The sequence below is a fragment of the Natator depressus genome, chromosome 5, assembly GCF_965152275.1.
Source record: "Natator depressus isolate rNatDep1 chromosome 5, rNatDep2.hap1, whole genome shotgun sequence".
Classification (NCBI taxonomy): domain Eukaryota; kingdom Metazoa; phylum Chordata; order Testudines; family Cheloniidae; genus Natator; species Natator depressus.
The window spans coordinates 122,860,062-122,932,150 of NC_134238.1; the positions used below are offsets into that span (position 1 = coordinate 122,860,062).

General features: G+C 47.1%; 1 protein-coding gene across 1 annotated transcript; it reads left to right on the plus strand.

Moving 5' to 3' along the window:
• The first annotated feature begins 16,328 nt into the window (after positions 1–16,328).
• On the plus strand, positions 16,329–46,644 carry IGFBPL1 (insulin like growth factor binding protein like 1). The gene is made up of 5 exons (XM_074952140.1): positions 16,329–16,728; positions 43,056–43,165; positions 44,548–44,664; positions 45,028–45,181; positions 46,416–46,644. The coding sequence occupies exons 1-4, from the start codon at positions 16,329–16,331 to the stop codon at positions 45,175–45,177; spliced, it is 777 nt and encodes a 258-aa protein (XP_074808241.1). The 3' UTR covers positions 45,178–45,181; positions 46,416–46,644.
• The last annotated feature ends 25,445 nt before the right edge of the window (positions 46,645–72,089 follow it).

Here is a 72,089-nt window from a genome sequence, read left to right on the forward strand (position 1 = left end):
GATCAAAGCATTTTTGAGTTACAGGATGTTCAGAAAGGATCCTGACCACAGTTGCCAACTTTCACGCGGTAAATAAGCACCCTGACTTTCACAATATGCAAAAATCAAGCTAATCCCATTTCAAAACAAGGCCAAAACAAGCCAATCCCTAAGAACACCAAACACTCTATGTAACTAGATCCCCCCAGCGTGCAGTCTGGGACTGCGGTGGGCCTGCTGTGCGCCCCTGACTCTCTCCCCCCTTGCCCCTGCTTGCCAGGAGCAGATCAAAAAAAAAAAAAGCAGCAACAAGCTACAATCCCAACAAACTACAAGACAAAAACTCGTCAACAAGCAACTCACATGCCAATTAAGCCCAAAACAAGCTCAATTTCTGTGTCCCCCCCCCCACACACAGGTTTGGCACGTCTGATCCTGACATAATTATTTTTGTCTAAGCCCTGGTCTACACTAGGACTTTAGGTCGAATTTAGCAGCATTAAATCGATGTAAACCTGCACCCGTCCACACGATGAAGCCCTTTATTTCGACTTAAAGGGCTCTTAAAATCGATTTCCTTACTCCACCCCTGACAAGTGGATTAGCGCTTAAATCGGCCTTGCCGGGTCGAATTTGGGGTACTGTGGACACAATTCGACGGTATTGGCCTCCGGGAGCTATCCCAGAGTGCTCCATTTTGACCGCTCTGGACAGCACTCTCAACTCAGATGCACTGGCCAGGTAGACTGGAAAAGAACCGCGAACTTTTGAATCTCATTTCCTGTTTGGCCAGCGTGGCAAGCTGCAGGTGACCATGCAGAGCTCATCAGCAGAGGTGACCATGATGGAGTCCCAGAATCGCAAAAGAGCTCCAGCATGGACCGAACGGGAGGTACGGGATCTGATCGCTGTATGGGGAGAGGAATCCGTGCTATCAGAACTCCATTCCAGTTTTCGAAATGCCAAAACCTTTGTCAAGATCTCCCAGGGCATGAAGGACAGAGGCCATAACAGGGACCCGAAGCAGTGCCGCGTGAAACTGAAGGAGCTGAGGCAAGCCTACCAGAAAACCAGAGAGGCAAACGGCCGCTCCGGGTCAGAGCCCCAAACATGCCGCTTCTATGATGAGCTGCATGCCATTTTAGGGGGTTCAGCCACCACTACCCCAGCCGTGTTGTTTGACTCCTTCAATGGAGATGGAAGCAATACGGAAGCAGGTTTTGGGGACGAAGAAGATGATGATGATGAGGAGGTTGTAGATAGCTCACAGCAAGCAAGCGGAGAAACCGGTTTTCCCGACAGCCAGGAACCGTTTCTCACCCTGGACCTGGAGCCAGTACCCCCCGAACCCACCCAAGGCTGCCTCCTGGACCCAGCAGGCGGAGAAGGGACCTCCGGTGAGTGTACCTTTTAAAATACTATACATGGTTTAAAAGCAAGCATGTGAAAGGATTACTTTGCCCTGGCATTCGCGGCTCTCCTGGATATACTCCCAAAGCCTTTGCAAAAGGTTTCTGGGGAGGGCAGACTTATTGCGTCCTTCATGGTAGGACACTTTACCACTCCAGGCCAGTAACACGTACTCGGGAATCATTGTACAACAAAGCATGGCAGTGTATGTTTGCTGGCGTTCAAACAACATCCGTTCTTTATCTCTCTGTGTTATCCTCAGGAGAGTGAGATATAATCCATGGTCACCTGGTTGAAATAGGGTGCTTTTCTTCAGGGGACACTCAGAGGAGCCCATTCCTGCTGGGCTGTTTGCCTGCGGCTGAACAGAAATGTTCCCCGCTGTTAGCCACAGGGAGGGGGGAGGGGATAGCCACACGGTGGGGGGAGGCAAAATGCGACCTTGTAACAAAAGCACATGTGCTATGTATGTAATGTTAACAGCAAGGTTTACCCTGAAAGAGTGTAGCCAGTGTTTTATAAAATGTCTTTTTTTTTCTCCACCAGCTGCATGTGTTTCAATGATCACAGGATCTTCTCCTTCCCAGAGGCTAGTGAAGATTAGAAAGAAAAAAAAACGCACTCGAGATGAAATGTTCTCCGAGCTCATGCTGTCCTCCCACACTGACAGAGCACAGACGAATGCGTGGAGGCAAATAATGTCAGAGTGCAGGAAAGCACAAAATGACCGGGAGTAGAGGTGGCAGGCTGAAGAGAGGGCTGAAGCTGAAAGGTGGCGGCAGCGTGATGAGAGGAGGCAGGATTCAATGCTGAGGCTGCTGGAGGATCAAACCAGTATGCTCCAGTATATGGTTGAGCTGCAGCAAAGGCAGCTGGAGCACAGACTGCCACTACAGCCCCTGTGTAACCAACCGCCCTCCTCCCCAAGTTCCATAGCCTCCACACCCAGATGCCCAAGAACGCGGTGGGGGTGCCACCGGCCAACCAGCCACTCCACCACGGAGGATTGCCCAAAAAAAAAGAAGGCTGTCATTCAATAAATTTTAAAGTTGTAAACTTTTAAAGTGCTGTGTGGCATTTTCCTTCCCTCCTCCACCACCCCTCCTGGGCTACCTTGGTAGTCATCCCCCTATTTGTGTGATGAATGAATAAAGAATGCATGAATGTGAAGCAACAATGACTTTATTGCCTCTGCAAGCGGTGATCGAAGGGAGGAGGGGAGGGTGGTTAGCTTGCAGGGAAGTAGAGGGAACTAAGGGGCGGGGGGTTTCATCAAGGAGAAACAAACAGAACTTTCACACCGTAGCCTGGCCAGTCATGAAACTGGTTTTTGAAGCTTCTCTGATGCGTACCACGCCCTCCTGTGCTCTTCTAACCGCCCTGGTGTCTGGCTGCGCGTAACCAGCAGCCAGGCGATTTGCCTCAACTTCCGACCCCGCCATAAACGTCTCCCCCTTACTCTCACAGATATTGTGGAGCACACAGCAAGCAGTAATAACAGTGGGAATATTGGTTTCGCTGAGGTCTAAGCGAGTCAGTAAACTGCACCAGCGCGCCTTTAAACGTCCAAATGCACATTCTACCACCATTCTGCACTTGCTCAGCCTGTAGTTGAACAGCTCCTGACTACTGTCCAGGCTGCCTGTGTATGGCTTCATGAGCCATGGCATTAAGGGGTAGGCTGGGTCCCCAAGGATAACTATAGCATTTCAACATCACCAACGGTTATTTTCTGGTCTGGGAAGTAAATCCCTTCTTGCAGCTTTTGAAACAGACCAGAGTTCCTGAAGATGCGAGCGTCATGTACCTTTCCCGGCCATCCCATGTTGATGTTGGTGAAACGTCCCTTGTGATCCACCAGAGCTTGCAGCACTATTGAAAAGTACCCCTTGCGGTTTATGTACTCGCCGGCTTGGTGCTCCGGTGCCAAGATAGGGATATGGGTTCCGTCTATGGCCCCACCACAGTTAGGGAATCCCATTGCAGCAAAGCCATCCACTATGACCTGCACATTTCCCAGGGTCACTACCCTTGATATCAGCAGATCTTTGATTGCGTGGGCTACTTGCATCACAGCAGCCCCAACAGTAGATTTGCCCACTCCAAATTGATTCCCAACTGACCGGTAGCTGTCTGGCGTTGCAAGCTTCCACAGGGCTATCACCACTCGCTTCTCAACTGTGAGGGCTGCTCTCATCTTGGTATTCATGCGCTTCAGGGCAGGGGAAAGCAAGTCACAAAGTTCCATGAAAGTGCCCTTATGCATGTGAAAGTTTCGCAGCCACTGGGAATCGTCCCAGACCTGCAACACTATGCGGTCCCACCAGTCTGTGCTTGTTTCCCGAGCCCCGAATCGGCGTTCCACAGCATGAACCTGCCCCATTAGCACCATGATGCATGCATTGGCAGGGCCCATGCTTTCAGAGAAATCTGTGTCCATGTCCTGATCACTCACGTGACCGCGCTGACGTCGCCTCCTCGCCCGGTATCGCTTTGCCAGGTTCTGGTGCTGCATATACTGCTGGATAATGCGTGTGGTGTTTAATGTGCTCCTAATTGCCAAAGTGAGCTGAGCGGCCTCCATGCTTGCCTTGGTATGGCGTCCGCACAGAAAAAAGGCGCGGAATGATTGTCTGCCATTGCTCTGACGGAGGGAGGGGCGACTGACGACACGGCTTACAGGGTTGGCTTCAGGGAGCTAAAATCAACAAAGGGGGTGGCTTTACATCAAGGAGTATTTCAGGCAGGACTTCACGGAGGGTTCCAATAAGAAATGGTGCACCTAAGTTATTGTTCTTATTGGAACAAGGAGGTTAGCCTGGCCTCTGATTGATACATGGCTAGATTTACCTCGCTGCACCTTCTCTGTGAGTGACTGCAGTGTGACCTAGAGGAATGAGTCCCCTAGACGGGGGAGGAGGCAAATGAGTACAAAACAAATCTGGTCTATTTCTTGTTTTGATCCACTCCATCTATCTTTTACATCTTTGGCTGGCAGCAGACGGTGCAGAAGGACTGCATGCCATCCACATCTCATGGCTGCTCAGCAGAAGACGGTACAATAGGACTGCTAGCAATCCATATTGCCTGCCTGCTCACCATAAGACGGTTCAATAGGACTGACTGCAGGACTAAAGAGAATGACCTGGTCAAGTCACTCCAAATTTAGTCCCTGCGCCCATGTCTGCCCAGGCGCTCCCAGCCGACGCGGCCAGGAGCACCTTGGACATGATGATGACGGCTACCAGTCGTATTGTACCGTCTGCTGCCACAAGGCAATGGGTTGCTGCTACTGTGTAGCAATGCCGTGCCGCATCTGCCAGCACCCAGGAGACATACGGTGACGGTTACCTGAGCGGGCTCCATGCTTGCCGTGGTATGGCGTCCGCACAGGTAACTCAGGAAAAAAGGCGCGAAACGATTGTCTGCCCTTGCTTTCACGGAGGGAGGGAGGGAAGGGGGGACTGACGATATGTACCCAGAACCACCCGCGACAATGTTTTAGCCCCATCAGGCATTGGGATCTCAACCCAGAATTCCAATGGGCAGTGGAGACTGCAGGAACTGTGGGATAGCTACCCACAGTGCAACGCTCCGGAAGTCAACTCTAGCCTCGGTACTGTGGAAGCACTCCACCGAGTTAATGCACTTAATGCACTTAGAGCATTTTCTGTGGGGACACACACTCGAATATATATAACCGATTTCTAAAAAACTGACTTCTATAAATTCGACCTTATTCCGTAGTGTAGACATACCCTAATATTTCTTGTCTCCCTTTAGCTTAGAAGAGGCTTGGTCCTACCCCTTCAAGCTTTCCACAGAGTTAAACGTTCTTGAAACCCCATACTCCACCCATTTTTGAAGAAAATAGCCTGTAATTAAGCAGAGTTATTAATGGTTTCTCTTTGTAATGCCCAGTTCCATGCCATTGATTTCAGGGAGAACTTCAGGATCCTGCGCTCGGTTTTTGCAACCGATTTCCCTTACAGCCAGAATAGGTAATGTGTGGGGGAGAACACATTGCCTAGTGGCAGCTTAGGAGTAGCCTACAGCTCCCTGTTAGCCAGGGGTGAAAGTAATTTAAAGGACTTACCAGTACAATGGAGTCCTGAACAGGGGGGCAGGGCTTAAACCAAAAGGGGGCAGGGTTTTAAATCCCCGGGCCCTTTAAATCAAGATTTAAAAGGCCCAGGCTGTGGTGGCAGCAGCTGGGAGCCCTGGGCCCTTTAAATCACTGCCAGAGCCCCATGGTAGCAGTAGCCAGGAGCCCGGGCAGCAATTTAAAGGGCCCGGGGCTCCGGCCACTGCCAGGAGCCCTGGGCCCTCTGAATCGCCTGCCTGGGGAAGCTGCCCCCTGCTGGTACGGTCAGCTGTGTACTGGCTCTTGCCAGTACACCGGACCAGCTTACTTTCACCTCTGCTGTTAGCACAGTTTTCTTTAGCTTAAAGAGCAGAGACATATTTCTGGAGTGAGGGGCCTAGAGTTCCAGCCCCTACTTCTGCAGCTGGGTACTGCTGTATGGTGAAGGGGAGGTAAAGTACCACACTCCCATTATAAGGTGGATTTTCACATCCCTTGTAATGCAGGGAAATGGCATATGCCTAAGGGCATTGAAAAACCTGGGCTCTGAGTCAGGCTTAGACCCAAACCCCACTACTGTCCAGACACAAAGCCTCTCAGGGGATGTGGGCCTGCAGACTCACCCGAGTGTATGGGTCTGTGTCATGCTGTGGTGCAGGTCCAAACCCACTCACTTTGCAGTGTAGATGTAGCAGAAGCCCAGGTCACCGGGCTCATGTTCACAGAGTCCACTAATACTATCCCACAATCCCCTAGGCCTGCATGTGCAAGCCCTTCTAGCCCCCAATTTTCCATGCAACTCCCAAGAACTGGGAGCAATCTCCTGGTTCAAGTACAGCTGCTTGGCATTTAACCCTTCCTTGCCACATGACCTGCTCAGCTGTAAACAGAGTTAACCCTCTTGTGTGTTTGCAACACCTCTCACTAATAAGAGCTGTTAGCTGGCCAGAGGAACAGAGCAAGAGTCTGGTCGGTCTGTGGTGTGAGGAGAGCAAGACCTAGGACCTCAATAAGGTCATGAGAAACAAGCTTGTGCACACAAGCAGCTCAGAGAGTCCGGCACCACTGGTGAGCCACTGGACCAGCAGGAGCAAGTCAGGCACCTCAAAGACCGCCTTGGGAGCAAAGAACGTAGGCCACGCATACACAGGGGGCTCTACGCACCGCTGGACGGCACTGCCTCCTGGTAGTTCTGGGGATTCCTCTGCAAGGCTGACACCCCTGCCTGTGGTTAGATCCAGAGTGATGGAGCATTTCTCCCCCTGCAGCCCCTCTTGCTCCAAGAGCTCTCGCTTCCCTTCTGCGACTTGGCCGGCCGGATCGCCCAGCAGTTTCCCCTTCCAGGGTGGCCTTTCAAGGTCCCTCTCCACAGGCAGCCCTCATGCCCGCTGCCCTGATATCGTCACTCCTGTAGTCTTCCTATCCGCTGCCCTCAATAATACCACGCTGTGCTGGAGGGCAGGGGAACCCAGGCCTGCCCTCTACTCTGGCTCCAGTTCAGAGGCCTGTAGCAAACAGTCAGCATCTACACCACCTGACTGCTTTCACCCACCTTTCCCTCCTACTGTGCTACTTCTCCCTTACCTCCAGGGGAGAGACTGCATGCTTCCTCCCTGCTGCCTTTTACCGACCTTATTTATAGAAGCCCAATGTGTTCCCTCACAGGTGAACTGCCTCCTGATTAGCTCCCTCCACACAGCCTAATAACGGGCTTGTCCCAGGCTGGCCAGCCCTTTGAGGCAGTGGGGCTTAGCCTGGCCCCTGACTTAGCAGATATCCCGCAGCCTCACAGGTGAGCTGAGAACTTAAGGGCTAATGAGTGACCCCAGCCGGGTGTAATGGGGCTTGATTAGGCCCTGACCTCAGCTGCGGTGGCAAAGCGGTAGAGCACTATTTAAATAGAGCCAAGCCCTCACTAGACGAAGGAAGACTCTGGAGGAAGAAATACCTACTGAATTCTGGGAAAGGGGCAGGTGTGAGCCCACCCTTATCAGAAGGCCCCTTCCCCAGCCTTAGGGAAGGAGCCACTAAACCCAGGGTTCAACTGATCACATGGGACAACAGATGATTAAACAGGGATTGGAGTGAGGGTCATAGGTTCAAAATTAGGAATCCAGAGGGGGACACTGAGCAGAGAACCTGGACAGCGCCCACTGCTCCTCAAAGGTGTCTAGGGAGCCAGCAGACACCACCCAGAGGAACTCTGCCCAGATGCGTGAGACCAGGGAGGAGCGGAAATAGGCCCCCACAGTCACAGAGCACCTCCCCATCCAACATCTTCCTGCTGGTGTTGTAGATGGCCACTTTGGCCAGGGGCAGGAGGAGGCTGACGAGGAAGTTTCACGTCTTGGTGGGGCCATGGACTTTGGGGGGTGTATATGAAAAGGTGTGGGGAAAAGTGCAGCCAGAACCTCAAAAGGAGGTTCTGGAGAAGCCGGAAAAGGGGCTGAAACCTGGTGCATTCCAAATAGGCATGTGCCTGGGTCTCCCTCACACCACAAAAGGGACAAGCGTCGGGGACGGGGGTGAACAGCGCCAGGCACACACCCGGGCTCACGGCTCCATGAAGGAGCCACCAACTGATATCCCCGGCAGGTCATGGGACTAAGGTGGAATACAGGCTGGCCCACCGGGGTTCCTCACCCTCCACAGGTGGTAAAAGGTCCCGACACTTAGTTTTGGGGTAGGACACGAGGGTGAGAAAATGAAATGTGTAGAGCACGAGCGTGTATAGTTGTTTCCTAGGCATGGTTCAGAAGTGAACTGCCTGCAGGTCACGTAGCCGGCTTGGGTGACAGAGGGGAGGGGGCGGCTCATGGGGCAGAGGCCCGCTGAAAAGGTCCAGAGGGCCAGAGGTGAGGGGTGGGCAGGGAGCACCCTCCTGCAGGACCTGCTCAAGGAAAACCCGATAGGTCTGGAGGGAGGAACAAGGAGAGGTTTCCTCTGGGAAGAGCCTGAGGAAGGCAGACTGAGGCACCCCCAGAGAGCAGAGCAGGCTCCTGACTAAGGGAATAGGCTGGAATAGGGCAGATGAGCTATTAGTTATAAGTAGGGCCCTTCGTTTTCAGTTTTTATTTTATTTAATTTTTCCAGGGAATGTATCAGCGTTTATTACTACAACAACAAAAACAGGTGAAAATCCGTGCCAAAAGCCATTTTAATAATTTTTCTGGGTAAATACCGGGGCTTATTTTGGTGGACGGAAAGACAGGGGGGAAGTATGCAGTAGATTAATGCTTTGAATTCCATCCATCAATGTGGTTTGCTGCAGAACTAGAACAGAACTCCAAACCCAACGCCACCGCTGAGTTTAAGAAAACAATACGTCTCTAATCCCCAAATACAACTTTTCATCTTAATAAACAGTTTACTGTTGTAGGCTTAGAACTATTATCCTATACATATTTACATGTAATAATTGGATCACCCCATTTGCAGCGCATGCACTCAACTTCATCCTTTTCTCCTGGCTTTTTTTTTTAAATGTTGAATACTTCCTTGTGTTCTGAAACAGATTTTAGTTTTCTTCCCATTTTAGTGCATCAAATCTTTAAACTGTTGTCTGCTAACAGCTTGAAACCTGTACGTGGTGAGCGTGAGATTCATCAGCACGTTCAGATGCGCGCACACGTCAGAGCTTGCGGGCCTGTTTGTTTATTGGGTTTATCTTCTAGACTAACACATAGCCTTACTTCAACAGGCAGCTTTGCATATCCACACAGACTAATGTATTATCGTAAAACATATATCTCATGCCAAGCGTTGTATTTTCCTAATAAAACAAGTTATTCTTATATAGTTGAATGACACAAAAGTAGAGGGAAAATCAGAAAAAACAGAATAATACTTTTTGTAAAACCTGGGGAAATTTTCGGTAAAAGTCGGTTTAAACTGAAAACGAAGGGGCTTGGTTATAAGAGGAGCTCTGCAGTAGGGAGACTCCTCGGGAAAGCTGTTGGAATCCCCGGGGAAGGGAGGCGGTAGGAGAATCCTGCTGAAGAATACACAAGCTGGGAGAAGCTCTGCAGGGGCCAGGAAAAGGGGCCAAGAAACAGGGGACTTTAGGGAAGCCTATGAGGGTCAGAAGGATTATTAGTATGGATATTTTATTTGGACTTTGAGTTGGACCTTTGGTATCCTCAGAAAGGGACCAAACCACTGTGTGACGGGGCCAGAGGGCTGAACCACAGAACACCTAGTGAGTGAGTCTGGGGAAGAGACCAGCTGGGGGTGGTCACTGTGGCTGAGAAAGTGGCCACCACAGGGGGTGTGAGAAGGGAAGCCCCCTGCAAAATGTCCAGGCCTGATAGGGCATGGTAGGTAAGGATGTGCAGTTACAGGGCTCTTCAGTTTAGCAGAGAAAGGTGTAATGTGATACAATGGCTAGAAGGTGAAGCTAGACAAATTGATACCAGAAATGAGATGTAAATCTTTAATGATGAGAGTAATAAACCACTAGAACAACTTGCCCAGGGTCATGGTGGATTCTCCATCACTGACAATTTTTTAATCAAGATTGGATGGCTTTCTAAATGATACACTGTAGAAATTTTTGGGGGTAGTTCCATAGGATCCATTATACAGGAGGTCAGACTAGATGATCACAATGGTCCGTGAGCCGTTCTTTTTATGTGACAAATCGGAGGAACTGTCCCAGATTGAGGTGTCAATAGAGGAGGTTTTGGAACAAATAGATAAATTAAACAGTAATAAGTCACCAAGATCAGATGGTATTCACCCAAGAGTTCTGAAGGAGCTCAAATGTGAAATTACAGAACTACTAACTGTGGTAGGTAACCTATCATTTAAATCAGCCTCTGTACCAGATGACTGGAGGATAGCTAATGTGATGAAAATTTTTTTAAAAGACTCCAGAGGAGATCGTGGCAATTACAGGCCGGTAAGCCTGACTTCAGTACTGGGCAAACTGGTGGAAATGATAGTAAAGAACAGAATTATCAGACACATGGATGAAAACAATTTGTTAGGAACAGTCAACACAGCTTTTGTAAATAGATCAGTGAGGCATGATTTCCATTAGAATTCTCTCAAGGGGTCAACAAATGTGGACAAGGGTGATACAGTATACTTAGACTTTCAGAAAGCCTTTGACAAAGTCCTTCAAAGGCTCTTAAGCAAAGTAAGCAGTCATAGGATAAGAGATAAGGGATATGATAGAGGTCTATAAAATCAAGAATGGTATGGAATAGGGCTGTCAATTAATTGCAGCTAACGCCTGTGATTAAGAGAAAAAAATTAACACGTTAATTTTTTTAACGCGTTAATCACATACTTCTGGGTGGAAAGGGAGGCACTGGCGGTCAGGAGCTAAAGTCCCAACCCGCAGCTCCGTGGGCGCCCCCAAGCAGGGCTGGAGCCCAGAGCCCATGCAGGGAGCCCAGAGCCCCCAGAGCACCTGCAGAAACCCATAGACACTGAAATCAGCTCTGCATAGGAAGGCTCAGCTAAGGAATTGCCCAGGACTCATGTGCACCCCCCCAAAGGATAAACCCCAAAATTTTACCATCTTGCGCTGCATAGAGATCTGTACAGTGTAAGCCCATAAAATTTGCCTCCTCCCTCAATATGGAGAGGAATACGCACAGCTTTCTTGTCCCAAGTTATGATTTCCACACACACTGGATTTAGACAAAACACAAACAAGTTTATTAACTACAAAAGATAGATTTTAAGTGATTATAAGGGATAGCACACAGATCAAAGCAGATTACCCAGCAAATAAAACAAACACGCAATCTAAGCATAATATTCTAAAGAAACTGGTTATAAATAGCAGATTCTCACCCTACATGTTGATTTAGGCACATTGCAGAGCTTTTTGAAGGCAAGCTGCACTTGCTTGCAGCTTAAAACTCCAGTTATTCCTTTCACAGGCCAGACATCCTCCAGCCTGGGCTCAGTCCTTCTTCCCTAGTGCTGTCTCTTTGTTCCCAGGTGTTAAAGCAGTGTCTTTCTTGGGCAGGGAGTGAAGAATGAACCACAATGATGTCACTCTCCTGCCTTAAATAGTTTTTGCATATAGCGGGAATCCTTTGTCTCCCAGTTTGATCCCCACCCCCGGTCAGTGGAAAAAATACTAGTATTGTCATGGAGTCCAGAACCAGGTGACCTGGTCACATGTCCCTGCAGCCACAACTCAGAGGCTGTTTGCAGCGTCTCCAGGAAGGCTTCTCAGGAAGGTGAAAAATTAGCATCTTCAAAGACCTATTGTTTTTCTCTAATGGCCCTTTCCAAACGGCCATCCAGACTGATTGCATTCTGTCTAGTGGGTGTTCCCCAGGTGTAAACACATTTGTGAGGGATGCATAGACAATATTCCTAACTTCAGATAGAAAAATGATACATGCATACAAATCAGATAAACATATTCAGTAAATCAAGACCTTTCCAATGACATCTCACATGACCCATCTTGCATAAAACACATTTTACTTATGCCATAATTATATCGTAACCATATCTCTCTGAAGAACATGGGGCGTAGTGTTACATGGGGTATTTGTCTTATAACACAGTCTTTTTTCTGCAAGTACAGCTGGCCACGCCAGACTGTTTTCCTGGCTCAGCTGAAGTATCAGTTCAAATGGTAGCAGTGGATGTGTTCAGTCCAAGGCTGCCAGACCGGGCTGTGCAGAAATGCAGGGTGGTAGTAAAGAATGTGTCTCCATCCTGCATCTGCATCTTATTGACTTTTGTCTCGAATTTCTGGCTGGTGATGCACGTGAACTTCTCCTAGGATAGGAACTCTAGAGGGTCAGTTAAATTCCAGGGCAGGGCATACTGGTTATGTCTGCCTCTCTAGCACGACCCCCTGCATACAGAGATGTGCTGGTCAGTCACCAGACACCGAAAAATCTCCTGAGCACAGGTGGATGGCTCGCCTCCGCTAGCCTGAAACAGAAGTTCCCATTCCCACTCAGGTGCCCCGCGGATAACAATGCTTCCAGAGCTTGTCCTGCCTGAAAGACACTAAACTGGGAGGAGAGGTAGATATGCTGGAGGGTAGGGATAGGATACAGAGGGACCTAGACAAATTAGAGGATTGGACCAAAAGAAATCTGATGAGGTTCAACAAGGACAAGTGCAGAGTCCTGCACTTAAGACGGAAGAATCCCATGCACCGCTACAGACTAGGGACCAAATGGCTCAGCAGCAGTTCTGCAGAAAAGGACCTAGGGGTTACAGTGGACAAGAAGCTGGATATGAGTCAACAGTGTGCCCTTGTAGCCAAGAAGGCCAATGGCATTTTGGGGTGTATAAGTAGGGGCATTGCCAGCAGATTGAGGGACGTGATCGTTCCCCTCTATTCGACATTGGTGAGGCCTCATCTGGAGTACTGTGTCCAGTTTTGGGCCCCACACTACAAGAAGGATGTGGAAAAATTGGAAAACGTCCAGCAAAGGGCAACAAAAATTATTAGGGGACTGGAACACATGAGTTATGAGGAGAGGCTGAGGGAACTGGGATTGTTTAGTCTCCGGAAGAGAAGAATGAGGGGGGAGTTCATAGCTGCTTTCAACTACCTGAAAGAGGGTTCCAAAGAGGATGGATCTAGACTGTTCTCAGTGGTAGCAGATGACAGAACAAGGAGTAATGGTCTCAAGTTGCAGTGGGGGAGGTTTAGGTTGGATATTAGGAAAAACTTTTCACTAGGAGGATGATGAAACACTGGAATGCCTAGGGAGGTGGTGGAATCTCCTTCCTTTGAGGTTTTTAAGGTCAGGCTTGACAAAGCCCTGGCTGGGATGGTTTAGTTGGGGATTGGTCCTGCTTTGAGCAGGGGGTTGGATTAGATGACCTCCTGAGGTCCCTTCCAACCCTGATATTCTAGGCTTCTATGAAAGGACTGTAAAGCCAAAGTTAGTAACAGGGCCCCTCATAGGAACGGCCCCTGGGGGGGAAATGCAGGACCGACTCTAGGCACCAGTAAAGCAAGCATGTGCTTGGGGCGGCACAATCCCAGGGGTGGCATTCCAGCCACCCCCTTATATTGTATTTTTTTTGGCTTGGGCAGTTGCGCTCTCAGACCTTGGGGCGGCAAAAAGCCTAGAGCCGGCCCTGGGGAAATGAGATTGAGGAAGTATGATAAAACTGACATACCCAAATTAAAATAATGCGTCTTGGTTTGCCGGGGCTTCTGAAGAGGCCAGTGAATAAAGTCGGAATAAAATAAAACCAAATCATAACAAGTATCATCCTGTGACCTTGAAGAGAGACAACCCCTGGAAAAGGGGAGGAATCCTTCTTCCTTCTGGTCCGACAAGGACCACAGCAGGCCCATCCCCCTCTGCTGGGCAGAGACAGGAGCCGGCGGGGGAGTGGACTGTCACCCAGCGTGGCGGAAGAGAGAGAATCAGCACTGAAATGATGCAGGACGTTTTGGCCAAGGTGGAGGAGGAGGTGTCAGAGAGCCAAGGAGCCACCCCAGCATGAGGCGCCGTTCCTGGGGCAGACGGCAGGCTGAGGGAGGAGGAGTGAGCACAGCAGAAGCAGCTAGTTTGTCATGAACACTAGGCTCCAGCCCCACACGCTGCCGTGTCCTGCAGCAGGGGCTCCCCCAGGAGTCATTCTCACGGTACACCCCAGGGCTCCCTGCCAGCTTGCTGCAGCTCCCTGTACTTCTAGCTGTTGCTGAGCGAGTCCCGGTGTGGCAGAGCAGAAGGGAGACAGGTTGCTGGAAGTGGGTGAGGCTAGGCAGGCCTGCTGGGGAGGAGCCCTGGTGCAGGAGCCAGCCCCACGGCAGCAGCCTGATTGCCCACCCCCTTGCCCGGTCAGGTTGGATCCTGCGGCTACCCCATCAGGACAGCAGGGCTGCTGGGCCAAAGCTGAGAGGGACTGACCCCTCCTGCTGTGCACCAGGCCGCAATGCCATTCACTGCATGTAGGCCCTGTGCTGCCTGCCCCCGTCCTGGCAGAGGGGGCTGCCAGGCTGAAGCTGCGTGGGCAGTGGGGCAGCCAGCACTGCTGAGAGCAGGGCCCAGTGCTGATGACTTGGCGCCCGCCCTGCCTATCGCTCACACCGTGTGTAACGTGCCTGCAGCTGCAGGTGCCACTGTGCTGCGGCCCGTGGACTGCGTATGGACTCCGTGGCCCAAGCCGCGAGTGGTACGTGGAACAAGCAAACTCATGTTCTTAACCTCTGAGGACAGGACAAGAAGCAAGGGGCTTAAATTGCAGCAAGGGCGGTTTAGGTTGGACATTAGGAAAAACTTCCTGTCAGGGCGGTGGAATAAATTGCTGAGGGAGGTTGTGGAATCTCCATCATTGGGGATTTTTAAGAGCAGGTTGGACAAACATCTGTCAGGGGTGGCCTAGATAATACTTGAGTGCCGGGCACTGGACAAGGTGACCTCTCGAGGTCCCTTCCAGTCCTATGATTCTACGTACCCTGTACGTCGGTCCCCAGCTGTTCAACCACAGCCAGGCCTGTAAAGTGCTCCAGAAGGGCCAACGAGAACAGGAAGACAGGGAACACACAGAAACACAGGGGGCAGGCTGTCCCTGCTGGGATCGGGGGGGGGGGCAGGGGCTGGGCTGAGGAAGGGGGCCAGGGGACCAGGGGACCAGGATGTGTGTGTGGGGAGGGGGGGGCTGGGCTGTCCCAGCCCAGCGTTGGGAGAGTGGGCTCGGGTCGGGGGGGGGGGGGAGGGGGCTGTCTCTACCCAGGTTGGGGGGGTGAGGAACAAGGGGCTGGGCTGTCCCTGCCTGGGTTGGGGGAAGCGGGGACCTTGGGCGGGGGGGGGCTGGGCTGTAACAGAGAAGGGCAGGGGGCAGTCTCGGGGGGCTGGGATGTCACAACCGGGGTGGGGAGAACAGGGGGCTGGGCTGTATGGTGGGCAGGGGACTGGGATGTCCCAGCCGGGGAGGGGGGAGCGGGAAGCTGAGCTGTCCCAGATGAGGGGCGGGGGGCTGTTCCAGCCCGGGTGGGCGAAGCAGGGGGCTGGATTGTAGGGTGGGCAGTGGGCGGGGGCTGTCTCAGCGGGGTGGGGGGAGCAGGGGGCTCGGCCGTAGGGGGGCAGGGGGAGCAGGGGGCTGGGCTGTGGGGTGGCAGGGGCTGTCCCAGCCAGGGCAGGGGGAGCCGGGGGCTGGGCTGTGGGGGGAGCAGGGGGCTGGGTTGGGGGGTGGCAGGGGGCAGGGGCTGTCCCAGACGGGGTAGGGGAGCAGGGGGCTGGGCTGTAGGATGGTAGGGGGTGGGGGCTGTCCCAGACGGGGTGGGGGGAGCAGGGGGCTGGGTTGTGGGCTGGCAGGGGCTGTCCCAGCCAGGGCAGGGGGAGCCAAGGGCTGGGCTGTGGGGGGAGCAGGGAGCTGGGTTGGGAGGTGGCAGGGGCTGTCCCAGCCCGGGCGGGGGGAGCAGGGGGCTGGGCTGTAGGATGGCAGGGGGTGGGGGCTGTCCCAGCTGGGGTGGGGGGAGCAGGGGGCTGGGCTGTAGGATGGCAGGGCATGGGGGCTGTCCCAGACGGGGTGGGGGGAGCAGGGGGCTGGGCTGTAGGATGGCAGGGGATGGGGGCTGTCCCAGACGGGGTGGGGGGAGCAGGGGGCGGGGGCTGTCCCAGCCCAGGCGGGGGGAGCAGGGGGCTGGGCTGGGGGGTAACAGGGGGCGGGGGCTGTCCCAGCCCGGGCGGGGGGAGCAGGGGGCTGGGCTGGGGGGGAGCAGGGGGCGGGGGCTGTCCCAGCCGGGGTGGGGGGAGCAGGGGGCTGGGCTGGGGGGTAACAGGGGGCGGGGGCTGTCCCAGCCCGGGCGGGGGGAGCAGGGGCTCTGAGCCGGGAAGGGGCCGCGCCCGGCACTGCCTGGCTGCGCTGTCCAGCGGCTGCCGAGCGCTCCCTGCCCCGCACCATGGCCCGGCCCGGCTGGCTGCTGCTGCTGCTGCTGGCGCTGGCGGCGCGGCGGGGCGCGGGCGGCGGGTGCGGGCCCTGCCGGCCCGAGCGCTGCCCCCCGGCGCGCTGCCCGGCGCCCGAGCTGGCGGCGCGGGACGAGTGCGGCTGCTGCCCGCGCTGCCTGGGCGCCGAGGGCGAGCGCTGCGGCGGGCGGGGCGCCGGCGGCCCGCGGGGGCCCCGCTGCGGCCCGGGGCTGGTGTGCGTGAGCCAGGCGCGGGGCGCGGGGGCGCCCGAGGGCACCGGCCGCTGCGTGTGCAAGGAGGACGGGGCGGTGTGCGGCTCGGACGGGCGCTCCTACCCCAGCGCCTGCGCCCTGCCCCGGCGCCTCCGCAAGGCGCACGACGGCGAGTGCCGGCTGGGTGAGACGGGGCCGGGCGCGGGCTGGCGGGCGGCCGGGGCTCGGCTGGGTCCTGCGGGGCGCCCGCTCTCTCCAGCCCGGGGATCCCGGGGGGGCTGGATCCGCTGGGCGGGGCGGACGGACCCGCGGGGCTCCTGCGCTCAGGTGCAGCGGGCGGCCTGAGCCCTTGCCCCGGGGTTGGGATCCAATGCGCCGGCTGTCCGGGCGGTTGTGCCCTGCTCCCCTCCTGGACACTGCCTGGAAACCCTCGGGCTCGGGGGTGTCTTTCAGTCCTTGTGCAGGACCCGGCTCCCTTTGTGTTTGTAATGAGAGCAGTAACCCTTTCAGCACCGATCTCAAGGCACTTGGCAAAGGGAGGTTCGCTTCCCGTGGCTGTTGGTTTAATGTTTGAATTGTTTCCGTATTATTTAGTGTAGGTTTAAACCGGGCTGGCCTTTGAGGTGCCATTTCAGTCCCCAGCCGCCACTTGTGTGTGTGCGCTGGAGGTACAAACAACTGCCCACGTGCATTTGAACAAGGCTAAGATGCGTGTGCAAATTTGCACCCGCAAAAACCCGTTCGGACAAGTGAGTTTTGCAGATGCACTTCTCAGCCCCTGCGCGAGGGGTCGAAGTGTTGTGGTGAGCGCAGGCGCGTGTGCGAGCCCAGCCTTGCACAGGAGGCCAGGTGGAGTCTGGGGGGAGAATCTGGCCATGTTTGTGCCGTCTCTCGGCAAGGTGAGCTGGGCAGGATGCCTCACAGGTACTAATGTGTTCTTAAGAATTGACTGTCACCATTGTGATGCCCTACAGCAACACCGCATGGTGCCAGCATTACAGTAGCTGGCCTGCTCACTCCTTGTCCCCGTTACATGCACTTCTGGCCCCCAGCGTGAGCTGTGTGTGAGGGCCAGACTGCTGTGGATTTGTTTGAGGCTGTGGCGGTTGCAGGTTCCAGTGTCTCTTGTAGGAGTTGTTTTAATTGTAGTTTAGCTCGGGGGGGTGGCAGGGATTGGCCCTGCAGCATGCTGGGGGGAGCAGGACAAGTGCGGCAGGCTGTGGATGGGTTTGGTGGGTCATCATGGGGGCTACACTCCTCTCCTCAAGATACCCACGGGGGAGCAGAAGAAGCCTTCCTCCCCAGGGAGTAATAGCTAGAGGAGGTCTGAGGGGAGACTGAGGTGGGTGGGTTGAGGCTGGATGGGCCAGGGAGTGCTGTGACAATACTCCACGGGGCTCATGGTGGGAGAAGTGGTTATGGATACAGCCTTATGAACTGATGGTGGGGGGGTTGATTCACCCTGTGGCTGCAGGGGGTGCATTGTGTTTTCCCCTGCGTCCAAGGGCCTCTGAGGCCCTGCCAGAGGGGGGCAGCTTTAAATCCCAGCATAAAGCTCCAACTGCTGGCTCTGTGAAGCATTGGGATCCTGCTGCCCCTCCCAGGCCAGAGCCCCTGCTAGTCAGCCCGCTCTGGGTCCCCCGCAGTGGAGTGAGAGTTAGAGATGGCATATCCTGGGGCAGCCTCTGCTCTGGAAGGCGTTTCCAACATGGGGAGCCTAGAGCAGGAATTCTGCACTGGTGAACGGAGCCCATTCACTCTGTGTTTTCAACCCCCCTGCCCTCCCACAGCCATTAACGGAGAGAAAGGCAGCACTGCACTTCTGAACTGGCCAGAGACATTTACCAAAAAGTAATAATGCTACTTGTCAATTCAGTGTTCTGGGTTAGATCCTGCAGGGCGCTGAGCACTCACGGCCTGATCCAGCAAAGCACTTCACCACGGGCTTAACTTTAAGCACATAAAATGGGACTCACGTACTCAAAGCTAAGCATGCGCTTAAGTGCTTTTCTGAATCGGGGCCAGAGTGAGAAAATAATACTGAAAAGGCCAGCTGAGAGTATATAATCTTGAAATATCAGTTATATGGTCTGGCAATGAATGAGTTAAGGTTAGGTGCTGGTTCATTCTGTGTCAATGTCATCATCCAGAATTTTGAAGTTCTGTACCTCAAGCGCTAATTCTCTGGTCTGTCTTGCAAGCAGCATTCCTAAAAAGTAATTTTCTGGGTTTCTTTTTGAAATGGTTCACTGGAGGGGTATAATAAGCACATCTCTCAAAATCCTTTTCTCCAAATGCACATGTAGGATTATTCTGTTCCTTGACTGTAACTTATTCTTCAAATAAACTCATAATACAGCTAATGCCTCTGAAAGGCAAAGGTTGGTTTTTGAGCCTTTAAGTGATGAGAACTGGAGAGACATTACCTAGCGCATTGGAGAATGGAATTCCAGATTAGACATGCTCGCTTTTAATATTTTTTTTTAAATGGCTCTCTGCCTTCATATAATCAGCTTGTTTGGACAGTTAACTCTGTTAATGTTTCAGTAATTAATCTGCATTTTCAGAGTTGAAAACTTGGTAATAAAAGTTGACTTGGAACTGGAATTTGGCATGCTAAGAACAAAATAATTGCCATGGATTTAAAAGAAAACAGAACCATTTTGGCCACTTCAAAGTTCCTTTAGTGTTTTAAGAAAAAACAATAGAAGTTTACCAGGTTTAGAGACTTTTTTTTTGCACTTGAGTAACAGGAAAATTTGATGTAAATGAACTGAGGTGAGTTACTAATCTTATGACACTTTAATCACATTCGGTATTTCGAAAAGGAGTTTAGATTGGCCAGGAGATTTCAGTCCTTAAAACTTGACACAGGGGAGTCTTTTCTTAGCAGATTCTTAATGTACAGTTAAATCTGTATATACTCAAAATGTAAAACTTTCCATGAAAGTAATGCCTAGGATAATTCTCCCTTCCTCTCCAAGAAAACTAAATACACCCCAGTGAGTCAAATCCTAAACCTTGCACAAAGCCAAAAGCACAGGGGACCTCTGCCAGAAATGCACTCTGCTGTCCCCCTCACAATCCCAGCAAAACTGCTCCCCACCTGCTCCTGCAGTCTCAGTGGTGTACTAACCTCAGAGACAAGTGCAATTCCCCTATATTGTGTAGTTGCAGATTCACTGGGCGTGCCCCATTCTGCCCCCCAAAACACCCCTGCCCATTGCTGGGGATGGAGTCCTTTGGATTCTGCACCCAGGAGCTGCAGAACTCCCTTTGCAGGCTCCCTACATGTCATCCTCCTGCATATTGAGCCTTCTGCCCTGCAGACGGACAGAGGATAGCTCAGTGGGGGGGAGGGATAGCTCAGTGGTTTGAGCATTGACCTGCTAAACCCAGGGTAGTGAGTTCAATCCTTGAGGGGGCCATTTAGGGATCTGGGGCAAAAATTGGGGGATTGGTCCTGCTTTGAGCAGGGGGTTGGACTAGAAGACCTCTTGAGGTCCCTTCCAACCCTGATAATCTATGATTCTATAATCTATGATTCTAGGATGGGGCAAGATGCGGGATTTGCTCCTATCCATATAATAACATTAAGGCCCTGTGAGGTTGTGTGTGGCCCGTATGGAGTTGAAGGGGCCGGCCTGCCTGCAAGGAGCCAACTGCAGGATCGGGGCCTTAATGTTCTTGTAGTTTAGGAGCAAATCTTAAGCAAGGTCACCGCATGGGCGCCAGAGTCTGTCTGCGGATCTGATTACAGAAACGACGGGTGTAGTACGGCTGCTGAGAGCCACTGCGCCAAACTGTAAAACCTACCTATGATGGAAACCACAGCAGCACCCTTCGTTTCAGCCCCTATGTGCAGGACAAAAGCCAAGCAATTCTGAGCATCCCTTATGCTATGCCAGTCTCCCTGTCCACAAGAGTGTGACCGAAGGACTGTCAGCCTTTGCACTTCCTTCCACTGGCAGATTTGTGTCACAACCACCTCATTACTGAACGGTGGCTGTCAGCGTCGAGCAACATTTTCTTGCATCTTCCTCCTTTCGTTTCCATAATGATGAAAATGCAACTAGGAGGGGGCATTTCTCTATAAGTGAGTACCTCGTTATAGTATGACCCTAGGGCACTAATTTATTCAGCTGTAATCAGAGGGATAATATTTAACAGTTCCTCCTGGGGGATGGGTTGTATGCAGACTGGGTAAGCCTGGGTACCAGCTGCTTCCTTTCCTATTTGTAATCAAACCATCCCTTTGAGTTTGTTTATTTTTAATGAGCATCCCTGAAGCCCATAGAGGGAAAGGGCTCCTAAATTAAATGTGGTTTTGATTCTCATTGTGTAGCTGGAACATTTCTGAGACAGAATGGTGCCCATGGAGATCTGTTTAAAATACACTTCCCGCTCTGGCTTTTAAACATCCTGAATTGTAGCGGGGAACACTGGGTTATTGAAGGTTTGGACCCCTGGGCGTACACAAACGGTGCTTCCTTAGCTCTGCTCCCTGCCTTGTCATCAGCACTTTAGTTGGGAACAATCACATTGATTCAAGGGCTTTAGACCCTTTTCCAGAGACAAGCCCAGGTTCTTGTACAATCCTTCGGAGGAAGCTGCACTCTTACAGTGAGGAATCGCCCGGCAGATGGAACAGTCCTAAAAGAAGCCTTTGAGCCACTGTCACCCAGAGTGTTCTTTACAGTGCTCTGAATATTTCAAGAATAAATGCCTGATCTCCTTTCATCTCTTGCAGCGCTTTTCATACTCCCTTTAATCCTCTCGCTGACTCAGCCAGTGAGAGATTAGGCAAAAGCTCTGCTAAATCCAGTGCCAATGTGAGCACAATTTGATATTCATAAATTAGTCTTGTACCAGTAGATCCCAGTGAGCTTGGCTTTGTCTCTACAATATTCTTTCCTCGTGATCTGTTTTAGTACTGTAATATGCAATAACAAGTACAGGTCACACTCGCCGTAGCTAAGGTTGCAAATCAGATTCCATTAAAACTTTGTTACTTAAACTTTTACAAAATAGTCAACTTTGGGGCAGATGTTTTTCATGGTAGGTCTGTGCCCGAAAGTGAGTATTTTACTTGTGCCTTTTAGAAGTATTTGAGAAAAATCCCTCTGGCTATTTTTGAGTAATATAAAGTGGGGAGGGGATTGCACATTTGTTCAGTGGAAACACAGAAATGGACCCTGCCCGTGTTTTCCCCACGAAAGCTGAAATGCTTTGAGCAGGCTGTATTCCTCCACCAGGGTTTGCGGGTCAGAGTCAGTATAGCTTGTGCTTCTAACCTTATGGAGCATTAGAACTTGATCAGAGCGTTTCAGCTTTCTTGTTTGTTATATGGGAAGGTGCTGTCAGTTGCGACTACAGCATGAGTTATTTGCATGTCAATTTTGTGTGAGAATTTGAGCTGGCCTTACGGCTAAGGGTGTTAATGAGGCCCCGGGCTTGTCCTTGTCAGCACAGATGAGCATTTTAAGGATGACACGTATTAGAAGAAAATCTGTAAAATCTGAAATGCCACTAAATACTGAGGAATCTAAAGAAACAAGTACAAGCATCCACTTCAGCCATTTAAGACTACAAAAGGGAAGAAAGCAAAGAACTAGCAAGCTGTAAACAAAACCAATCATTAGGTCCTGAGTTCTAGTCTTACCTCAACTACTGACTGACTTTAATCCCTTGGACTTCAACAGCATTGTACAGTCCTTATTTCGGCCTCCTTCCCTCAGATACAGTAACTCCTTGCTTCACGTTGTAGTTATGTTCCTGAAAAATGTGACTTTAAGCGAAACCATGTTAAGCAAATCCAATTTCCCCATAAGAATTAATGTAAATGGGGGTGTTAGCTTCCAGGGAAAATTTTTTCACCAGACAAAAAACTATATTATATATATATATACACACACACACAATATAAGTTTTAAACAAACAATTTAATACTGTACACAGCAATGATGATTGTGAAGCTTGGTTGAGGTGGTGGAGTCAGAGGGTGGGATATTTCCCAGGGAATGCCTTACTGCTAAATGATGACCTAGCACTCGGTTGAGCCCTCAAAGGTTAACTCGTTGTTAATGGAGCCTGACGTTCTACAAGGCAGCACGAATGGAGGGAGGGGAGACAGCATGGCAGACAGAGACATATACCCTGTGTGAGAGAGAGAGAGATTCGCATTGCCCCTTTAGTGCGCTGACCCCACTCTGAGTACTCTGTCTTGTTAAATATATCAGGAAGTTGAGAGAGCAGCTGCGGCCAGCAAGTTCCCTCCGTCCTGAGCCCTGTCCTGTCGTCCGTCCCCCCTGCTCTATGGAGATGGGGTAAGCAGGGGACAGGAGCGGGGGCAGGGGGACACCCATTAGCACCTCGCCCCCGCACAGCAAGCAGGAGGCTCCTGGGAGCAGCTCCAAGGCAGAGGGCAGGAGCAGCAGATGGCCGTGCCGGGAGGGACAGCTGAACTGCCGGCACTTGGTAGCCTGCTGGGCAGCTGCCGCACAGGGAACTTAGGGGAGCGGGCAGCTGATGGGGGGCTGCCGGCCCACCCTGGTTCCAAGCCCCCACCAGCTCGCTGCAACGGACTGCTCTTCCTGCAAGCAGTGAACAAAGCAGGCGGCTGCCAAACAACGTTGTAAGGGAGCATTGCGCAATTTTAAACAAGCATGTTCCCTACTTGATCAGCAACGAAACAAGGGTTAACCGGGATGACTTTAAGTGTGGAGTTACTGTACAGTTATTTGCCCCCAGTTACAAGATGGGTAACAGAGGCAGAGAGTGGAAAGTTGGTGTCTCGGTTTTTGTGACATGGCAATTCAGCTGGATACAGAGGTGAAAGTAAGCCGGTACGGGCCGGGACAGCGTACCGGTAAAAACCGGTGCAGCAGCGTACCGGCAAGAAAGTGGAGCATTCAGTGCCGGCTTACTTTCACCTCGTTTGGCTGCACAACAAACAGCTTAAACTCAGAGCTAATAAAAGCTTGGAAAGGGAAAACTCACTGTCACGTTTGTTTGTTGTTTCTCTCCCTCTCCTCCTCCTGCTGCAAGCTAGTGGGGAGTCACTGCAGCCCCTGCTGAGTGCGGGGTGGGGTGGGGTGGAGGGAGCGCGGAGCCTAGCTGTATCCGCAGCCGGATTGGAGGAGGAGGGAGAACACGGAGAAAAATGTGAACCATGAATTTTCACTTTTCCAGGCTTATTCCAATATTAAAGTGTTATTACAGACAGTACTGGTAGGAGTACTAGTCGCAACTTTACTTTCTATATCTAAGTCATGCAATGGGAGGGCTCCATGAAGTGCGTAGGAGAGGTGGGTTGCTGGCGATTGGACCGTACCAGTAAGAAATGTAAATTACTTTCACCCCTGGCTGGATATCACAAAGGATGAACAAGCAAAGATTAGTTAGCAGTCCCAGAGGGACACCCCCACTCTGAGCTCTGGAGATGGGTCATTTGTGAAAGGTTGCACAGGAAAAATTCCTTCTGCCCTCACTATTACCCACCCCACACCCCAAGTGAATCCATTTTCCTTGTCATGATGCTCCAGTGCTCTTCTTCCCCCCCAGCCCACCAAGGCACCCCGCCTCCAAGAATCAGTCATCTCTCGGGGGGGGGGGGGGGGAATCTCTGGGCATCAAGGAGGAGCATGGAAGGACGAAGTCCCTCTGGACCCAGACCACTCCTGTCTCAGCATCACTGCATACAGGAGACCAAACACTCCGCTCTCTAGCCTAGGTCTGCAGCCTCACACAGAGCTTGGAGGGGGCATGGGAGACACACAGGGTACATCAACTAACATACTATGGGAGGTAGGTGTGGGTGGGTAGAGGCATCTCCTGGGGAAAGAGCAGGTAACCAGAGCAGCATACAGTTTAGGTTAGGAATGGCCAGGCAGGGGTGGTTTAGAGATCTAAGCATCACCTTTGGTGTTTAGTCTCCTTGGCTCTAAGGATCACATCCAGGTAGGGTGGGATCAGCCATGCATCTCCACGAGAGAGAAACAGCTCCATTCGGTTTTTCACTCAAGCCCTTCGGACGGAAAGCTCTGTGTGTCCTGTGTGGGTAAGCTGGGGAGCAGGGCTCCTTGCGGGGCTTCACAAAGTGGGCTTTGAAAGTGTGTGACTTGGCAAGTTATAGCCTCTAAGCCTTGGGTACGAGAGGGGCCAAGCCAGATGCTTAGTAGCTGGAAATTATCAAACTCCATTTGCACTTTTCCCTTAAAAATAAAATTATCAGAGTAGGTAATTCCATGCCAAAATCTGACGTGAATGCAGATATTGAAGTTGTATAGCCCAGCTCTCCGCACTGGGGATTGGAGAGTTCAGATTGAAAGGGAACAGGGAGCATTTTGGCTTTATCTAGTGTCATGAGCTTGGACCAGGGATGCCCCGGGGACCCTCATGCCATTAGGAAGCAGAGCATGGAATGCAGCTGTACAAAACCAGGCAGCGTCCGTGACATTCACCCAAATGGTAGCAAGTGACAGTGAAATCCTGGGGTGCTCCTGCTCACACGTCACCCTGACTGAGCTGCTGTGCACAAAGGGGGCATGAGCCTTGGCCAAGCGGGTGTGTTTGCAGAATCCAGGTGAACATGGGCGTGGTCTCCCAGCACGCCATGCCTAGCTCCGAACAAGAGGACTCTGCAAATCAAAGCAACTGGAGGCTGCTTTAAAGTACTTGGCTCAGTGCTAGGACCGAGCGAGCACGTGGAAAGGAAGCAGCCACAGGCAGTGCTATCCAAAGATAGTTTTTGTTGCTTGGCTGCTATTCCTGATCCCTCTGCCCCCACTGATGTGTGTCACCTAGATGTGGAGAGGCTGACCTGGTGCAGCGGAGGTTAATCCAGGGCCCTGGGCTCTGAAATGCTCTAAGAATTTGCTGGTGGTTTGTGGCATGGCCCTTCCCCCTCACCTGGGAGATTTCCATTAGGAAATTCATGCTGGACTTAATACTCTTAAAGGCAGTGTCAGTACCCCTCCATGCCCTGTACCCCGCTGGGCAATGGGAGGGGAAGGGCAGGGCCCAAGCAGGGAATGGGGAGCCAATGACAGCTGGAGGGAAAAGCCCTGTTAGCACATACTGCTCCCCACACCACGGTTCCAGGGTACATGGCAGCACAGAATGGTTTCCCACGGAGCCTCGCCCTGGTGAGGATTCCGAGCCCCAGCCCCCGTGCTCCTCCCCACGGGCGAGGTCTGAAACTCCTCCTCCAGGGTGGAGAATGGGGGTAACCCCTGGAGTGAACCTCAGTGTTTCCAGCAGGAATTTCCCTCTGGAAGGGGGTGATTGGATCCTTTTGGCACCATTGGGAGCTGTGGTGGCTCATTGCCTCTGACAATAAATCGAGTGTGGGCGACTTTCTAAAAGAGACTCTGGCTCCGGCACCAGCTATGGCCTTGAACCAGGAATCACTAGGTGAGGTTCTCTGGCCTGGGCTAAGCAGGAGGTCAGGCTAGATGGTCATAATGGTCCCCTCTGGCTTTAAACTATGAAATCAGGCCATGTATTCAGGATCTTAAATATGGAAACGTATGCCCAGATCTTCCAAGGTATTGAGATGCCCATTGATTTCAATGGGAATTAGGTGCCCAAATACTGTTGAGGGTTTGGCCCTTAGAGCCTGACTTCGAGGTGTGGAATATTGGTCTTTGGGTTAGTAAACCTGGCCCTAAATGAGGAGTGAACAGGCCAGCCCCAGAGAAGTCAGTAGGAGCCACAGGTGCCCTGTGCTTTTGCAGATCAGGACTTCCTGACTGTCTCATGTTTTTTTAAAGGTTGGAAGTGGATTAGATGCTAGTGTTTGAAACGTTACAGCTGTCACACCGCATTACTCTGCTGCTGCATTAAGGTCGTTCAGGATTTATGATTTCTCAGCTATTTGTGCGTGTTTCTTTAAACTCTTATTCTAAAGTCTTTATTAGATCAGTGTGTTGGCTGCTGGGTTTACTAGACAAGAGCGCTTTGTTATGCTAAGTGCTCCGTGGTAATTCAGCCTATGAAAATCTTCAGAAATTCTTTCATACCTCGGCATCTGCATGTAAAGCTTCTTGAATGTGTCACGTAAAGCGGAGAGAACAGTGCGCCCGGGGAGCTTGAGAAATGCCCTCCCCCACACCACCCCCCAAAATCTCAGCATTCATAGCATGGAAATTAAGCAAGCGATTGTTGTGGATGTGAGCATGGGCTCACGTTCACCCAGGAGCGGTTAGAATAATCCCTGCTTAGTACGGGGAGCTCAACAATGCTTTAATAACATTATTCATAGCCACTTTTGGCATTGCATGTATATCCTTAAAGAGACACTGCTACCCAAAATAGTCAGCGTTTTCCGCCTGCCCTGGGACACACTGCTAGCTGGAACCAATGCCATGGTCACAATTGGGAGTAAACTTTTGTCAGTAGCTAGATGTAAAAATAGCCTTTGGGGCAGATTTGTTCCTGACACAGGTTTGATCTGCTGGGAGATGGCAGAAATCAAGAGGGCCTTTGCCACTCAGTAATGTAGTGCATTGTTATAGGACTTACATTTCTTTGGGTATAATTCTTTATAACCTAGCCCTTTTATTAAGGAGACTCAAAGGAACGGGCGAAAAGTGTACTGTGGAATCCAGTACTGATATTCACAGCTCACTTGTGACTATACATCACATAGAACATCTTCAGCTGAGGTTGTGCAGTGTTTCCCTTATAACATCCTAGTTTTAGAGTGTGTCAGTTCCCGTGAAATGACTCCAGGCTAAGCTCTGGCATGCTAGCTCATGTTTGGGAACGACATCCACTCTACAAAGCTCAAAAGAATTGATTTAACTCACTGGCCTGCAATCCTTCGTTTCTCCATTGCGCACAGATATGGCTGTGGTCTGAGAAGAGAGGTGACCTTAATTTCCACCTGTCCTGCGAGGCACACAGGGTATGTTAAGGATGGAGTTTTAACCTGATTTTGAGTTGGTTGGTGTGAATTTTGATTGGTTTGGGCTTTTCACGGCTAACAGGTCCCACAGAAGACGTGTGTAACAGAGCTTCTTTTCGCTCTGGCGTTAAAGCAGAGCACTGCTCATAAATACCCCAGGAACGGCTCATGGTTCTATTTTTATGCAGAGTAGTTGTAGCTAACTGTGTGTAAAATCTGATATTTCCGTTTGCATTAAATTGGGAATGTGACATTGAACTGCTGTGTCCCCTTAGCTCTCCAGCCTGAGATGCCTTTTACTCTGCTTTACTGGTGAACAGCAACCCCTCCAGGCTCTTCTCACTCACAGCCACTAGCATGTAAAGTCACTCCCAGCTCAGTACATGAATGCTATGCCCAGCCATCTATGAATAGATACAGGGTGACACCCACATATCCCTCAGTCCCAGCCTTGCCTCCCCCCAGAAATGCATGTCTTGTACTGCTCAGTAGCCCACTGGACAGTATAAGCTCATAGATGGTTCATCATTCCAACACTGGGTAATGATTGTGCATCAGCCCTGTTGCCCTAAGCAGAGATTCCCAAACACTTCAACCAAAACACCCTGGTTTACATAAAACAATAAAACAAGTGTATTAACTAGAGAAAGATAGGTTTTAAGTGATTACAAGTATATGTGCATATAAATCAGGATTGGTTACAAAAGAAATAAAAGGATAAACACACAAGCTAATTCCTAAACTTTACCAAGGCTAATAGGTTTAAAAGCAAAAAAGGAGTTTTTCTCACTACAAGCTTACAGGAGTCTGTACTGTCTGGAAAACCTGCAAGATAGGACCAGTCCCCCAGTTCAGTGATGCTTCTTTTGTCTTTCAAGGGATCTCGCTGCCGTGAGTAGAGATGGAGGGGGAAAGGTGAGGTGGAAGTCACTGTCTCCCATTCTATATCCCACTCCCCTCTTTGAGGATTACCCTACACTGGAGTGCAGACAAACAGTCTCCCTCCCATATGTGTGAGGTTTGAAGCATTTCTGGGATGAAATGTAAATTCTTTGTTTATACCATCCCCCCTCCTGGTGGTTGGCCAATTCAGTAGGTAATGGCTCTTTAGCACTTTGCTGGCGTGCTAGTGTGCCTTTGTCTCTGAGAAAATGGTTTGTGGGTATTACCTAGAACAACAACATCTTTCAGTAATAATCATATAGCAAAATCACATAATTTTACATGCAATGATGTTACACACATTTCAACTGGACAATAACATTCAGTCGATTATGAGTTTTCAAATGATACCTCACAAGGCATACTTTGTACAAAATATATCATAACCATATAGAAGTGGTGAACATGGGGTACAGGGTGTCACAGGGAAGCAGTGTCAGGTAAACTTAAATTGAAGACAGAGAAATGTCAATATTTTTGCAAAGGTAGCTTCCTATAAGTGGACATTTGAAAAGACAACCTAAACCCAAACCTTGCTGGCCATCATAGTAACTGACAATCTTGATGGACAGCTATCTGTTTTCATGCTGTTGAGCAGTTAAGTAAGATTAGTTGCAACTACACTCTGTGACCTAATGCAAAAAACTGCATTAAAGACAGAACTCTAGTGGTGTAATAGAGGGAATGCTATTGTAAGATACAGGCAAACTGGCATTGGTGTTGAAATGTTTTTAGAAATACGGGGTTTTGTTTCTTTCTGTATCCCTCTTTATTCTGATAGTGAGCATCGGGGTTCACATTCTGCCTGTTTAACTTGCTTAAACAAAGTCAAGGTATTCCCACTTGTCTGTGAAGACTTCACAAATGTTTCATGATTGCAATACCGTAAAAATCTGAAGACTTGTCATTTTAAAGAGTCTAGGGGCTTGTCTACACTACTGGATGGATCGATGGGCAGCGATCGATCCAGTGGGGGTCAATTTATCATGTCTAATGCAGACGCGATAAATTGACTGCCGATCCCTCTAGCATCGACTCCAGTACTCCACCTCAATGAAAAGCATAAGCAGTCAACAGGAGAGCGTCTCCTGTCGACACACCGCAGTGAGTAGATCTAAGTACGTCAACTTCAGCTACGTTATTCGTGTAGCTGAAGTTGCGTAACTTAGATCGACCCCCCTCCCCCCCATAGTGTAGACCAGCCCTGAGTCACAGTGATGGGGTGGAAAGCATCCTGATTCACCATAACCTCCTGGCAGTTTTGCACCACTCTAGCAATGCAAAGCAGCCATAAATCTGGTTTTGGGGTGGTTGAAATTCCAATCCAGCTTCAATCCTGAAGGGCCAGTTTATCAAATGCAGTCACAGAAAGCCACAGAATAATCACAGAGTAAGGTCCTGATGTGTGATTGTGTCAGCACATTACATTGCACCAGTAACGATGTGAGTCATGGAACTACACCTTCACACTGCAAAGGTGACAATGCACCCTGAAGTTGTTGGCTCTCGTTTATTTGGTGTCTGTCTAGTTAGACCTGTAATGGACTAAACAATGATGGTGCACCTCGGAAATACGTGAGACGTGCAGGGTGTGTCGGAGTGTCTGAGGAAAGCGCATGTGCTTTTTAATGCAAAGGCCCTGACAGCCAAACGGGAAATGAATGAATATTATGCACACCCTCCAGCAAAAAATTACACAGAGGGTGAAAGGATCATTGCATGCATGAATAAAGAGGAATCTGGGTTAGAAAGAAAACACAAGCGAGGACTAAAACCATGTGCAGAATGAAGAGTATAAATGCTTTATTGGAAGAACACAAGTGTGGAATGGAAGGACTTGACCCCAGAGGTTAAATACATATATTTTTAAAGTAAGGGTAATAAGTAAAAGAACTAGTGTAAAACATTAAACACATTCCGTGATTTGGGGCTCTGTGGTCCAGGGAGGTGCTATCATTCTAATGTCATGACCTAGTTAAGTTAACAGAACTATGCCTGTTTACACAGTCTGAGGATCTGGGCTGATGGATGCGAAGGATACAACCAAACCTAAATTCCCCCATGCTAGACAGGAGAAATATTAGAGGGAATCTGGATAATGCTAGAGCAAATGATCAAGAAACTGGAACCATGGGCAGGGGGCAGTAAAGGCCGGGGGAGGCTAAGTCTCCCCTAACCCGGGCCATGGCCCAGCCCTTGCTCCCCCTCTCCCCTGAAGCCAGCAGGGGCTCAGCTCCAGCCGGCAGCCTGGAGCTCGGGGCTCAGGCTGGCAGCCAGGGGCTGGGTTGGGACAGTGGCATCCCAGGGCGGATGGCTGGGACGGACCAGCCAGGGGAGCAGGTTCAGGGCTCCAGCAGGCAGGAGAGCAGGGCCTCAGGTGGAAGGGGCAGGGCCAGGGGGCTAGCCTCCCTGAAGGGGCTAGTCATCTGCCGCCCATGACTGGAACGTGTGGAGACTGACGACTGGCATTGAGGAAGTGAAAAGGAACCAGGAGCCTTTAGCAAGTTTAATTAAAGCCTCTCTGGAAATGGAAAAGGAGAGAACTCTCAACTGGAGAGAAAATCATGGAACTCTTCCATATAGGAACAGAGAGGAAATCTAGGTCACTGGAGACTGGCAGCTGCACAATGGAAGAGATAGCTGAAGTCGCTGGGTCTTCACTAGAGCTGAGCAAATAACTTTATATTTTGGTTCAGTAGCCAGACTGAAAAATGTCCCCCCCTCCCGGCCCCCAGTGTGGTTTGTTTCTAAGCAAAACTGAATTTTTCTTGCTGAAACAAAAAACCAAAACCAAAAAAGTTATTCAAGTCAAATAAAATGTTTTGAACGTCATTTTAAAACGAAATGTTGATTCAAAATGCAATGTCAGAATGGACTGACATTTCAAAAGATAGGGGTTCTCCAAGTTATTCTGGCTGAAAATATTCCTGAATTCACAAATAGTTCTGATGGCCCTGAAAAATGCATTATTTAGCAAATGTACTGTTTACTGAAATTTTTTTGCCCAGTTCTGTTCATCTCTCATGTGCGATGGGGCCCAGGTGGGTTAGTAGCTTGTGGCGCAGTCCTGTAAAATACTAGTGGCATGCCACAAGAACTGGCACCGAGACACAGCTGTGCTGGTTTCAAATATCCGTGCTGGTAACAAGGGTCGTGCAACAAGATGACAGAATTAGCAGCTTGCACTCTGCCTGGAAACTGCATGGAGTCTCAAGCAGAGACCCTGGTGCTTAGGAGCACGGAAAGATGGGGACACCTCAGACCCTGCCTCTCCTCTCTCCACACTTGCCTGATTTGGCTCACCTTGATTAACCCCTTCTGTGCCGCACAGATGCACCCAGTTTTGTACTGCTTGTGTACATCAGAGTCTCCCATTTATCTCCTTTGCAAAGATCTCACAGATGGAGACTGGCTATGCTGAGAAATCAGGATGCTGCACAAATTGATGGCCGAGGGCCACCTCCCATCCTCCCATATGCCGAGGAAAGTGTCCTGCTGGCCACTGGTGACTCTGAAGTTCAGGGCCTGTGGCAGGAGACAGTCACCACTGCAGTCTGAAATACAAAACGTGTTACGTCAGCCTCTTTTGCTTGGAGACCTTTTGCGTAGGTGCTGCCCAGTCCCCATAGTTTGAGAAGTAAGAGGATCACAGTCCATGGCAAGATTTATTTATTTAATTATAACCAGTGTACCTAACCAAGACACCAACCATATCTAAAGAACACAATAAATATCACACAGAGAGTTCAAACTGACAACACATGACTTTTCTCAAGCCCTCAAAATAAGTGTCACCGTCAGCTCAACGTCAGTAGACAAAAAGACAGGTTTTTTGCATCAGACACCTGGAGAAATGGATGGTTTTTGCATTGTGTCATGAAGGCCAGAGAGCAGGTCAGAAAACCGGGCATATTCATTACCCAGTGTTGGAATGACTGACTAACTATGAGTTTGTACGGTCCAGTGGGCTGATGAACAGTACAAGATGCACATTTCTGGGGAGCCAGGCTGGGACTGAGGGATATGCGGGTGTCGCCCTGTATATAGTTCATGGGTGGCTGGGCACAGCACTCATGTATTCAGCTAGGGGCTGCATGTGAGCAGAATCTGGAGGGGTTTGCCATTCACCAGCAAAACTTTATAAAAGACATCCCAGGCTGGTGGCTTAAGGGGACACTGCTGTTCAACAGTCCAGATTGTACCCGGGGAATGTCACAGTAGGGCAATACCATCACCTAGAATTGTTTGCAGCACTGCATTCAGGGCTGGCTGTGACACACCATTAAATATGCTTCTTGAGAGAGGCACTGCTCAATAAGCTGCCGAAAGACTCCATTCTGTACTCACTGAAGTTTCTGAGTGGTTCAGGTGTAGCTCCAAATATACTGCATTGAAGTCATTCAGTCTGGACATGAGAAAGGTTTAGATAAGCATAGCAAGGTTCACATCCACCAGGAATGGCCCCAGCCTGCTAGCCAAGCACAAAAGGATAAAAGCACTGTAGCTATCAGGACGTCTGCTAGCAGCTGAGGAAGCAACAAAAGCTCTCAAGGTGTGTAACACAAGTTGAGCAGCCTCCTTTGGGGAAAGGAAGCCTGTATTGCAAATTTCATCTCCATTGTCTGCTCGAAACAATAGCTCCTTCTGGGACGAAAATAGGGGTTAGAAATGGAAGTGCCAGCTCATCCGTAATTAAGTCGTTGCTCCGAAGATGGGATAGTACTGATGGTGCTAAGCAGTTTCCAGATGTTCATTTATCAGATGTGCAGAGGTGTCAGGGAGAGTCAGAATTATTTGAAACAATCTGTTTCAGGCAAGGATCTGATAGGAAATATTGTTATCCAAGAATTTTAATGTTGCCTTTAAAGAAGCTGTTTGAATGTGAACAGGAAATATCTTTTGGGTTTGTGTGTCTTTTTCTCCTTTTCTGTTCTGAACTGCTGAGATTCTGTGTTGCAAGGGATCATGGTCATGCCACATTGCTTTATTTTGATTGAAAATATTTAGGGGTTCATCCTCAAGGCCCAAATAACCTTTGGATTTTAGTGTAGCTTGTAGTATGGGAGTATTTCGGCATTAAGCTGCTCATTCCAGAACAGATCTCAGTCCGTCTCTTTCTTAGACCGTTTGCATTAGCACCTGTCAGCACAGTATCTGCATCCCTCACTCTTTAATTCCTGGAGTTTTCTGCCCGTCTGCCTTTGTTTATGTGGGCGTTGTTTGAGGTTGTGTTGAGTTGTGAATCATTCTGGTTATGGTGTGAAGGCTTTATCAAAGGGGAAGGCCTGGCAGCTTTTCCTGAAGATGGCCAGACTCTGCATTGAGCGAATCTCTTTTGAAGCTGCTGTCACAGCTAGATCCTCTCAGCTGTGAACCCCTTATCTCTGTTTCTCACGTGCTTCATCCTGGGTTCTCTGATCCACATTTTCACAGAGGAGCGACGCTGTCTTGGCATTCCATAGATAGAAATGCAGCCTCTATAATGAAACTGGGACATGATCCACTAATGACTCCGATGTTCAGGACATGCTGGCAGTGGAAACAACGTGGGGCCACGGAGGTACTTTAGGACTCATAATGGCCTAGCCCATGCAGGAGGTGGACAGCTGCATTGTTTTAATCTGCTGGAGCCTTCGCATTGCTTTCATCTTCAGTGTCAGGTACAGCAAATTACAGGCATCCAGCTGGACAGCGATGGATCACTGTGGGCGGGTCCTTGTCTGGCAGGAAGAGGTGACATTTCCTAGCGAGCTGGAGATGGAAGAAGGCATTTTTAGTCACAGATGCTCTCTGATCACATGGGCTCCGTGACGAGTTAGATAGGACCCCAAGCCCTCACGCTACGTTGGTGACTGTGGTCTGTCCGCGTTCAGTGGGAGAGGAGAACAGCATCCTGGCTACTTCTTGAAAGTATTTCCCTCTTTCCGACCAGCACGTCTGCAGTTGTGTGCAGGCTGAGTTAGGACAGATGCTCGTCCTCTGGGACCTGCTTCTTGGGGGCATTGTGACAATAAGGTGTGCGCTCCTGACCGGTTAATGTCCTGTATGGTTACATTCTTCCAGCCGGCTTGTCTCCGCAGCGACTCGCTGAAGTAATCCGAAGGGAAGGACAAGTGAGATTAAAATAGAATCATAGAATATCAGGGTTGGAAGGGACCTCCAATAGACTGAAGTAAATGTCTAAGAGAGTCGTGTTGGGCAAACTCAGTGACGGTACTGGGCCAAACAAAATTACCAAGTGTTTGGGATTCCAAACTGAAGGCTGTCCCAAGACACCTGGTCAGCCACGAAGCCTTTCAGCTCAGGTTTTGTTACTTCAGAAGTTTAAGTAACAAGGGGGTAAAAGAGACAAAGAGAAACCCTTCACGCATGAGAGCAATCCAAATGCTATTCAGTTTCAATGCAGCTCTGCAGTTAGCTGAATTAAGTTGCTTCTTGTTTGGCATTAGAACTGTAATTTCAATACTGATTAGCATAGATCATTAGCATTTGCCTTTTTATTCATGTGTCTGACTATGTACAAATCGGTTTATTTTTCCAGATTGTATATATTACAGCTTAACCATATCTTGAACTGGACAAAACTCTTAGGTTTTCCATGCTTTTTTTTTTTTTTTTTATGTTTCATGATAAAACCGTCATCACCATATCAGGAGACTATAGCAGCTGCTGCTATTAACATAAAAATCCCCTCATAGACTTAAAGGCCAGAAGGGACCATCGTGATTATCTAGTCTGACCTGCATATCGCAGGCCACAGAACCTCACCCACTCACGCCTGTAACAGACCTCTGGCTGAGTTACTGAAGTCCTCAAATCTTGATTTAAAGACCTCAAGTGACAGAAAATCCACCATTTACTTCAGTTCAAACCAGCAAGTGACCCCTGCCCCATGCTGCAGAGGAAGGTGAACCGCCCCCCCCCACAAGGGTCTCTGCCAGTCTGACCTAGGGGGAAATTTCTTCCCAACCCCCAATATGGCGATCAGTTGGACCCTGAGCATGTGGGCAAGACATACCATCTTGGCAAGACACTTGGCAAAGAATTCTCTGTAGTAACTTGGAGTCCTCCCAGTTTAGTGCCCCATCTCCAGCCTTTGGAGATATTTGCTAAAAGCATTCATGGATGGGCCATATGCCATTGTAGGCAACCTCATCATACCATCCCATCCATACACTTATCAAGTTCAGTCTTGTAACTTTTTTGTCCCCACAGCTCCCTTGGGAAGGCTGTTCCAGAATTTCACTCCTCTGCTGGTTAGAAATTTTCATCTAATTTCAAGCCTGAACTTATTAACAGCCAGTTTACATCCATTTGATTTAGTGTCAACATTGGCCTTTAACTTAAATAACTCCTCTACCTGGCTGATATTTATCCCTGTGATATTTATTCCCCCCCCCAACCCCCCGCTCTCCTGCTGGTAATAGTTCACCTTAAGTGATCACTCTCGTGACAGTGTGTATGGTAACACCCTTTGTTTCATGTTCTCTGTGTATATAAATCTCCCCACTGTATTTTCCACTGAATGCATCCGATGAGGTGAGCTGTAGCTCACGAAAGCTTATGCTCAAATAAATTGGTTAGTCTCTAAGGTGCCACAAGTCCTCCTTTTCTTTTTGTGAATACAGACTAACACGGCTGCTACTCTGAAACCTACTTTTAAGGCAGGTTCTCCGTTCCCCTGATCATCCTTGTAGCCCTTCTCAGCAACCTGTTTCAGTTCAGTTTGAAATCATCTTTCTTAAAAACATGGGAGACCAGAACTGCACACAGTTTGCCAGATGAGTGTATAATGGTACTAACACTTCCCCCTCTCTACTGGAAATACCTCGCCTGATGCATCCTAGGACTGCATTAGCCTTTTTTCACGGCCACATCTCATTGGCAGCTCATAGTCATCCTGTGATCGACTAATACACCCATGTCTGTCTCCTCTTCTGTCACTTCCAACTGATATGTCCCCCGCTTATAGCAAAAATTCTTGTTAGTCCTTGAGTGCATGACCTTGCACTTTGCTCTGTTAAATTTCATCCCATTTCTATCACTTCATTTTTCAAGATTTTCCAAATCTTCTTGTATAATATTCCAGTCCGCCTCCATATTGACAATACCTCCCAGCAGTGGGTCATTCACAGATTTTATTAGCACATTCCCACTTTTTGTGTCAAGGTCATGAATGAAAACATTAAATAAGACTGGTCCCAAGACCGATCCCAGAGGAACTCTACTGGTAACCTCCCCCTCCAGCCGGACAGTCACCTTTCAGCATGACCCACTGTCATCCCCTTTAACCAGTTCCTTATTCACCTTTTGATTCTCATATTAATCCCCATCTTCTCCAATTTAACTAATAATTTCCCATGTGGAACTGTATCAGATGCCTTCCTGAAATCCAGGGAGATTAGATCATCTGTTTTTTCTGTGTCTAGAAAACTAGTTATCTTCTCTCAAGTTAGTCTGGAACGATCTTACCTTTTGTACAACCATGTTGTATTGTATCCCAATTACTGTTTACCTCTATGTCTTTAATTAGTCTCTCTTTCAAAATTTGTTCTGACCTTGCATACAACTGAGGTCAAATTAATGGGCCTGTATTTTCCCAGATCACTTTTTCCCCCTTTCTTAAATATAGGTACTGTACTATATTTGCAATTCTCCAGGCATAGGATACGACCCCTGAGTTTCTAGATTCATTAAAAACCCTTGCTATTGGGCTTGCCATTTCCCTATTAAAACATCCGTCAAAAGCTTTGCCCAACAAACAGCTCTTGGATATGCTCAAAGACAGCACAATTTTTGAATATTTTTCATTCCGTCTTTCAAAGAATTGAGTGTCTGAGCGAACACTGTCTGCTGTATTTGGTATTCTCCTCCCAGTCCCATGAAAAGCTTGTCTCTGCTATCATCTGATGGCCTTGTTCTGCCCTCGGGTGCATGTGCTGAACTGCCTTTGGTGTTTAATGTGGTATACGACTTTCCATGGTGCTCATTTCTATACCGGAGAACCTGGGGTACTTTGTGAATACCCCATAACAGAGGGGAATTCTTCCTTCCTTTTTACAGCTGGGGCTGGAGGCAGAAAGATACAGAGTATCTTTACGCTGCAGTCAGAGGTGTGACTGCTGCCCCTATAGACATACCCCAGCTACCCTGGATCCGGCTAGCGCAAATAATAATGGCTGTGAAGTCGTAGCAGCATGGGGAGCCACTCGAGTACATATCCAGGGTCCTGTAAGGAGCAGAACACATCACTGGTCTTACACCAGAGTGCATAATTAAATCCTGCCCAGCGTGGCAGTGTGCCCCAGATGAAGTCCCTTCCAGCCCTATATATTTCTATGATTCAGTGAGTCTGTGCCTGTCTTCTTTTGTTTAAATAAAGTCACAGGATACAACAGCACATCCTAAATATATGGTCACTGGCATGTTTTTTAGAATATTGGATCATAATTTGCACATGATTTAGTGGCTACTTTTGGGTTATTTTTTTCTTGCTGTGACTTTACACCCTGAATTCTTCATAGAAATATGCTTATGATATGAATATGGCATAACTAAGATATGTTTTATACAATATGGGCCATGCGAGATATCATTGGAAAGGTTATGATTTACTGAATGTGATTATCCAATTTGTATGCACGTATCATTTCTATATCTAAAGTTAGGAATACTGGCTATGTAACCATTACAACTCTGTGTCTACTTGGGAAACACCCACCAGACAGCAGGCCATCAGCCTGGATGGGCCATTAGGAAGAAAGAGTTGAGCCCAGGATAGAAAAGGGATCTGGTCTGTGAATATGGTGTCTGAAGATTTAAGCTGCAAGCAGGGTAGCTAACTTTCAAGAATTTCTGCATCCTGCCTAAAAACAACATTTAGGGTGAGAAATTACTTCTTGAAACCAGTCTCTTTAAGATCTTAAGCTTAGTATGCGTTTTGTTTTATTTGCTTAGTAATCTTCTTTGTTCTGTTTGCTATCCCTTAGAATCACTTAAAATCTGCCCTTTGTAGTTAATAAACGTGTTTTTGTTTATTATAAAACCCAACTTGTGCAATTTATAACTGGGGGGAGGAGGGAAGAAGAAGTTGTGCATATCTTCTTCCACATTGAGGAAGGGACGAATTTATGAGCTTACCTTCTATAGATTTCTCTGCAGCACAGGACAATATTATTTTGGGTTTATACCCCGAAGGAGGTGTGCACGTGTGTGCAGGGTGAATCCCCGAGCCGATTCTTTCCACAAAGAGCTGATCTCAGTGTCTCTGTGTCCATTTGCAGCTGGGTGTGTCCCTACCTGTGTCCGTGCCGGAGAAGGCTTGAGGGCCTGGCACTGCTAAGACAGGGTGAGGAAACCCAGGCTGGTGGAACCAGTGAGACCCCCCCAGCACATCAGGTGGCATCCTGGGCGGGGGGGTCCAACCCGTCACAGGCCTGTTTTTAGAATATTGGATCATAATTTGCACATGATTTAGTGGCTACTTTTGGGTTATTTTTTTCTTGTCTACACGAGGCATAAATAAGAACTCACTGATGAGGAAACAACTAAAGTGTTGCACTGAGAAGGAGTTTAAAACCGTAACCTTTCCTGCCTTGACACTTGCATATTGAAAATCTTTTATAAACGTTGGTGAACTAAAAGCAGGCATTAGGTGCAGTACATCAGCTACGCAATGGACTGCTGGCAATTAATCCTGAAAGCCACAGTGTATCAGAAATCACTTATCATAATTCTCCCGATTCAGTTCTACAATCTGTCATAATGTGCAACTTTTCTCCCCAAAAGCTGCAATTTACATCCAAGGATAACAGTATCTTAAAGCAGATGTGTGCCATTAAGTTATTAGAGCATCAGAACGCTTGGAAGCAGAAGGGACTCAGCAGGTATTAATCTTTCAATCCAAAGGGAATTACTTTACATTCTGTATAGGATGCTTTATCTTCTTACAGACTCAATTAAGTAGCATTACTGCAAATATTCATTTGTCAGTGGTAATTTTAAAGATGGAATACCTTGGAACAGATGGTCTTTTTTCCTTTTCTTTTGTTTTCCAAAGAGTGATGTGTCCTATGCCAGCTGCCAAAGGGAAAAGATAGTCTGTGTTCACACCAGCTGAGTTCACACAGTATTCAATATTCTGCATGCGTCCACATACTGAATAGAGATCAAAAGTAGTATCAGGTGCCAAGCATGATGGGTCCGCACAATGGGATCCCATGATGTGAACTCTGGAGATCTGAGCTTTAATTTGGCAGGCATTATTAGAAATCATAACTGGAGTGACAATGAGTTCCTGGATATTGACAGAGCTCAAGGATTTCCTCCTGGGCTAATTGTCTTCTGAGGAGGAGGAGTGTTCCTGGTGGGGAATCCAGGGTGACTGTTTCTAAATTACCTTGCTTTGTAGAGGCAGTAAATGCTCGTGGAAAATTGGCTTAATTTGGCAAGGGTGCACCCTCTGAGGAAGACTGCTATTATTCATAAATGTTGCTATAGATACTGATGACAAAGCTGAAAGAAAAATGGGAAATATGGTGAAATTAAAACACCTGAACCTCTCTAAGGTTGTAAGTCCCTTCCTCTCTTCTCTCAAAAGATGTAAATCTTTGTCCTTTGTTTCAAAAGAATTGTTAGATAGTTTTAATTAGAAATGTAGTCCTGAAATACTCTTGTTTATATTGCACATTTGTTGGCATTGCGACATTTTGTCAATGGCTTTTGTTTAAGATGCTGCTGCCCGTGATAAGAGATTTGTCATGACTGTGTTTTAAAAAGCCAAATAAATAAGTTTGCAATGCTAATGGCTGTACAGCCCTTAGGTCATAATCCTGCAAAGATTTGCATGCATATTTAATTTTACGCATGTGTAAGCCCATTGGTTTCAAAATTAAGCTTGTGACTTTGCAGGATCAAAGCAGAGTGTTAGGTAACTGAGAGCTCTGAATGCCAATTTCACTGACAGTGACCTCTTTCAGGATACAGTCCACAACAACAAAAACTCATTAAATAGCTTTTTTTTTTCCCAACTGCCCCCTCTGGGAGCATAGTCCTGTGCGAGAGTGTTTATAGGCCTAGAGCACTATCTGAAATGTGGCACTGCATGATCACTGCTGTGCTCAGAAAACGTGGGCCAAATTCTCCTGCGAGATGGCCATTACTTTGAACAGGAATGTTTTGAAAATCGAAGTAAATTTGGATTATGTCGCATATAGAACTCTGTAATCCTAAATTTACCAAAATCTCCTATATTCTTCTAGCCTGTTTTAAGCATTCATTCTGCAACCAAGGTGGATGAGGTAATTCTCTCGCTCACCAACAGAAATTAGTCCAGTAAAAGATATTACCTCACCTACCTTGTCTCTCTAATATCCTGGGGCTGCCATGGCTACAACTGCACTGCATGCAATCTGCAAACAAGTCGGTTGCTCCAATTAAAGGGGTAGAAAATGGACTAATAACAGAGATCTGGATGCAGCCTTCACTGTGCCATCTCCAGGATAACCTAACATCAGAAATGCATTCTTTCCATTTCCAAATGGTTCCCTCTTTTATTATGTGTAACTGAGATTCAGGGCTTGGTATAATTTATCTCACAGTGTACTTCCTTCACAGGAATACAGCAGCTGTTCAGTGGTCACAACTAGGCATTTAAGGCCCTGATCCTGCAACGAGGTGTATGTCCCATTGACTGCCGCTCACATACACCTCACAGCAGGACTGGAACATAAACAAACTAGGGAAATGCACCCTAGATGGAGCTACTATAAGGTGGATGCAAAACTGGTTGGAAAATCGTTCCCAGAGAGTAGTTGTCAATGGTTCAGTCATGCTGGAAGGGCTTAACGAGTGGGGTCCCACAGGGATCAGTTCTGGGTCCGGTTCTGTTCAATATCTTCATCAGTGATTTAGATAATGGCATACAGAGTACACCTATAAAGTTTGTGGATAATACCAAGATGGCAGGGGTTGCAAGTGCTTTGGAGGATAGGATTAAAATTCAAAATGATCTGGACAAACTGGAGAAATGGTCTGAAGTAAATAGGATGAAATTCAATAAGGACAAATGCAAAGTACTCCACTTAGGAAGGAACAATCAGTTGCACACATACAAAATGGGAAATGACTGCCTAGGAAGGAGTACTGCGGAAAGGGATCTGGGGGTCATAGTGGACCATAAGCTAAATATGAGTCAACAGTGTGACACTGTTGCAAAAAAATAAAACATCATTCTGGGATATATTAGCAGGAGCATTGTAAGCAAGACTGATTAGGCCTCAACTGGATTATTGTGTCCAGTTCTGGGCACCACATTTCAGGAAGGATGTGGACAAATTGGAGAGAATCCAGAGAGGAGCGACAAAAATGATTAAAAGTCTAGAAAACATGACTATGAGGGAAGATTGAAAAAACTGGGTTTGTTTAGTCTGGAAAAGAGAAGACTGAGAGGGGACATGATAACAGTTTTCAAGTACATAAAAGGTTGTTAGAAGGAGGAGGGAGAAAAATTGTTCTTCTTAACCTCTGAAGATAGGACAAGAAGCAATGGGCTTAAATTGCAGCAAAGGAGGTTTCAGTTGGACATTAGGAAAAACTTCATGTCAGGGTGATGAAGCACTGGAACAAATTGCCCAGGGAGGTTGTGGAATCTCCGTCGTTGGAGATTTTTAAGAGCAGGCTGGACAAGCACCTGTCAGGGGTGGCCTAGATAATACTTAGTCCTGCCATGAGTGCCGGGGACTGGACTAGACGACCTCTCGAGTCCTATGATTCTATGATTCAGGTTCCATGTTTGTCATGGAGGTCACGGATTCTGTGACTTTCTGTGACCTCCCTGGCTTCTGCAGCGGCTGGTGTGTCTGGCCCTGGGGCCGTCTGAGCCACTCAGGCAGCTCCCAGCCCAGGTGCACCAGCTGCTGCTGGGGCAGTCTCAGGACTCCCCCACCCCCTAGTAGCAGAAATTTGGGGGCGGGGCTCAGGGCTGGGGATTTGGGTGCGTGGTGGCGCTTACCTGGAGGGGGGCTCCCCTCCCTCAGCTCCTAGCTTCATGTGCCACCACTGCCGGCAGGCACCACCCCCGCAGCTCCCATTGGCCGCGGTTCCCATGCCCCCCCAGCACCCGCGTTGGCACCCCGAGGCTGCACCCCCCCCCCGGGCCGTGCACCCGCAGTGCCCCCTGGTCTGTCGCCTGAGCCCCACCCCCACAAGTTTTAGTCAGGGGTATATAGTAAAAGTCATGAACACGTCACGGGCCGTGAATTTTTGTTGATTGCCCGTGACCTATCCGTGACTTTTACGAAAAATACCCGTGACTAAAATGTAGCCTTATCTATGATTCTATGTAGCTAAAAGGAATGGGCTAAATTCCATCTCTGTTTCAGTTTATCTGGTGGCAGATGGAGTAAGACAACAGTGCATTGATTTATATAATGAAGCCAGGCTTCCCAGGGAGAAGGGCTAAAAGCTTTTTAAAATAAAAGCTCAGAACCGTTTCTGTTGCCTCTGGTTTAGAGACAGATCCAAACCTTTGCGACTGAATCATCTCTGGCTGAATGGAGGAATCTGTATGTTTTTTCCATTTAAAATTGGCACACAAAATTGAGAACTATTAGTGGTCCCATGTAAACGTACTAAAACTGAAATGTTCTTGTTATTTCCAGCTCCTGTGATTGTTGTACCACCAAAAAAGATTCATAATATAACTGGTGCCCAAGTGTACCTGTCCTGTGAAGTGAAGGCAGTTCCCACTCCCATCATCACATGGAGAAAGGTATGTCAAAATCTGATTACATTTTAGCCAAGAGGTTACACAGAATCTGATGCGTGTAGGACAGAGAAACTGACATGGGGCCAAATCCGCTGTTAATGTAAACTGTCTCAATGCCTTTGGAACCAGTTTTCACCAGGAGAGAATTTGGCCCATTTCTTTTGCTCTCTTGCCATACCTGATTTCAGATTATTATATTCACAAATAAAATGGCATTACTTAAAAATGAGACTAGAGGGCAGTAATTCCCTCAGCGCGTTAGCATGCCCCATCCGCAGACAGGGGCTCTGAACATCTGCCTGCCTGAGGGGCTTTGAGAATTGAAGTGTTGGTCTCACCAGTTTTGACCAGCTCCTCAGCAGCTGTAAGTCAGCGTAGAACCACTAGGTCAGGAGAGCATCTCTGACTTACAGCAGCCCAGGGCCTGGCCTCAGTACATCCCTGAGGGGGAGGAAGGGAATTAATAACCCAAACCCCACTCAGTGCTCAGGTTGAATATTGGACTGGCTTGGCTGGGGGTGATTCTGGGCTGAAGGCTGATCTGACAACGTGACTGATGACATCTATATAAGCAGTCCTCAGAGCAGCACCAGGGGCAGAAAGGAAGAGCCTCAGCCTAGGGACTCTGGCTGTGGGGAGGAAATCTCTCTCCAAGGAGCCAGCTCTGGGGTCAAAAGCGGATGGTCAGAGAGCTAGGGCTTTGGGGATGGCCAGAGGAGTGGGATGCTAAGCTCCTGGGAGCTAGGGACAGACCTTGAACGAAGGCAGCTAGGCACTTATGCCAAAATCTTCAAACTAGGGTGCCTAAAGCTAGGCACTGAAACAGAAGGGTCGTGGAGCACCCAGCAATTCCTAACCCCAGGGCTACGTTGGGAGAATGGGGAAGCTACCCTGCATCCTGCACACCCACCAGTTACTTAAGGATCCAGATGGAAGGGGTAAGAGGAGCCCCATGTTGTGGCTGGCACTGGCTGGATGTGTGCAAAGAGAAAAGTCAGAATCTGCCCCCAGTAACCTGGGGCGAGGAGGGCTACAACCAGCTGCATACCACCGTGCAAGAGGGAGGCATTGCCTCACGTTGGCTCCTGGTCCTTGACTAGCATCTGCCTCTCGCTCCTCCCAGTAGCTGCAAGAGGTTCTGCTCCATATTCCTTCCCCTCAGTGAGAGCATCACTCTGAGATGCTCAGGGGAAAGATAATGGTATGTGTTCTTCTCTATAGGCATCTCTCTGAGGAGCACTGGTGCACATTGCAGAAGCTAGTATAGACGGCAACATGTTGAGCTCATACCTGCCAAATGCAGAGGCAACACACTGATGAGTGTGATGCTTTTCAAGTATTCCATAGCTACATTAACAGTATGCCAATGTCATAACACCCCACAGGTCACAGAGTCACCCAAGGGAGTTAAACTCCTGGAAGAATTGCCTGGAGACAGAGTAAACATGGCAGTTCAAGTTCGTGGTGGTCCTTCTAAACATGAGAGCACCGGGTGGGTTTTGGTAAGTCCAACAAAGCAAACTGTACTGAGGGCAGAGGTGGGGAAAGAGAGGGGCAGGCTGATTTTGGAAGTGTTTCCATACAGAACATACAGTACATTGCAAGCACGTGATGGTACAGTTTCTAGGGGAGACATTTAAAGAGAAGAAACTCAGAAGAGTGATTGAGCAGAGTTTAAAATAGAATGAAAGTTCCTACAATCTAGCAGACCGAAGTTAAACCAGACATTTTAGTCTTTGTTTTGAAGGAGGAAATCTAAAATCCTTTAGATTTTTCATTCTTATCAAGAATTGATTTATGGCTGCCCTTTTGTGCTTACTGTTAATTTGTTGATAGTGTGGTGTTCTCCCCTTTCATTTTGCCAGATTAACCCGCTGATGAAGGAAGATGAGGGTGTTTACCAATGTCATGCTACCAACATGGTTGGAGAAACACAGGCAGAAGGGAATATTAAAGTCAGTGAGCAAAGTAAAAGTAAGAGGACTAACTTCCTAGAATCAGATGACATGATATAGCAGGGTAAGTTTAATATTACAAATCCACTTCAGTACCACAGAAGCCTGTTACCCTTTTTTGCATTCAATTGCTCTTGTTGGTCTAAAAATACAGAAGTAGAGGAAGCATGGCCTAGAAACAGTGAATCTGGAGGAGCCTGGAGTCGGTTAGAGGTTGAAGCATTGGCTCAGTATTATCTTGAATAAGTCATTTTCTTCTGTCTGCCTTACTAAACCCATGCTGAAGCGTAGGAAGATAAAGGAAGGGCATTGCAATGTGCTAAATACCTTAGATTTTTCAAAAGCAGATACTGTTGCACTGAACATTTCTGGGTAGATAAGCGTATAAATATAATTGCTGTTTTTAATTCAACATTTAATGACTGCAGTGTAAATACATACCGTACATGATCAGAATGCTTGACATCTTCAGACCAAAAACCAGCATTTGGTACCATATTCTAAAGATGATGCTAATGTCACATGCCAAGGAGACAGAGCAGACTTCCCTCATCTATGACCAGTTCATCTCAGTCGTCATCTCTTCTCTGTAATATCTTCTCATGTAAATGGATGCAATTCACCCCAGGGCAGAGGGACAGCACAATACCTGTGCCACACTTTCATCCAACTTAAGTCCTCTAAATGGGATTTAAGCGGTGCATATGCCTTGTGCTGACCCTCCCTTTGCACCCCCAGGGTGAATCTCACCCAGAGAAAGGAGAGCAGACACCAAGCAGATAAACAAGCGTGTGGCCGAGATTTAAATAAAACAACCAAAAACTTCCTTCCGCTGATAGCTTCATTGTTCCCAGAAGTTTTAGTATAAGGGCCTGATTCTCCACTGCATTACTCCAATTCTACACTGGTGCAACTCCATGGATTTCAGTGAATCTTTGAATAACTGGAGTAACACAGTAGTGGTGAATTGTGTCCAGTACGTGACTCTAGCAAGACGAGGCTGCGAAGCAAAGAGGGTGAACAGTGATCAGTGTCTTGTGCAGAATTGGCCTGGAAATGCAGCTCTGTGCATGAAAATTAATGCTTATTTCTGGGAGAGATGCCCTGTGTATTAGCTGAAAGAGTGTTTTTATGAAAAAAGATACATCCAGTTTAGCAAATATATTATTCAAAGCAAGGTATATATGTTGTGCTAGTTGCAGCCATGGCCATGTCTCCATCACAGTTCAGTTTTCTATACAAGTTATTACAAATCCCTGGATGATGATCTCTCAAACTGTGCTTTTTTTCTCTTCTAGGGAGAAGTGATTCAATCGTCACTCCAGGGAAACAAAGATTGTCGAGCACAGGCTAAAAATAAGTCCATTAGTGGCTTCCTTTGCTATTTCATATTATAGAATTAGGAAACTGCATTAATATTCTTGTTATGTGGTTAATGACATGTTTTTTGTACATTTTCCTATTTAGATCAATTAGATTAATATTAAAAATCTGTAGTTTATAACGGGAATAAACGAGCAATAAAACGTTTTTTTTAAACCATTTAAAAGATATATACCGTCTCGGGGTTGCTTTTTGTTGGCATGCTCAACTGTAACACTAGGGGGCAGCAGTTATGGAAGAGACCATTTAGTGTAATTTCTGCATCTCGGTCTTGGCCCGAAAGACAAATCACAGCAATGTAACAATTTCCTTTCTTCTTTTCGTCCACTTCTTAGGGGAAAAAAGCTGAACGTTTAATGAAGCTCTGGCAATTGTTGCTTTTGGGTACATACAGTCACTAGAACATGACTCTGACTAGAACACCGTGTTTAGAAGAGGTTTATAGTCAAAATGGAGGGCTTCCGATGTCTAAAACAGATACGGGGAGCCCTGATTTTATGAGCCCAGTACTCGGTCTACTGAGAGGGGTGCAGTGATTCATTAGATTCCAAGGCCAGAAAAGTATCAAAGTGGCAGCCGTGTTAGTCTGTATCCACAAAAACAACGAGGAGTCCGGTGGCACCTTAAAGACTAACAGATTGATTTGGGCATAAGCTTTCGTGGGTAAAAAACCCACTTCTGCAGATGCATGGAGACAGAAAAGACCACTGTGATTCTCTAGTCTGCCAAGGGCAGCAGAAATAATGTGTTTTCACTGCACTTCTGACCAAAGCAGAGATTCTGAGCAAATGGACTCCACCCCAACATACTGTGGTATAAGAGAGCAGTGATAGATTCCTTACCAACAGGCACCTCCCCTGACCCTTTCCAGATAACCCTTTTGTGTTCTCTGTCTCACACAAGTCATTCAAGAATTAACACTAGGTGGCCCAGTCACGAGTGAGTGACACTGACCCTGTGCAGAGGTTCTGCGCTTGAGTAATGCACCACGTGAGACTTCTGTGATGCATGAAATCTGTGCTGCACATCAGTAAAGTCCAGTATAAGGGATGCACAGGCTGAATGCTGAGACTCTGAACAAGGACAGAAGTCACTCTGGTCTGCGTTAGCCAGGGTTTTAAAAATCCTCTCATATGGCACATACAGCAGCACTGTCAACCCCAAGTGTTCAGAAACTCGTGGTTGACTTAAAAATCGTAATTCTCTTTCTCATTTGCCAGCTGGATTCTGACGCTATGGGGGCACTTATGTCACATCTTAAAGCTTTTCTCTGCAACCATAAGAGCTAGAAAATTTCATTTTCAGTGGAGGCTGAGGTTCCTGGAGAAAAGCCTCTCAGAAAAACACCAAGTACAAGTGCTAGCATCAACGCATGCAAGGGCTGTGCCCAGCCAGTGGGGGGCCCAGAAGATGCTCCGACGGCTCAGCTGTGGTAGGAAGAGTCCTTTCCTCACCTGAGCGCATCCCCCACTATGGACGTGGCAGCTGGGGAGGCGGTTACTTTGCCCAGCCTCCACCACCGGGCCTCCCATGCACCCCCGCACACCCTGCCTGGAGGCCACGCACCCCCCACCATGCCTCCACCATGGGGCCACACTAGGGTTGCCAGGCATCCGGTTTTCAGCAGGAACACCTGGTCAAAAAGGGACCATGGCAGCTCCAGTCAGCACCGCTGACAGGGCCATTAAAAGTCCGGTCGGCAGGTCGGCAGCACAGCAGGGCTAAGGCAGGTTCCCTGCCTGCCCTGGCCCCGTGCAGCTCCCAGAAGCGACCGGCATGTCCCTGCGGCCCCTAGGTGCAGGGGCGATCAACGAAGCGCTGCGTGCTGCCCCCAGCGCCAGCTCCGCAGCTCCCATTGGCTGGGAACCACGGCCAATGGGAGTTGCAGTAGTGGCACCTGCCCCCTCCTGCACACCAACCCCCTGCCCCAGGTCAGAATCCCCTCCTGCATCCTAACTCCCTCCCAGACCCCACACTCCAACCCCAGCCCTGAGCCCCCTCCCACACCCTAACTCCCTCCTGGAGCCATCACTCCAAACCCCTCATCCCTGGCCCCACCCCAGAGCCCACAACCCCAGCCGGAGCCCAAACCCCAAACCTCCTCCTGCACCGCAACCCCATGCCCCAGCCCTGAGTCCCCTCCCGCACCCCAAACCCCTCATCCCCTGCCCCACTCCAGAGCCTGCACCCCCCGTCGGAGCCCTCACCCCCCTCCCATACCCCAACCCCAACCCCCTGCCCTATTTCAGTGAAAGTGAGCGAGGATGGGGGAGAGTGAGTTACTGTGAGGGAGGGGGGCTGGAGTGAGTGGGGGCGGGGCCCTGGGGAAGGGATGGGGCCAGGGTGTTCGGTTTTGTGCAATTAGAACGTTGGCCATCCTAGGCCACACACTCCCCATATCCCGCCCCAGGGCCACGCACCCCCCATCCCACCTCAGCCACGAGCTGATTCGCCTCCTAGAGCCAGGGGCAGGACCCGCCATGAGATCGCTCTGCCCTCCCTGCTACCACACATGAGCATGGCACACATGGGGGGAGAGACAAGCCTCAGGCTCCTCCCACCACGTCCGCTATGGGGAGGGGCGGAGCCAGCAGCGGAAGTGACTCAGCACCGGAAGTACCAGGATCCGTGTCACGTGACCAGCACAGGCGATAAAAGGGGCCGTGCAGCCATGGCAATAGCCGGCACTGGCAGGGGCCAGAGGGGCCCTGGCGCTCTCGGTCTATCAGCAGCTGCCTGGAGCAGGGCACATGGGTTGGGATGTGGGGGAGGCCACGGGCACCTTGGAAACTGCGGGGGTCCTGCTCTGCCCAGGGAACGCTCTCGCCTCGGGGCTGTAGGTGTTGGTAGTGCCCATGCGCAAGGGGAAGGACATGCTCTAGGCCTTGGCGTGGTGGTGGTGGGTAGGTGCACATGCACTGTGCTGCATTCTTGGGTCCGGTCCTGTTCCTGTGTGCCGGCCGCACGCAGTGCAGGCGTGGTGGGGCGATCCTGCCGGCCCCTGGGCTGAGCCGTGTGGCTCCGAAGCCGGGTGCGCAGCGTTGGGACCGGGCCGGACCCCGCCTCGCACCACCCAGATAGCTCTGGGGCCTACAGCACGGGTCCCTGCAGGGGGTGAGAGTGCATTCAGTGGCTCCCACCCAGGGATCAGCACAACCCAAAAGTGCCCGGGCCGGTGGGCTCCAGCGTAGGCCAGGGGATGAGATGTGCACCTCTAGCGCATTCCCCTGGGAGTAGTGTTTTAGCAATGAGAACCCATTAGTAGGATAACTCCCTTCCTTTCTCTTCATGTGCCAGTATATTTATGCCTATATCTGTAATTTTCACTCCATGCATCTGAAGAAGTGCAGTTTTTACCCACGAAAGCTTATGCCCAAATAAATCTGTTAGTCTTTAAGGTGCCACCGGACTCCTCGTTGTTTTTGTGGATACAGACTAGCATGGCTGTCCCTCTGATACGTTAGTAGCACGCTGTCATTATCCTGTTCTGAACCAGAACCACTTTTTAACACCAAAAAAACCCAGAACAGTCAGTTGCAAAGTGGCGCACGCAATGAAATTTGTACACATCGCATATTGCCTTGATAATGTTTTAGCAATGAAAACTGATCCACTAGGCTGTTCCAGCTCACCCACTTTTTGAGACCAATAAGGATCCAGAACACCAGGTTCTGAAGTGCCTCAGGATTAAATGTGTACCTATACTCCAATACCCTGTGGATGATATTTTAATAATGAGAACTGATTAGTAGCACACTGTCATTAACCTGACCCAGATCCACATCTTAACACAAGTAAGGACCCAGAACTGTCGGTTCTGAAGTGGCTAAAGAGGACCAAAATGATTCACATAATACAAATGAGAATAATGCTATATTTTCAAGTGCCCCTTATGGGAAATAATACCTTTATGAATAGAAGTACCTGGAATACTCTGTTCCAACATAGCACAGGGGACCAGAATGCTGTAGCATGGAAAACCTCTTCTGAATGCACCTTCAAATGGCCATTTCGTGTAATTAATTCCCTTTATGACTCGAACCACCTAGAACACTCAGTTCCAAAGCAGCACAGGGAACCAAAAGGATGCACATAATACAACTAACTGAGAATGGCATAATATTGCAGAAAAAAATGACCAAATCAACCTTTCTTTACCCATTCCAGTCAATAAAGTAATGTAGTATTGATTCAAAACATCTAGAACTGTATACAGCTGAAGTGAAGGGAGAATAAAAATAATGCATAGGTCTATATAATACAGAACCAAGTTAGAAAAATGTAATCCTTGGTAAAATGCAGCTAAAACCGACTTTTAATGCTGTACCACCTTCTGTGAAATGAAATGTTACATACTTGCAATTCATAGAAGTATTAGCTTATTGTTTTTGTTGTGATTCCTATTGTTGGTAGTAGTGAGAGTAGTAGTTTATACAGTATTTCCATATAGTCTAAAAAAGTGGGCTAAAAAGTCTTTACCCTAGGTCTTGGTGTAGATATGAAATATTTTACTGATGGAAGCATTTCGAACATGTATTTTTGTTGTTTTGTTTGTGTAAGGAACCGTATTATATAGGTTCTATGCAACAATCTAATTGCTGATTTTTAATCAAAAAATTTTTAACATTGTTTTCCCTTTTCTTAACAGTGGAATATAGTGAGGCCTAAATAGTATTTTGAACACAAGAAAGTGATAAACTAGCTTTATTTTCACAAGTAGAGCTGTATTGCAAAAGTTTTGGAATGGCTGTTTGCCTGTTAACTGCAACTGTTTGCTCTGATTTTAAACAATGTATCATTAACACACAAGTACAGAGCAAAAAAAGTTTCACGACTTTTCTATCGGCCCATATTTACTGCCTGGTTAGTTTAATAAAATATTTTTACTTTCAATTCAAACAACTTCTGTACAGAACTAGCCGAGAACCTGGTGAAAGAGTAAACAACCATAAAGAACTATTGAAATCTTGATGGCTTAACAAAGTACCGCAAAGAACCCCTTGCATACCATCAAAAACCAGTTTTTATTAGACATCTCAGGGTGACAGTTGTCAACAGCTGCCAGTGGAGAGCTGGGAATTGAGTTGCATAAGAAGTATATGTTTCCAGGTTGAAATGGGTCAAGTGGGTAGGCCTGCCTGTAGAACAAATACATAAGATCAATCACGATAAATTTCTTAGTGTTTACATCAACTGTTATTAAACCAAAAGTGGTCAAAAACCTGAACTAGTAACTTTGAAAATAAAAAACATTGAATTAAATGGCAAAAAAATCTTCATTAACACAGAGTTAAGGTTGCCCGGAACTGCAGTCCAGACCTAGCAGCTGAGGCTACCTAAGTGCCATCTAGCAGCTGCTAGAGCTCAGCCCGAAACCCTGAGCTGCCAGGAACAACAGTGGTAAATGGTGCTTCCCTAGCACATGCTAGTGCCTGTCCTTGGAGGAGCACCCACCATTTGAGAACCTCGGCCTTATTCCCTTCCAGGGGATCAAGAGATACCTACCGTCCCAGAACACTGTGATCTGTAACAAATGTGAACTAAGAGGCAGGTTGTAGTGAACTGGCCTGGGCAGCAGCCTGGGCAGAGAGCGAATAAAGCTATTTACAAGCAGGTATTGCAGATTGGTCACTTGAAGCTGAGCATCAAGTAAAACCCTGCCTGGAAAGCTGGGCAAAGAGAGTGGTAATAAAGGTGTTGATGTTCCTCCCAGGTACTGAGAAATGAACATGAGAGCTAAAGCCAGCATAAAGCAAACACCAGGAACCACATGAGAAATATATGTTATCTAGAATCATAGAATCGTAGGACTGGAAGGGATCTCGAGAGGTCATCTAGTCCAGTCCCCTGCACTCAAGGCAGGACTAAGTATTATCTCTATACCAACCCTGACAGAGGTTTGTCTAACCTGCTCTTAAAAATCCCCAGTGATGGAGATTCCACAACCTCCCTCGGCAATTTATTCCAGTGCTTAACCACCCTGACAGGAAGTTTAGCATCAGTCTATTTTTGAAACTTCCCAGGAAATGAGTACTGTAATAGGGTCCAGGAGCATTTCTATAATTTAAGGGTCTGTCCATGTTTTCATTTATAAACCCTGTGGTTCAGTATTTCTGACTTCACTATTAAAATTTGCTGCAGGCTGAAACCTGGCACACAAGCACAGATCCTAGGATTGGAAAATTTCACATTAAAATTATATATATGTGTGTGTGTGTAAGCAGAGTCAGGATGAGCTCTATCCTGACATATTGCGGTGAGTTGTGGAAAAGAACTTCAGGGGCTGATCTTGTTTGCATAGGCACACGCATCCCGCCTAGCATGAGCCCACAGCAGCCCAAATGGTCACTTTGGCTGCTGTGGGATCCCCAGTTTCTCTATTATTGGGGCAGGAAGAATAAAGTGTTGTTACCCTGATTATGTGAATCAAGGACAGTGAAACTGTTTTATGACGGAGGGACTCACCATCAACTAAGTAGCACTCATTAGACAAGGGACATGGGTTCCAAAATCCAGTGAATAGAGAGAGGGTGGGTATTTGTACTCTGTGGTCTGGGTCCCTTCTGAGGGCCCTAAATGCCAGCTGCACCTTCTCATCCCCTGTGTAATAGAATAGCAGAGCTAATTTTGATTTCAATAGGGGTCTGGTTACGGATTGCAGAGTTGAATTCACTTTGGGCTAATGGTGCACCAGCATTGGGGCTCCCCTACTATGAGCTGCAATCACTAAGTACTGTGTTAAGTAGTAGGGGGCTTGAAGATATATTGGTGAGCAGCTTGCAGGACGGCTACCGGAGGGGAGCAGCTGGTGGAGTGGCTCGCAGGACAGCTACGGGGGAGGAGCAGCTGTCAGAGCAGCTCACTGGACGACTACTGGAGAGGAGCAGCTGGTGGAGAAGAGTGGCTGGTGGTGAAGGCTGCAGCAGAAACCCACGGAGAGGCGGGGTAGTCGGTCGTCAGAGCATGTAAGGTGCCCCTTTACTACCCCCCCCACCCGCCCATTTCCACACAGGCTGTGGGGGTTAAAACTCTGCAGATGACCTTTGGAACTCTCGACTCACCAAGGACAGAGACAGAGACTTTTGGGTTGCTGGACTTTTGGGACTTTGAGGGACTTTTGGGTTGCTGGACTCAAGAACCAAAGGGAAAGGACACAGCCCAATTTGCTTGGGGTGGGTTTTTGCTCATGGGTTGTGTTATGAATCCTGTTGATGGTGTTTCCCCAACATAATGCCACATTGTTTCTCTCTGTTATTAAAAGGCTTTTGCTACACTCCAACTCTGTGCTTGCGAGAGGGGAAGTATTGCCTCTTGGAGGTGCCCGGGGGGTGGTATATATTTGTCCCAGGTCACTGGGTGGGGGCTTAAGCCAGTTTTGCATTGTGTTATTGGAACGCAACCCCTAGATACTGAACCCGGCCCTTGTTGCTGCCAACTCTGACGGGCAGAAGGGTTACAAATGTATGTGTGTGTGTGTGTATATATATATATATATAATTACTAAAGTGGTTGGAGACATTAATTTGCATGCTTTAGGTGACTACTAACTAAAGCAACGATGAGAAAATTTACCATTCTTTGGAAGCGTGACAATATGCAGAATCTTAATGCTCTGGATCAGGTATGCTTTCTTGGTATGAAGATAATATCAGGCAGTTCATGTCAGTAAAGTGACTCCAGCACAAAGTAGCTGCTTTTTGCAGCATTGTTCGACCTGGATTGGCAGGGGGAACTATATCGATCAGAATCCTAAATGTTCTGCCAATTTCAGTGGGCAGATTATTTAACAAGTCCCTAATAATATTGCTCTTCTGAGTGTACACGCACTCTGAATTAAACACCCCTCCACCCCATCCCCAAATTTGTCTTTGAACGCAACACAGTGTGTACATGTTTTTTTTCACAATAATGTCATTAAAACTCAGACATGGTTTGACAGGCTCCCCTGCACATAAAGCCTAGAATTCTTACCAGGCATCTCATACAAGCAGCTCTTTCAGAGTTGTTAATGTATAGTTCAGAATATTATGCTCTGAATGAGGATTATGGACCTGAATACTATGGGTCTAAATACTAATACTAAAATGAGTGCCTGGCATTGAATGAGGATATTGACACCATAGGCATCATGGACACTTGGTGGAATGATGATAATGGAGGATAGTAGTACCAGCATCTCATGGGGTGCAATCAAGACCCGTGAGGGGTTGTGCCCTTGCTGCCCTGTAACCCAAGGTGCCTTAAAAGGCTCTGCTGCTGTGGGGCCCATGTCTGGATGCTCCTAGCCAGCTGACAAACCTGCACGGAGTGTCTGGGTGATAAACAGCCTGCTTGTACACCACACCACTGCTCTGGCCTCCACCAGCCTTGGTTACACCTGGAAGATGATCCCAGCAGCCCTCAGCCCCAATTTTCCTGGTATGTTTGTCATTTTGAATTTGTCCTCCATACATACCCCACACAATCATATTAATGGTCAGGGTGTTGTTAGCTTTCTATTGCTATCTTGCATGACACCTTTTAATACAGGTTAGTACATTAGTGAGTTGGGATACACTGAACGGGTCAGGCCAGCTGACACCCATTAGCAGATACCAGTGAACTTCTTGCACTGGGATACTGTCAGGGTCACACAAGGTACAAAATATATTGGAAGGACAGGGTAGGTCCCACTGGTGGGGGAGTGGCACTATATGTGAAAGAGAGCGGAGTTAAATAAAGTAAAAATCTTAAATGAATCAAACTGTACCATAGAATCTCTGTGGATAGAAATACCATGCTTGAACAAAAAGAGAAGAGCAGGAGGAATCTCCTGCTGATCACCTGAGCAGGATGATGATGGTGTTTGTGAATGCTCAGGGAATTAGCGAGGCTACAAAAGCAGGAAGCACAATAATAATGGTTGATTTCAACTATCCTCATATTGGCTGAGTAAATGTAACCTCGGCGCATGATGCAGAGAGAGAATTTCTACACACCAGTAATGACGGCTTTTTGGAACAGTCAGTCCTGGAATCCACAAGGGACTCGACCCCCAACCCTGCTGTGGTCACCTAGGACAGGGGCTAGGGTGTCCCCACGCCAGGGTACTCTCTCTGCACTGGGCACTTCTCTGACCCACTGACCGTTACGTACGATTTAAAGCAAATACAATCTATTTAATCAACAATTAGTTTAAAAAGGAAAAAGGAAAAATGGGAAAGGTTAAAGGAAAACACATCACCCTGCTCTGTGGCAGGGAACATCACAACCAGTGTCTCTGGAATGTCAGGGCTTTAAATCGTATGTAATGATCAGTGCATCAGGGAAGTGCCCAGTGCAGAGAGAGTACCCCGGAGTGGGGACACCCTAGCCCCTGTCCTAGGTGACCACAGCAAGGTTGGGGGTCGAGCCCCCCCAGGAATCCTGGGCCCAGCCTTGTTGGGGTTACAAGGACCCTGCCAGACAGGAGAGTGGGCAGGAAGGCCTCCAGGTAAAGGAAGTGGGAGTGAGGATTCAGATCCTTCTGCTAGTCCATTCCACCGGGGTAGTGCAGAAGCCAGGAAAGTTCCCCACAATAGCGGGACCATTCCCCCGCTTACATAAAGGAAGACCAGGCCATTGCAGGGAAGCTAAATAAATTCACTGCAGAGGAAGTGGGGAAGATACCCACATCAGAGCTAGTCTTTTGGGTGACAAATCCAAAGTACTGTCACCCCTTGATGTGTCAATAGAAGAGGTATTGGACAAATTGATAAATAAAACAGTAACACATCACTAGGGCCAGATGGTATTCACCCAAGAGTTCTGTAGGAGCTGTTGTGATAATTAAGCCTACAAATCTACCCAAATAGTGAGCTCAACTCTAAATAGTATGTAAAAGTTCAGAAGATGTTACAATAACCTATAATAACCACTGCTGATGGGGGAAAGGCAAGAAAGGGAGCCAGAATTACTAAATGAGTCTGAACAAAAAGGCCAAGTTGATATGCTTCAAGAACCGTGTTGAAACAATGCTTATGAAAAACAGGAGATGTGGAGTCAGAAATTAATGAGCCAAAATTGGTAGGTTGGCTATTAGGCCTAATAGCTGGACAAAATAACGAGGTGATGGGCTCTTTTGTGGGGAAAGTGTGAAAGAACAGAAAATGAAGAAAGAACATTCAAAAGAATGGAGGGAGGCACCTGAGGTGGGCGTCACCATCATGGCTGCCACCCCAACCTGGGACCTTGGGCCTTCATCATCCCCACCTTGAGAAATATCCTGACCAGACCAGACAGAGGGGCCCAGGCGACATCATCACCTTTCCTGGCTCCAGCTGAGTCCCAAGGCCCTCCCACTCCCGAGTCGAAAGGACTTCGACAACAGCTGCAATGACAACCGCTCATCTCAACTCACTTCTTCTCTTTTTCTAAAAACGACCATTTTTACCATCTCAGAGATTGTCAGACAAGGGTGTTTGTCTTTCTAAAACTCTCTCCAGCTAACAGGAAAGGGAACAGGGGATGCTGTTAAAATGAAAGCCTTATTTAATACTTCAGCTTTCAAATGTTTTAACTTTTCAAAAATGTTTTTTCTTTTTCTGTATCTTTAATAAAAAAGTTAAAAAGATTGTTAATGGTGTGTTTGCCATAGTGCTAAGCAGGCTGAGGTCTCTGTACACCAAGCCCTGAGCCTTGTTTAATACTGTTCAGTGTTAGACAGTGACTGGGTTATGTTAACACTACTGGCCCTGCGTTGGGCTGTTCTCCCCATACCACCATTGAAAGGGCTCATGAGGTTGAGAAGGGGGCCAATTAACCTGAAAGGCTGCACCGGAGGGAGAGCCAGGCTGGAAAGGCTGAGTGAAGATGGAGCCCAGCTGAGATGGAATGGGTGAGGCTGCTATAAAGACTGGAAGTTAACAACAGAAAGGGGCTTCAGAGAGAGAAACCGCCGTCACTCACAAGGTGAGAGAAGGCAAGATAAGGAGTAGCCCAGGGATACAGACAGCATTAAGGATTGGGACTGTGCAGACCTTGACTGCTTGTGGTAGGGTCCCTGGGCTGCAGCCCAGTGTAGAGGGCAGGCCCGGGTTCCTCTACCAGCCACTGGGCAGCGTGGCTGTTAAAGGGCAGCAAGAGGAAGGATTGCCTAGGTCAGTGGGTCCCTAGAGAGTTTGATACCCCGGAAGGGGAGAACTACAGTGACCTGGCTGGAGGGCCAAGCCACGAAGCGGGAGCAGTCAAGTCTCAAGTGAGCAAGACAGGGAGAGTGCTGCAGTGAGCAACTGTAAGAGCTAATCCCCAGACACGGACAGAAGGAGGTGCCCCAGCGGAGAGGAGAGCACCCTGTGACAGGCCCATTTATTCCATCTAAATTCATAAAACAGAACTCAAATATGAAATTACAGAACTATGTGTATGACTTATTGCTGAAATTAGCCTCTGTACCAGATGACTGGAAGGTAGCTAATGTAATGCTGATTTTTAAAAAGACCCCTAGAGATGATCCTGGCAATTACAGGCTAGTAAGCCTAATTTACCCACAGCAAATTGGTAGAAACTGTAGTAAAGAACAGAATTATCAGACACAGAGATGAACATGATTTATTGGGGAAGACTCAACATGGCTTTTGTAAAGGGAAATCATGCCTCACCAATCTACTAGAATTCTTTGAGGGGGTCAACAAGTATGTGGATAAGGGGGATCCAGTGGATATAGTGTGCTTGGACTTTCAGAAAGCTCTTGACAAGGTCCCTCACCAAAGGCTCTTAAGGAAACTAAGTAGCCACGGGACAAGAGGAAAGGTCCTCTCATGGATCAGTAGTAACTGGATAAAAAATAGTAAACAAACGATAGGAATAAACAGTCAGTTTTCACAATGGAGAGAGGTAAATAGCAAGGTCACCCAAAGGATCTGTACTGAGACCAGGGCTATTCAATATATTAATAAGTGATCTGGAAAAGGGAGTGAACAATGAAGGGGCAAAGTTTGCAGATGATACAAAATTATCCAAGATAGTTAAATCCAAAGCTGATTATGAAGAGTTGCAAAGGGATCTCACAAAACTGGGTGACTGGGCAACAAAATGGCAGATGAAATTCAATGTTGATAAGTGCAAATTAATGCACATTGGAAAAAATAAGCCCAACTATACATATATAACGAAGAGTTCTAAATAAGATGCCACCACTCAAGCAAGAAATCTTGGAAACACCATGGATAGTTCTCTGAAAACTTCAGCTCAGTACACAGCAGCAGTCAAAAGGTCTAACAGAATGTTAGGAACTATTAGGAAAAAGATAGAAAATATGACAGAAAATATCATAATGCCACTACATAAGTCCAGGGTGCACCCAGACCTTGAATACTGTGTCCAGTTCTGGTCGCCTCATCTCAGTATCTAGTGGACCTGGAAAAGGGTCAGAGAAGGGCGACAAAGATGATCAAGGGTATGGAACAGCTTCCATACAAAGACAGACTAAAAAGATTAGGGCTGTTCATTTTAGAAAAGAGACAATACATGGGGGATGTGATAGAGATCTATAAAATCATGAATGGTGTGGAAAAAGTGTTATTTCCCCTTTCCCACAATATAGAAGCCAGAGGTCACCCAGTGAAACTAATATGCCAGCAGGATAAATACAAAGGAAGTACTTTTTCACACAACACATAATTAACCTGTGGAACTCATTACCATAGGTCATTGTGATGGCAAAAAGTATAATTGGGTTAAAAAAGGAACTAGATACATTCATAGAGGATAAGTCTATCAATGGCTATTAGCCAAGATGGTCAGGGACACAGCCCCATGTTCAGGACAACCCTAAGCCTCTGACTGTCAGAAGCTGGGAATGGAAAATGGGCAGATCACTCCTGAATTGCCCTGTTCTGTACTCTCTCTCTGAAGTTCTGGTATTGGCCACTGTTGGAGACAGGATACTGGGCTGGATGGATCATTGCTCTGATCCACTATGGCCGTTCTTATGAACCAGCAGTCTTTTCTCAGCCAAAATTCCTGATGATTTCAATCACTGGGTCAGATTCTGCTTTCAGGTGCAGCAGTGTAAATGCTTGGATGGAGTTACTCCAGATTTGCATCAATGTAACTGGCAGCTCGAAGACTGAAATCAGTATTTGTTTAGCCTGAATAAGAAGAGCCTGGGGCAGGGCGGGGGAGGGAGGGGGTTAGCTCTAGCCTGCAGAGCCACTGAGCAGAAAAGGCCAGGTTCTGCTTTCCGACACACTGGTGTAAACCTACAGTAGTTGTACTGACATCAGTGGCAATTACACTGGTTTAAAGCGGTAGTGAATGAGATCAGAATCAGGCTGAAAAATATTCGGGTGCCATCTTTGACATATCAGGTCTGTAGGAGAGTTAGATTTGAGATGACGTCAATTGTTACGCATTTTCAGTGACTGCTGTTGTAAGTACATGGAGCTGAATGTGGCTGCGTTTGTGTGCAGAAGTGAGAATCCTTTGGTGTTCACATGTAGTTCCACCAATGTGTGTGCACACAGGAAGCAGCATAGCTGTGTGCAGTTAAGGATATTTCAGTTTCCAGAAATGAGGCTTGTAATGGGGTTTCAGTCACTATGACTTAAAATCAGATCACGTCGCGAGGTAATATGTTTTGTCAGATATTTAAATCAGTTTGGTTTGTTGCAAAACTTCCCATGCCCCATGCTAGCACACGTATATTTGACATGTTAACTACTTTTTTAGAGGATAAAACATTAAGTTTGAAAAATAATCTTTTGCAAACAATCTGCCCAGTGGATTTGCTTTGGGTGTTATGATTGGGAAAGCTTTCTAATATCAAAAGTCATTTTTTAAATACCTACTGACTGTACAAAGTATCCGGTTTTCATATTTTCTTTAGGTTGTAGCAGTGGCCTGAGATAAGCAGCTTACCATTAGAAGGTGACGTTCTGGCCCTGCTGAAACCTCCTATTGACTTCAAAAACAAAAAAGGAGTACTTGACTAACACGGCTGCTACTCTGAAACCTATTGACTTCAGTGGATTTCACTCTTGGTATATGTGTGAAATTCACCCAGGCATCGAGGCCCATGCAAAACCTTCAGCACCATTTACATGCAATCCATGGTGGGGGTGGGGCGGCTGGGGGACAGGAGCCAGTATAGAAGGCTGCAGACAGGTTCCTGACTTACACAGATCCAGTGGTCCTACCACCCATCACACACGTCTTCTGTTGATTCCCAGGGTTATCAGGGGCCAGGACACTGCACAGAAGTGCAGGTATATTTCCTAAGTCACCCTCAGGAACTAGAGACAGGTGCAAAGGGATCCAGCAGGGAGACGCTACCCTTCGCCATCCAGTTAAACTCAGGAGGAAATTTAGGATGATGCTTATGTTTTGCTGTTCCTAAGGACTGAAGGAAAATCGCCAGTAGATGGGGCAGGGGGAACCTCCACATGCATGCATTTGGGGTCTAAATAGGCCTGCCAAAACGACAGTCTTTCTGCCGCAAACTACTGTTGCCCATTTCTCTTGGGAATGTTGATCCCGATTTTTTTTCCTGATGTTGAGCCCAACAAGGCATGGGATGGGCAAAGCGCCCATGAAATCTGCCAGGGATGTGTGTTTCAAAACAATTGAGGCACAAAAACTTTGAGAGAGAGCTTCTTGTCCCCTCATCTCTGAGTGCAGACAATCCACACCAGGATGCCCCCAAAACAGGTTACTGTCTGCATGCAATTGATCCAGTCTCATGACTACAGTATCGTTCTCGAGTTTGTCTAACTCTCTCTGTTGGTTTTTTTAAGAGTTTTAGTGTTAAAATGCCATTCCCAAGGCCACTTCAGCTTGTTCCAGCATATTTTTGTTCTCTGTGCTGCTTTGGGAGTGTTCCATGTGGTTTTAATAACGTTGTTTAGAACCACAAACTGGCACTTGGAGGTGGGTTTGAAACAGGTTTTTTGCCGTACAGTGTTGTGCTCAGTTAGTTGTATTATGTGTATAATTTTGGTCCCCTGTGCTGCCCTGGAACTGTGTGTTTTTTGGTGGTTCTACTCATAAAGGTATTTATTGCCTAAAAGAGGCACTTGAAGGTGGGTTCGGACAAGGTTTTCTGTAGTACTGTGTTGTTCTCAGTCAAGTGTATTCTGTATATCATTTTTGTCCCCTGTGCCACCTCAGAAGTCCGTGTTCCTGGTTCTTTATGGTGTCAAAAATGGTTCTGAGTTGGAACAGGATAATAACAATGTTATTAGTTCGTTCTCATTCCAAAAATATTGTTAAGTGTTTTTACCAATATCAGCTGTGTTTGACAACAACTTAATTTATTACAGTGTCTTTCTGGGATGTTCCGGAATATTTTTGTTCCTTGTGCTGCCTCAGAACTGAGTGCCCAGAAGAGGCCCTAGAAGGTGCTTTGGAAGAGGTTTTCTGTGGTATAGAGTTATTCTTAGTTCCTTGGAAGCTGTGTATCATTTTGGTCCCCTGTGCCGCCTCGTAACTATGTTCTGGGTCATTATTGCTGTTCAAAAAATGGTTCTGGGGCAGGTGGAGTTAATGACTGTGCTCCTAATCGATTTTCATTACCCTGAGGACAAAATTTTAGTAATGAAAACCAATTAGTAGCACACTTCCATTAACCAATTCTGGCCCATAACCACTTAACAATGTGGTTTTAGTCTGTTCTCATTACTAAAATGTTGTTCCAAACTGTGTAACAGTATCTGCTTTTTTTTTGCAAGAATTCTACTTATTAAAATGCCATTCCAGGCTCTTCCAGCTTCTACACCATACCTCAATGCAGTGCCTACGCTGATGACTGTCAGTGTGCCCTAAACTTGGTGTCCTCTGAGTTCAAGGGCAGTATTGTTTTTTTTACTCTTACCTAGTCCCTCCTCTATGTTGTCACAGTATCCCCATAAATTATTTAAACTCATTCGTGTAATAGAGAGAAATTTGCATCTCCACAAGAACAGTTCCTATGGGGCTATCTTGTTAAAAGTTTATCTCCACTCCCAATGGTATGGATACGCAATTAAATACTCTGTTGATGGGCCCTATAGAAGGTTAAAACATTCTTGGGGCTACATGTCTAAAGGCTAAGAGTTCAGGAACCTGTAGTGAGACACTGCATCATCTGAGCATGCAGTGTCCCTATATTGACAAACGATTCATGATCTGCAAGTCAGGCCTGTTAGTATTGGGTAATTTTATAAGCTATGTAACTGTGGTGGAGAAGACACTATTCTCGTTTGATTTGCCTCTATCTGCTCCATTAATACCCTGTGTCTCTGACCCACCTAGTGTCTCTGAAGAACACAGAGGCAGATGAAGTTGTGTTGACAAGTGCAATGTAGTGCATGTTGCAAGGAATAATTTGAACTACTGACGCACATTTCTAGGTCGTATAAACTAACTGCACAATAATCTGGTCACCAAAAATGTACACCACGATGCTGCCATAGTAAGAGCTTTAGCCACATGACCTCCAGCTAGATCAGGGGTAGTCGATAGGTGGACCACGAGCCAAATCCAGACCTCCAGATGCTTTTGAACAGACCCCGAAATCTTTTTATTTACTTATTATTTTTTATTATTTTCTCAGGAGTCTGGACCTTGACCAGGATATTTGGACCTTGACAAAAAATAATTGACTAACCCTGAGTTAGATGCTTCAGAACTCTCGAAATGCCAGTGTCTACACTGCAGTTTAGTGCCAGACTTCGAAAGAGCCACCAGATGTCAGCAAATACACAGTTACAGCACTCCCATAGGAACATCATGAAATTAAAAGGCATGCGGAAGTTCCCTGCAACTTGAGTAACTATGGGAAAATACAGCTGTTTTTTTCTAATTCAATCCTACGCCAACACCACTTCCCAGGCACACCAGAGCTATAAAACATAACCAATTTCAAAGCATGAGGTAACATATAAAACAGCTAGCTAGCTACCTCTCACTCCCCTGCAGCCACCCTGGGACAATGAAAATGGCTGCTAAACACACTGCATCCTATGCTCAAATTTAAACTGGCACAGGTTATGATGAGCATCTCTGTGAAAAGGTGCAGAACTCAAAGCCTTTTATAGACAAAAATACCAACATTAATTCACTTTTTAAAAAAAACCTTCTATAGTCTGCAGGGGTAATTGCAAACTGTTCTCCTGTACACTTGCTTTTCAATTTGCTGGAATGCTACATTTGCATGGAGGGGTGATATATGGAAGCAAAGATGGATTAATCAAAGCAGGAGAAGTGATGTTTGCGTAGTATTCTGGCCACATTCTGCTGATGCAGAAAATAAAGTCTCTGATATGGTACCCAATTAACAGGCAAGAGTAATGTCCTCCAAAACTGGGAAACTATGGGGCACAGTCTTGTCTATGGAAAGATGTAAATAGAAATGATTCCCTGTGGTCTCAGACCTTTCATGGGAATACAACACCTCTAAATGTCAAGGGAGAAGGGAATAAAAGGTGGGATTGCAGATGAGACTCAAGTCTCTCTAAAGCATTAAACTAATTTTCAGCCCTTTGCATATAAGATACCGAGCTCCCTGTGTTTACAGTTATATCTGCAACTCAAGAGCATTGAGCAGTCTACAAGAAAGCTGAAAGACACTAATCCAGGCTGACCTCTTTAAACAGTTATCAGAGTATAAGGACTTTGTGCCATCTTCCAAGCCTCCCCAATGACCTGGTTACCCCCACTGGTTTCTGACACTAGCCTTGCTCAGCTAAGTCTTCATATGCAGCCAGTTGTAGAACATCATTAGTTTCTAAAAATTACAGACCATTTTCTAACACCGAAGGTTTTCCAACCGACGCAAGAATTCTATTCTGGACATCACTGTGATGGATAAAGATGAATAAACCATTGCCTAGAGACTGGTGATCAAATCTGATTACATTCAATATTGGCAAACAGAGGACAGCCCCAGCCAGTAATAAGTATACTTGGAGCTTCAACCGGACAAATTTCCCAGATCTGAGGAAAATTTGAGTGAAATTGATCAAGAGGGAAAACTTAGAGATATGAGTGAAAATTGTGAGTTCTTTAAGATGGCATTATTAAATGGCCAAAAGCCATGATTCCACAATCAAGAAGCCAACTTTGGCTAAAACCTCAAACTGGTTCAGTAGCAGAGTGAAGGCAGCAATTAGAAACAAAAAAGCAACCTATAACTTAGAAAAAAGGGAAAGTAGACACAAATTAATTTAAACTAGATGTTATAAAATGAAGAAAATTGATAAGAGGAGATGGACATCAGAAAGAAAAATCTATGGCTGGCAGGTGTAAGAACAGTGAGGATTTCTTAAAGTACATTGGGTACAGGCCCATGACCAGCTAGAGATGGTAGAATTGTTGATGTTGTCAACAGAACAGAAATATTTATTGAACACTTCTGCCTATTTCTGGAAAGCAGCGGAGTAATGTACTAGCATCATGTGAGGATGATGAAGTATTTTCTAGTCCAGTAGTAAGTGAGGATATTAAACAGCATCTGCTAGGGATAAACATTTTTAAATCGGCAGATTCTGATAACTTGCACCTAACAGAGTTGAGTGAGGAGATTTCTGGCCTGCTAATGTAAATTTTTAATAACCCTTAGAATATTGGGGAAATTCCAGAAGACTGGAAGAGTGCTAATGTGCCAGTATTTTAAAATGCAAGTAAGTTGACGCAGGTCAGGATGTCTGGCCGATTGTTACATCAATCCCAGTCAAAACAACAGAAAAGCTGATGTGGAACTCAACTGCTAAAGAACTGAAAGAAAGGAACATAATGACTGCCAGTCAATATGGTTTTATGGAAAATTGCTCATGTCAAACAAATCTGATTTCATTCTTTGTGATCACAAGTTTGGTTGATGAAAGTAACTATATAGATGTAATAAGTCTAGACTTTTGTAAGGCATTTGACTTTGCTGCACAACATTCTGATTGAAAAATTAGCACTAGACAATATCAATAAAGCACACATTACATGGATTAAGAGCTGACTAACTGACAAATCTCGAAGTAGCTGTCAATGGGGAATCATCAGATGGAGGTGTTTCTAATGGAGTTCTGCAGAAATCAGTACTAGACCTGATGCGATTAAATATTTTCATCAGTGATCTGGAAGTAACTTTCAAATCACGGCTGATAAAATTTACGGTGTGACGTTTCACTCCATATTCTGCCAGAAACAGAACAAGCAGATTTCTGTGTCTCCAAGATATACCAAACTATTGTAAGTGGGTAGTGCAAATATTCTGTACAAGGCTTTGTTCTCTGTGTAGCGTAAAAACTAGAACCTGGTGCAGAGAGAACATTGTAATCCTATTGCCCACGCCTTTCTTCTACAGACCTGCCACACTTTCTTTTGCGGAACACAGACAATTAGTTTGCTTTACTGGCAGCCTCCTTGTCTACAGTTGCCATTTGGGGGGGTGTAATATAAAACTGCCTTGTGCTGGCCCAGGATCAAACGACAGGCTTTGCTAGAAGTTGCCTAGCATGCATTTTGGAGCTATCAACATCTCACTGTAAATGTAGAGGATTGTGAACAGAGAAAAACATCACCCAAGATTTTGCGAATTCTTGTAAGAGAAGTCTGATTAATTCAGTAACAGTTACCTTTTCCCACACCTTTCACAAGGAGGGGGAAACTGAAAGTCACTGCTTGATGTGTTAGTCTCTAAGGTGCCACAAGTCCTCCTTTTCTTTTTGCGGATACAGACTAACACGGCTGCTACTCTGAAAACTGCTTGATTTGATGCTCTCAACTGATTAAAAAAACATCAGATGTTGTGGCTCTGCTATTGACTTTCTTAGGGTTAAAAATTGCTCTCAAGCGTTTAATTTCGGAGTCCAAACTAAGCCTGATGAAATTTGTAAAGAACGTAGCACTGCATATATCACTTTTTAAAAGGACCATTGTGTACACTGGCATTTCTTTCCAATCCATCTAACCCTCTGTGACCTTGTTCATGCTTCCTAGCATATTGTCAGTTGCTTTTTCATCCTTTTTAAAGTTAAATTCGGCTGCGTGGTTTGGGACTCTGTCCTTAGAATAATCTTCACAGATGTGTCTGAAGGGTTTGACTTCACAATACACAGAATTCTTCATATTTGCTCTGAAATTCTTCCACTGATTCTGAAGTGATTAGCTGTGACACAAAGGTCTTTCAAAACCATTAGGTCAACATTCCCCTAACCCCCCATGCCTCTAACCTAAGTGGCCCCAGCAGTCATAAGATGACTTGTGCAGTACTCCTGAGATCCAAGAGAAACTTGCTTGTTTCCCTGCTTGAGGAAATGGGTACATTTCTCATTTTGTCTTCTGTGCCGCTTTTCTAGTGTTTCAGACACAAATTCCTGGTGGTGCGTCCGATGAAGTGAGCTGTAGTTCACGAAAGCTTAAGCTCAAATAAATTTGTTAGTCTCTAAGGTGCCACAAGTCCTCCTGTTCTTTTGTGAAGATAAACAGCCATTGGAAATATTGGGTCACCTTTCAAAGTGGCATTTCTCATCACGAAGGGAGGCAAATCCAAGTAGTACCATGTGACATGAGCTGTAAAGAAGAGCAACAATATTTTGTGATGGCCAAACAAAACGGAGATTGAGCAGCATGTGAGCTTAGTTATGTACGAGTCAGGATGCACAGACTGTTCCAAGAAGCTAAAGATTTCATTATTCCAAGGGTGCCCTCCTTCTTGGGACATATCTTGCCCCCGTTTGAGGATCCATGGAGTGTGCCTAGAGGAACCAGACAGAGCCTGTGCACTTTGCTAATGTTCATAAGCTTTCGTTGGATCTTTAAGTGATAGCAGAGCATCTTCCATTTCCATGGTTGCAACAAAAGCCTGCTTTGAACATTCAGGTTACCATGTCTTGAAGAGTGGCCCAAACTTCCATCACCTAAATAATGGCGTACATGAAGCTTGCTGAATCAGGAGATTCTCTTAGGCAGTACACGTTTCCTGTAACTGGACAGTGAGATGTCTTTCACCTCTCCCCTCCCATTTACCTTTTTCAGACAATTGTACCTGTCCCACAGCACCTGAGGTGGATGAACTATGGGTTTTAGACTCAAATACCATGAGGGGAAAGAGCAGAAAAAACTCAAGAGTACAAAAAAGATATTTTTTAATGTAAGGTCCCATAAGAACTGAAATCTCTTTGATTACAGAGATTCCCATAACAACTTCGTAATATAGCTCCAGGCTAAGGTAAGACCCTCTTGACTACAGCAAGATTCACCTGGGCTGAGCCTCCAGGCTAACAGAATCTTTCAAGGCTGCCGTTGTCTGCAAAAGTCAAGTTTCCCTATTGGATTAAGCCCTTGTCAACAGAGGACAATGGTTTTTAATGTTTATAACTTTACTGAAGAAAGAGTATGTCCACCACACTTTGTTTATGCCATTTTATGCTGCTTTCTTGTGACTCATTGCACCCACAACAAGTCAGCAATGTGATGTTCTTCATAGGCGTGCACACATTTCATTAGGGTGTGCGCCCAGGGAATTTTATTTATTTATTTATTTAAGGCGAACGTTTATTGAATATTCAATCATAAAGGACATTATTTTTATTCATCAAACAAACTAAAGAAACTAAAGCTTAACTAAACATAATTTTTTTTAAATTAACAACTAAACTTTACTTAAAAAATGAGACACAAAACGCTACACTATAACCAGGCGTATACAAAGATACAGTCAATTTTCATGATCTTTATCTTTAACCAGATAATGAGCTAACCCAAATTGACCAAAACAGATTAAGATTTCCTCATCTACCTCTCCTAGAGAATGAGACGTCACTCACCAGGTGTTATGGACTTAAATTCCTCAATCACATCATTGTAATTAACTGACGAAGCCAATCCTTGTTCAATGTACAAAGTCATGAGTGAGTCGAGGCGCTGTTGGGACATTGTACTTCTTAAGTTGTTTTTTACGTGTGCTAGTTTCGAAAAGGCTCTTTCACATGAACAGCTTGTCTGCTCCTTTTCTTATCTTAACAACGAACCGATCCATATTTTAAAATTAAAAGGCGGTATCATACGATTGAATTAAAACGTAAAGCCACGGGCTTGTTATGCTATTTCAGTAGAGTACACGTGACAAAGATTACAAACACTGTAGACATTGCGCTGGGCATGCCTCATGCGGCTGCTTATATAGGTCAAAGAATTTTCTAGAAGAGTAGTCGGAGGAGGAGGGGAGGACCAATGGTAATGTGGCGCCGCAGTAGTGGGGATGCATGCGGTGAGCGAACGCGGGCTTTCTGGATAGAGCGTATCATGCAATTAAATTAAAACTCAAAGCCACTTTTTTTTGAGACATTAGGGCAGGCGTGGGCAAACTTTTTGGCCCAAGGGCAACATCGGGGTTCCAAAATTGTATGAAGGGTCAGGTAGGGAAGGCTGTGGCTCCCCAAACAGCCTGTCCCCACCCCCCACCCACTTCCTGCCCACCTCAGAATCTCCGACCTACCCTGCTCCTTGTCCCCTGACCACCCCCACCCCCCGAGATTCCACCCCCTACCCAACCCTCCCTGCTCCATGCAAGACACACATTTCTGGGGTGCAAGGCTGGGGCTAAGAATTTGTGGGTGTCACCCTATATGTAGTTCATACATGGCTGGGAGAGCATTCATGTAACTTTGCTGGGTGTGCCTTTACATACTAATTACTGTGAGTGAGCATGTCCTGGAGAGGCTACTTTTTACTAACAGAGCCGTGTAAAAGGCATGCTGGGCTGGAGAGTGAAGGGGACACAGCAGTTCAACAGTCCAGCATGTACCCTGGGGAATGTCTGTCTCTCTCTCTCTCTCTCTCTCTCTCACACACACACACATTTTTGTTATTTTATCATTTTTCTTACTTTATCCTAAGATAGATGTTTTCACACTTAGTACCACATACCATCTCTTATGTCCACTTTTTGAATTTGTATTTGCTGTTTAATTTTGCTGCAGCCAGCAAGTTGTTGTTTTGAATGCAGATGTCATGGAATTCCATACATGAGACCCACGGTCGCATCTAATGCAAAGTTCACTTTTGACTAAGTCTATGCTTAGGTGATTGCTCTCATCAGTCCACAGGTCTCCAATCACACTGAAAACTAATCACACTCCCCTAATGAAATGCTGCATGGCACAGAAAAAATACTGAATTATTTTTTAAGAAATCTGGGGCTTGAACCATCCTGAAAAATGTAAACTGTGTCTGAGCTGGTCCACTGAGACTTTTATCTTCCATTCTAGCAAGTGCAGCAATGTGTAATAGACAGACCTCCTTATACAAAGCATCTCCATCCACACTCAGTTTCATCCTCTCATCAAATGAAGGCGTCTTGTTAAGGCTCCGGCCAGAAAAACGAATAAGAGGAAGAATTCTCAAAAGAAAACCATTTCTCCAGATAGGCCACTCTTCTAAACTGCCTTGGCTTCAATTCTGAACTTTTATTGAGCTTCCCTGGGCAGGTGCGGTAAAGCTCTGTTCACATGCTAACCAAAGAACTCAACATTTTTCCTGTCAATCAGCTGACTGCTGACGTAACACCATAAAGATCTGCGGCATTCCTAGCATCCATTTCAAGAATACAGCTGGGCTTCTGAGAGATGGCCGTGACCAAAGGTACAAAATACATGTAGCTCTTAGGGGAGTGTCAACATGTCACTTAACTTGCGCTTCTGAACTCAGATGAATCTCCAAACTGGATTGTAGCAGTCTGGTTCTCAAGGCTGCAACAAATACAATGTAATGGCCTCCCAGTTCAGCAGAAGCCTTTCAACTGCATGAAAGAGGCTTAACCAGCAGGTGGGGGACGTGCAGAAGCACTCTGAAATATTTTGCTGGGGAAAATCCAAACAGGACTTGAGGCACCCAACTTATTTGCACTGCGTGAAAACCCATTAAGAACTTTTAAAACCAAACCTCCCACTTCAAAGCGGAGTGCTTTCCTGAAAATTTGTGCTGTGTTGTGCAGGTCATTGCAGTTACAATTAGTCTGTATTATCTTTGTTTGTATTGCTTTCACTTTAACAAAAACAGAGCAGTTCTTATCATAATTCACTGATGCATTCTCTGGTCCATGTGCAATTACGTCTTTCAGGGCCAAACCAAAGTTATTCACAGCATCAATTATACATTTTGTAACAGATTCAGATGATTCATCTGGCTCCTTGTAAAAATCCAAAAGGACATTGTTCAGGCCACTTTCACCATAAAAAGAAAAACAAGCAGCCAAACGGAAAAAAAATTAGTTTCCTTAATTTGAAGCATCTGTAGCAACAGCCAATGAAGAATGTCTTGCCTTCGGTTTTTCCACAGCACTTTCCACAGAGAATGACCCTACTGCATATTCCACCAGACTTTCTATTTTTGTTCTTGCCAGCTTTATCTTGCTTGCCAAAGAGGAATCTCACTGTAGGCACACTGATAGTTTGCTGCCACAGTGAGGGATGTTTTTATAGTGGGGGTACTGAAAGCAGAAACCATGAAATTGGTTATTACTACTTCAAGACAGGGGGTGCTGCTGCTCTCCCAGCATCCCTAGTTCCAGCACCCCTGGCCACAGTTCGCTGACAAACAATTGTACGAAGCTTCACCCCATGACAGACAGACCAATTCAGTTGCAGTGACAATGTCCACCGTTTTTGCGTTTTTCAGTGATTACAAATGTGTAATACAGATGTTCTGTTTTGCATTCTGAAGAGTGGGCTGGTGCTTTCCCCCGGTAAAATGGTGTTGAACAGCATTAACACCAGCATATTTTACTGTAAACACGCAATAACAAATTCTGCCACCGGCATTAGTTTTATCCCATTTAGCCGGCCAGGCTTTAAAGTCTGCAAACGTTAATGTATTTTCTTCAAATGTGCAGTGTCTGAAGTGTGTCCTCTCAAGAGGCATGGGACCTCTGGTGCAGGTGTTACCCATTATCCTCACCACTCTCCATTGGTTATTTAAGTTGAAATTTGTTCTGTAATTTAACCGTAGAACTCTTTCTCCTACCAACTCTTCACTCTAGCACTGACACTTGCAGACACGGGGACATGAACAAAGTAACTGCATAATCCATGTCCTTTCTCCTCCTCCTGCCTCCTTTATGTCTCAGGGCCTGTCAAGTCTATCTTCTAGATGCTTCAGTGGAACCTGTGAAGTGCTTAGCATACTTAGGAGCTCTAGAAAGTATTCAGTTAGAATAAGGATTCTTCCTATATTATACAATAATAAGAATTCTTCCTCCTTGCCCTTAGATAGTAATTTTTCCATAGAAATATGCCTCCCATGTAGCCTCAAGTCTGAGGTAACACCCAGGAACTCCCCGAGAGAGGTTCTTAAAGGAACGTGTTTCTCATCATACAAGCTTTCCGGAGAGAAATAAATAAATAACGGAACACCAGAGAGTGACAGACCGTCGGTTACAAATTCTCCCACCTACTGAACAACAAATAAATACGTACAACAAATGAAAAAAGGTATTCTCCTTTGGGGAATAACAGATGTTTAGTGCAGGACAGGGGTGTGGCAGGTAGCAAAGGCTGGGTTCCAGTTTTGTGTTTTCAAACCCTTTTTATCCTCATGCCAAAGATTACTGAGCCCCTTGAAAGGGTAAGTCTCTTGGGCAAATTGCCAGTGAAAGTAAT

Bases quoted from the DNA above. Each gene is read 5' to 3' on its own strand.
- IGFBPL1 (XM_074952140.1), top strand. From the start codon at position 16,329: ATGGCCCGGCCCGGCTGGCTGCTGCTGCTGCTGCTGGCGCTGGCGGCG. The intron at 43,166-44,547 runs GTATGTCAAAAT...AACACCCCACAG, and splicing joins CCATCATCACATGGAGAAAG to GTCACAGAGTCACCCAAGGG. The intron at 44,665-45,027 runs GTAAGTCCAACA...TCATTTTGCCAG, and splicing joins AGAGCACCGGGTGGGTTTTG to ATTAACCCGCTGATGAAGGA.